Genomic DNA, 72,089 nt, shown 5'->3' with positions numbered 1-72,089 from the left:
TATCAATAGTGAAGTAGATCTATGTTGTTTATGACTGATGGGTGAAGACACCTTAGCTCCTTGCTAAGTAGAAAAACCTTGTAATTCATCAGTGAAAAATAGCTGAAAAGCCTACGTATAGTAAGAGAGAGAAGTTCATGTAGTCTGTGTAAATGCAAACAGATTTTCGCTAGAAATCATTGGGAGACATAGAAATAACAGCCTGGGAAAATCAAGCTTTGAGGCTGCCCTGGTTGTTTATATAAATAATGTGGCTTATAGCCGTGTCCAAAGAATGATGGACATGAAACGAAACAGCATGCACAAAAAAGCAAATAAGTGGCACTGGAATTTGGTATCTGAATTGTGCATAAATTCCTGTTACACTTGAGCTAAGGGGAAGCTCTCAAATTGGACCTTCAAACAAATGGATGCAGTCTACACTGCTACCTGTCATTCTGAGCAAGTTTTTGAAGGTGAGTTTGGTCCATGGCTTTCAGTGCTCTTAGCCTAATTTCCTGCATAAAACAAAAAATATTTCTAAAAGTGATTCTTTTGTGATACCTGCAGGCATTTTTACAATACTTGGAAGTTAGACAAGAAACAGCCAATAATGTAAAAAGGTTGCAATGCCGTGGTTTCCTGATGCTTTGCATATCTCCCTGGCAAAGCCAGTCTGCTTGCCATTATTTTAGCTGTTTAAATCATCTGAACTCATTTCTATTTTGGATACACTTGAATGCCCTAAAGAAGACATTTCCGAAGAGTGAACTGGCTTGTTTAATAACTCTGCTAGAATATAGGTGTAGTGTGTGGTAGATGAGTGCAGACTATCCAAGAAGTGATAGTCGAGTGTTGCAGGGCATTGCCACTGTGTAACAGTTGCACTGCATAGTAAATTGTCCAAATATCTCAATAGTCTGATTCTTTAAAGTTAACCCCTTTTTAATGTGTAAAAGCACCTCATAAACTATAGCTACAGCAAATTAAAAACTGCTAATGTTAATGAAGATGTGGGAGGGTAACTGAACTAACAACTACATAAGACATATTTCTTACTGTAGCTATCATTAAAATGTCGTAATTGAATTCTCTGTATCTCTGCTTCTGTGCTGGGCAGTCATTCCTATCTCTTTCTCCTTCATGCAGAATACTTGTATTTCTAGCTTTTTTCAAGCTTTATAAGGTTAAGCAGCAGCCATTCAAGCTTTCAGATACCAGCTTGTTTTTCAGTATACTGATGAACTTATTTCAAGGAATGAGGTTATTGGATGTAGGCAAATAAATGTTAGAAAAATCAGTTACCTTTTGTTGGTCAACTATTAGCCATCATTTAAAAGTGCTTGATCAATGCAGAAGGGGAAACACTGCTAACGTTAATTTGGACAGATCAGAGCATCTTTCTGTGTTTTTCACAAATATTAATGAAACTAGAAAAGAGCTACGTTATGTTCTGGGGCACCCCCACTTCAGACAAATGAATAAAGCTCACTATTATGTTTGTAATCAGGTAATGTAATCTAAGAGTATTTAGATTGGTTTCTTTTAGAGTTGCAAACTCAGTATTGCTTTAAGGATAAACATGCTGTATAACGAACCATTATAGATACCATGCTGTCTTCCATCGGCATATGATCCCTCTTGTGTGAGCAATACTATGGACACAGCCAGCCAGGTTATTTTTGTATTGGCTCGTCCATCAGTCTGGGTCTGGCAGGTGCAACACGATACAAATATGGTTAAGTGGTTTTCAGATCCAGCTGAGGCCCAGAAGCAGGCTGCGTGTTTTCCCAACCAAGCCTGGCATTGCGCAGGGCCTGCTCAGGTGGGCCTGGGCTGTGTTCCCAGAACCAGGAGTGAGGGGAGCACGGTGGGGAGATGGAGAGTTGGCCTCTCCACAGAGCTTGCCCAGGTTCAACAGGGCTCGTTGGCCTCAATTCGGTGCCAGCCTTCCTGGATGTGCACCAAGTCATGCTTTCGTGCCTCTGCAAATAAACCCTCCTGGAGCAGTGAGCGCAGGGTAGAGGCTTCTGAGTTGGCTGAAGCCCAACCCAGTAGTACATGAATTACCTGCCGTTACTCAGTGTCCCAGTCCCTTATTCCCTTGGATAATACAGCTGACTATACTTTCAAGTAAACAGAAGATCTACAAGACAGTAACACTGGCAATCCTTCTGTAAGGATATGAAATGTTAATAATATACAGGAGAGAAATCAAGGCATAAGAGAGTGCTAAAGATTCCTAGTATCAAGGAGGTTTGTGATGATAGTGAAGTTTTGCAGTGCATCATCTATGTGTGCTTTGAAGCCTTCATAAGAGGACCCTAGGTTACAACAGAATCGGTACTTAATTTTTCTTTATTGAGGCAGAATGGCATACATTGGCAATACTGGAAGACTGCTGGTTGGTAATAGCATTACAAACAAGGCCCTGAGCAATCTCCTCTAACTGGACATGCTTTGACCAAGAGGTTAAACTAGATGGCTTCTTGAGGGTCCCTTAATCCTACATGATTTTTATAGCCAAAACACAAAGACTGTTAGCAATGCCTCTGTTCATATATGATATGTATGCTACGTATTTTGTATCCAGCATATTCTACTGATTACTTGCACCAACTGTTGTTCTCGTGTTTCAGAATAGGTGACTACTAGTTAGTGCAGTGGATGTTACCAGCACTCTGTTTTTATCAAATTCTGTCTTTTACTCAGGTGCATCAGTATTGTTGGTGTTTAGTTCACATGAAATCTATGTAATCAGCTTACACAACTCTTCTGATTTTCACCGTTGGCGAACCATATTCTGTGATTCCTATTCAGGCTCATAGATGGCATGTGAAAACCCAGGTAACTAATGTGGTGACTTAGTTTGGCAAGAGACAAAGTTTCTCTCTTGGGAAGTGATTGAGGGATGTTTTAAGTGGTCTCTGGCAGAAAAAGCAAAATACTGACTGGTCACAAGTTCTCTATGACAGCTGACAGGCAAAAGTAGTGTGCCAGGGTAGAAGTGATGTATTTTGAACAGTGATGACATGTTGAGTTAGAACATAAGGCAAATAGAATAACAACAGATTGATTGAGAGGGTGAGTGGAAATGTGAAATTTGTGAAAGAGGATGAGTCTTGTAAAATGGCCTTGATCGCATGCCCGATATGTTTGATTGCTATCTCTGCAGGCCTGGTGCCATTATCTTCCAGCAGAAAAAAATATGCATAAAAGATATTCAGCTTTCACTTTTAGCAGTCATGTAATGCTGCAGTAGCAACACTAACAAGTAAAGAACCAAATTGTTTGAAAATGTGAAACTTCCGTAAGAAGTGTAGTGGGGCAGGGGAGGGGATTCCTTAATCAAAGATTGAAAAAGAAACTAATCCAAAGTCAAGGATTTGCTATTTGCTTGTAAGCAATCCCATCTGGGTCAAAGCAATGCAATACATTAGTGTTTTATATTGCTATGAAACATAGCTTCCCACTAGAGTAGATTTTCCCTCTATATCTAACAGTTTGCATGACATCAGTTGTTTGAGCCGGGCTGCAGTTCAAGTGAATAATGATCATCGTGATATAATGATGGGGCAGAAGGCTCGTGACCTCCCAGGATTAGGATGACTGTGATAACCTAGTGTGAATATTATCAGAATTAGTCAGGCATTTCCCAAGCGCGTATCTGCTTTTAGGTAATGAACTTACTGATCTATACGTTTCCGGGTTTGACTTACTCTTCAAAGGTTTATTCTTCTTTATGTTCAAGGTCAGGTCAAAACCTTGATGGGCCATGAAAGGTTGGCATTGGTGACACCTTTAATTTAAATGAAAGGTTATAAGTATGATCCCTTTGGATCCAAAGTCTTGCTGACTGCATAGTACAGGAGCAATGTTAATAGCTATTTACAGTATGCACATGGGTCAAAATTAAGCAGTGGTAGTTTATCAGAGAGATAAATTTGGGATCTTACTATATTCTTAAATGAGAGGTTTATATAGAAATGTCCCTTGCTGTTTTTTGTTCCTGCCTTTGTTGTGTGGGGCTCTAAACAAAATGATAGTGCTCCTTTAGTATAGTCTTTCACTGACTTTTATTAGGCTGTTTCCCTAACGGTTTTCAGTCTCTTGGCTATATCCTTTTGACAGACCCTGTCATAAGCTGTCATTGCAGAATACCGTTCTCAATAGCATGCAATTAACATCGGGTTTTGCAAGTAGTGAATGAGGTCAGGTTTACCTGTCGAAATAGTGCCTTGTTTTAAAAGCCAGCTGGGAGACATGAGCGGCCGGTGGCTCTGCAGCCCACCTGTCTCCTATCAAGCACCATGGGCCTGATCATCACTGCAGAGATGGCCCCACCTTGCACAATGTTGGGGGGTATTAGGTCTTATATCCATATATGAAGTCTTCATAAAGCAGAGACCAGCCCAAACCACCAAGGCTGGAATTGAATTCAAACCATAGAAAAGGTCAAACTACCAGAAGAAATTATCATGAATCTTGTTTACATGTTGAAAACCAGGGCACAGACAACTGCCCTTCCTTGCCATCTAACAGGCAAGTCATAGTATAGAATCAAGAGTCACAGTTCGGTGATCTGTCTTTACAGGGAATACCAGTGTTAAGATCTCATGTCTGTGTGTATCTGTGCCTAGATATCTCTCTCTCTATACAAGGATGTTATGGTATGTCCTTTAATTTTCACAGGAAGGAATCCCTGTTGAAATCACCTGGCTCTGGGTCAGGTTCCAAACGAGCCAGCAGAGAAATAGTGGTGTTGCCTATGGAAAGCATTTCATACTTAACAAGTACTTAGCACAGAACTTCATATTAATCATGTTACAGCAAAATCTACTATGTGCTGTAGTGTACTGGATAGATCTCACGAAAAATTAATCTGCAAACACTCTTGGGCTCTGCAGAAAAAATAGCCCAAATCCATGTTTCTCATGAGAAAATTATCTAGTTTGAGAATTAAAAAAAAATTACCCACTACTGTTACCTAATTCCATGAGGACTGTGAAACAAATGAAGACTAGCTATGAAGCAAAGTAAGTGTGAGTATCCAAAATCCAATTTTCCATAGGAAATATAGGTACTGTGCAGAGCAATTGGGACAAAGGTACCTGCTATGCTGCCACTACAAATACTGTTTCCAATGTGCTTAAGATGCAAATATGTGTTACGCTGGGTGCTACGTGCTTCAGAGTAATTTCTTATTTATCACATTTTGCATAGTAACTTTAATTATGTCTTACTGAAAACATCAATTTACTATAAACTGAAGTATATTTCTTATTACTATTTTGCTGTTTTCATAACTCCAGAGTATAAATACAGTGAAATGTTTGTTAGGAGATATTGAATACTATAAGAATGTCTTGGTTCTACTTTTGAAAACTGTCAGTTAACAAGCGTTCTAATTAAGAAAAGGGGAAAAGAAAAAATGCAATTAAAATTGAGGCTCTCCATAAATTAAGTGTCTTTTTTGCTTTTCAAATAATATGTACAGTTCTGTAATACAGCAGAACAATGTAAATGAAGCTCGAAAAATACAGCATGCCAGAAACAGATTCTAAAACCTATCTAGAAAATTATAAACATGTAATTAAAATAAGAAACTGAGAAAATAACTATTTGTGGACTTAGTCATAAAATAACGATACACAATTTAATCAAAAAAATCTGTGGTATTCTCCCGGTTTCATGGAATTTCATTTTTTACTAATTCAGTTAGCTGACCAAGCTTACTGATGTCCACTATAATCTGGTATGAAATTCAGCAGGGAGACTGGATATAGCTTGGCCAAACCAAGAAGATAATTTGCTACATTTTGCAACAAAGATGACTTTTTGACAGAGAGTATTTTTAAGCTTTTATGGGATCTTTGAGCAGTACAAACTGACCTAGATCAAATTAGTGGTGCTGGGATTTTACCAGTTGAGAATCTGAAGAGGAAGTATTCCCAAATTTATTTATTTATTTATTTATTTTTAAATTGGAAGATACGGAAGACTGAAAATGTTCCTTTGAGCTCTTCATTAGTCCCAAGATTTCTAGCAAGAGATATATTTGAAGAAGGCCATCTCCACAACAGGATACTCAGTTTATATGCCTTTTGAATTAGATAAGAAGCCTGGAACTCAGATAGTGCACCTTCTTCATGTGCTAATCATCACTTCTTGTTTATTTTAGGATCCATTTCCCTCAGGCCCTTTCCTTGTAGATGGTCCGTTTTCAATAAACAGCATTATGTTAGGAAGGCTTTATGGGTTGAACTCCCTCAGTTAATAAGGTGCCCTGCGTAACAAGTGCCTGTAACTCAGGCTTGTGGTCATTCAGATATTAACAGGACAGCAAAAATTAACTGCAAAGGGGTGATTTCCCCTGAGTACGTAAAATGAGTAATTGCACTGGTGAAGAGCTTTCTAACTCTGTCTCTTCATTAAAGAGTAAAACCAACTCTTCCATGCCAAAGAAAAAAGCCTTTGAAGAAGTTTGGGGGTGTCCCAATACAGAGCAGAATAGATTTTTTTTCTTTATAAACTGAAATTTTTATAACTCAAGAGAGCTGTTTCTGACCAGGTGCAGTCTGAATCCGTATTTTCTCCAGCTGTTCACTCGCTATGCTCCCTTCTCTCCATGCACGATTTAACTTACATTGAGCTCCATCAGTCTCTCCCTACATGGTTAGTAACATGCCCCTTTTTTCAGTTAATTGATACCTATGCTGTCCCCAGCTTGGTTTTAGTTCTTTTATTTTTATATGTACATATATATGTATGTATATGTAAATTTTGCACTGTTTACTAAGCAGTTATTCAGCTTGGTAGGAGGGGCATAAATAAGGTGAGCTCTAAAGTTGATTTGGGAGCACGAATGTTGCCTCTGTGTCTTCAGAAGGTGTTTCAAAGTCTACACTTACATGAAAATAAAGCAATTCTGTAGTCACAGAAGAAGGAAATTAAAGGAGAGGGATACAACGAGATTATCTAGATCTAAAAAAAAAAAAAAAAGGCAAGAGAATATCATTGTTTTGTAACAGTATGGATACAAAGATCCAGATCAGCTAAGGGTGTGGAAGAGGAGAGTGGTTGTAAGAGACTGGGAGAGCTGCGAACAAGGGAGCAGATTAAGGAGTCAGCAGGCAGGAAAATGAGACACTTCTGAGCTGGAGGTGGAAGCAAAGAAGGAAAGAAAACGAAGGGAAAGTGTTAAAGCTGCAGTTAAAGAAGGCAACAAAACTGTGAAGAAGGATGAAAAGCAGTCATGCAAGGGAATTTGAGAGAGAATGATATAGTGCAGGAGTGAGACAAAAAGGATTTTAATGGAGAAGCAAGAGAAGGGGATGAAATGGGACTAAGAGAACTACACATTGAATGATTCCCCTTGCTCTTCCTTTCATAGGACTCTGGGAAACATTGTGCTCATCCAGCTCTAGTGCTGCCATTGGCTCACGAACGGGTGAGACCAGATGAAGGTGGTGCCTTGCCTAACAACACTGTTTATTCTTCTTTTGAGCATCAGATGTAGTTTGGCCTTTAGCGTATTTCTGGCTGGGTGTTTCAGGAAATATACGGTTGCAGATTAAAGGTAACTCCATGCCAGAAAAAGAGAGGCTCCTTAATTCACCCTGTCAAAACATTGCAACAAGCACTTGGACAAATTCTGTTGTTTTATGGCTTGTGAGAGTCTACAGCCTATTAGTGCTGCAGAGGATGTAAACTGGCAGGTTTTTTGCTTGTGTGGATTATTATGTACCCTGTGAAAATCTCATCGCTTCCATAGTGAGGAAGGCAAAGTAGAAGAGATGGAGCAAAGGGTTATGGATGTTAATGGATTTGGGATGGGCTCCAGGAAAGTGGTGGGGAGGTACAGTAAGATCTGGAAATGTCAGAACTGAAAAGCTAAAAGGAAAGGAGAAAGATCAAGAAGTAGAATAATATTTCAGAAACATAATGGATACTGGTAAAAAGATGGCACAGCACAGACTTGAAGCCACGTGTAGTTGTTTTAGGGGAGGGAAATGAAAGCACCACAAGATGGTAATAAGCAATTACTGGGAATTTAATTCCATTCTGTGTTTCTTCTACACTTTAAAATGATAAAACACACAAGGCAAATCAGTGGAGGAGAAAGTCAATTACAGTAGCAAATCAATTAGGGTAAAGAGTCAAACCAATCAAAACTGCAAGGTAACTAATGAAGGACAATTAACAACAATAAGTGGATCCAGCACTGCTCAAATTCAAAAATGAAAGGAAGACACAGAAGTGACATCAAGCTTTAGAGGCTAGAGAAGGTGCTCTATCAGAGGGAAAATATGCTGTGGGCCTGAACTCTTTGTATTCAGTGGGCTTTAATAGCCAACTTCAGGATGTACCAGGGTGAGGGAAAATGACTTTATAAGCTTCTATTTTTCTACTGATATTTACTGTTAGTATAGTAGTGAGAGTCTAGTGCCCCATTCTATTTGTCTGTTATCAATCTGACTGCTCATTCAAAACCCGCTCAGTATGCCCTGTTGACATCTGTGGGCTTTGGTTATACCCCTAACCTCTTTGAATCAGTTGTATTTAAACTGTTTAAGACTAGATGTCCACACTGGAAGTTACTTTGCTTCTGAAGATGGAGAACATACAAGATACATAACGTCATAAGAAGGCAGCTGTGTGCCTAAAATTATGCATTGCAAACACTCTCCAAGGAGAGTGTCCGTGTGCCATTGTCAGTCTTAAATGTCATTTAATCATTCCTTGACCAATATCTGAATGTAAGGAAAGAACAGCTTAGTTTAAATCTGCCTGTGTTGATTCTTATATAAATATTTTTACATTACAGACCCTTATTAACATCTGTGAAGAACCAATGACTTTTTTGGTAGAGGCCAAAAAAAAAATGTTTGCTGTGGAAGAGCAGAGATTAGTAATCCAAACTGTGCTACTAATGGTGTTGACATCTTTTATAGATTTCCATTCAATCTCAGCTAATACTTGACATTCTTCCTTATACTGAAGCACAGTTTATTCTAAATTGTCCCCACAGAGAACAGCACTGCTTGATATATTCAGAATTAGATTGGCTAGATGATCTTAATTCAAGAAAGTACTGAATTTGTCTGTGGTTTATCTATAATGCACTAAAAGGAAAATTCCCCAGCTAGACAAGTAAATTATTAACTCATAAGTCTATGTGTTGTAATTTGTGTATAGTAATAACATATCATCCTAGTTTCGGCTGGGATAGAGTTAATTTTCTTCTTAGTAGCTGGTACAGTGCTGGGTTTTGGATTTAGTGTGAAAATAATGTTGATAACACGCTGATGTTTTAGTTGTTGCTAAGTAGCACTTATCTTAAGCCAAGGACTTTTCAGTGTCCCATGCTCTGCCAGCAAGCAGGTGTGCAAGAAGCTGGGAGGGAGCACAGCCGGGGCAGCTGACCTGAACTAGCCAAAGGGGTATTCCATACCATGGAATGTCATGCCCAGTATATAAACAGGGGGGAGTTGGCCAGGAGGGGCAGATCGCTACTCGAGCATCGGTCAGCGGGTGGTGAGCAATTGCATTGTGCATCACTTGTCTTTTCTTGGGTTTTATTTCTCTCTTTTTTTGTTGTTATATTCCTTTTCATTACTATTATTATATTACTGTTATTCTTAGTATTATATTTTATTTTACTCATTAAACTGTTCTTATCTCAACCCACGAGTTTTACTCCCCCCCCCGATCCTCCTCCCCATCCCACTGGGCAGGGGGGGCAGCGGCTGCGTGGTGCTTAGTTGCTGGCTGGGGTTAAACCACACCACTTATCTTTAAGTAGGACTCAAAATGTGTATGGAGAATGTGAATCAAGTCAGAAATAACTGGTTATTTTCAAACACAGGGGCAAATTGTGAAGCTGGGCTTAACAGGAGAGGTCAGACTTTTGCCTACCTGAAGGGTGCTCTGCCGGTCATGGACACACTGAGGCTGTTACTATCAGTGCAGCAGCTGCTAGGAAGCAAATTTTGAGGTTAAGGACAAGATAAATCCAGATGTCTTTCTCCCAGCAGATACAGTGAAAAATAGAGACAAGGTGATGGACACTGTAAAGGAAACATTTTCTTATGTTTAATGGCATTTCTAGTGATACCAACAACTGTATTCTTGCTTCACAAAATTTTGAATTCTGACACAAAGCTGTTTCATTAGTTGGTCTGGCCATATGCCTGGTGTGGAAATACTCAGCAGCTTTTAAGTAGGAGCTAGCTATTTTTACCTCTAATCCAATTTACTTCTCAGAAACTCCAAACTTTTTTGACTGAAGAATACCTATTTTACCCCTAAGCCCCAAAACAAATCAGTTAAAGCTGTAATCAATAATTATACTCTATCTTTAGGGTTATAAATCTGTACATAACGCACATTGCAAGCACGTTCAAGTAGTTACTGTGCTGTAATAAGCTTGATAGCTCGGGTCTTTGCAGTTCTTTGTCATGCGTACTGTTTTGGTCTCTCAAAAATGCTTTGCTCTTGTGAAGTGGATGCTGTTTATTTGGAGTGTTTTACCTGTCTAAAGCAGCCAGCAAACCCCTTTTTTAGTACAGAAGTTGTGATGTGTTGGTGTTGAGGTTCTTCTCCCTCATGGCCCTGCTGAACGGAGTCTGCTGTGGTGGATCAGGACTGTTCTTGATTTTCCTGTCTGCTTACTTAACTAATTAAAATAACAAATCTTCACAGCTGTCTGCTTTGGATTCATCCTTATCACCATAAACTAATTAAAATAATGCAACTGGTTGCAACTCATTAAATATCAACTATACTTTTCATACAATTATAAACCTTAAAAAAACCCACAAAATAAAAACTTGGTTCCTCTATTCTTTCTTCCTTAGCTAATTGTAACTGTTTTCTTAAGATACCTACATGTTAACTTATGTTTTAATCTGTGGTTTTTTCTCTGATATGTTCTTGCAATTGTATTTTTGTAGCCTCCCACTCCATCTTTTCTCCTGTCGCTCTTAAGTTTTCTCAAGAGTGAACATCAAAATACTCAGGGTTTCTATTCAGTTTAGTTGGGCACCCTACAGAATGCATGCTTGTCCAAAGCTTTTAAGTCAACTTAGTGGACTGGGGAAATTGCAATAAGAACTATAATTCAAGAAAGCATTTAAGTGCTGGCTTAATTTTGTTTCCCACTGGTACATTTATTCATGTGCTTTAATATGATACTGATTCAAGACTGTGGTTTGTATGTAAGATTACTTCTGAAATGAAAGAGATGGAGTTTTCTTACTGCAGGGAGAGAAGAGATCCCCAAAATGGAAATAGTAAACTTACTTTTATTGGATTTTTTTGTATCCAAACTAATATATGTGTCGCCTAAAAGCCATGGGAATCCTAATGTAACTGATTAGGCAGGCATATCTGTGCTTTGATGCTCTGCTTATAAAACAGTAGGAATTCAGTGCTACTCTCTATTAAAAAAAATCTCCCACCAATTTTACCAGGGATTTTTCCTATACTGTAACTTAGTATTCTTCTCAGGGAATAATGTTTCTACACACTTTTGAAGCAAGTTTAATCATTTATTTACTGCAAGACCTTCACTTTGAATTAGGTCTTTCCTCTTTCTTTTCTTTCTTTTTCCCCCAAGAGAAATTTTCCTTGCACTGTTCTGTGCTGAACTCTGCTTCTGTTTTGGCAGACCTACTTTTAAAGAGCTTCCTTACCTTTTCAACAGCTAACAGACATTTTTCCAGTACAAACAATTAATACTTTTCTGTTTTCTTTGTCCTATTTTGCCCATTCACTGTCTTCCAGTTCTAAAACCGTGTCTGGCCAAAAATGGATAACAAACCTAAAAGAAAATCCAGGTTCCAATTTGTTCATCCCTGGTGTCTGTCTTCAGATCTGAAATTGCTTTAAAAGCCTGAGGAAGAAAACTTATCACACCTCTGCACGGCAAAAGCAGTAAGAAGGGATCATTTTGCTTACCTCTGCATCATCCCTTGCTGAAGCTGCCAGCATGTAGTAATTGTATACAGTGTTATTCCATAATGTTTTAAAGCACTCCCTCAAGGAGGATACCTTAACGTGTACCCCAATTGTGCTTCCGAACAAGGATCACTCTCTGAATTGAGTTCTGTGGCTTGTGGTTGCAGTTCTTTGTTCTGTGCTCAGGCTGGTCAGGTGCTTCTTAAATGGCATGCAAACTGGTGGGATGGGAACTGCACTTGCAAATGGCCAGTTATGCAGCTACCTGCCCGTTCTTTAGCATAAATACCTGCTTTGTGTCCTTCATTAAGGCAATTTTGCAGGGAAGTTTGGCATGTGGTTTCCTCTTTACAGGTATAATTGCATGTTCCTGATTATGTAAACATCCTGCTATTTTGACACACCTTGTGTATGTACATTATTATTAGAATCCAACACTTCTAGCCAGACATAGTTGGAAATACAAGATAAAATTAGGTTTTCTGCCTTTTTCCCTTCTAGTATTAAGTGTGCGATGAAAGAGCTGAAATGAGTCATAAAGGAATAAGGAATATGTTCTAAAGGAGCAGTTCCTAAACTTTCTTGCTTTGTTCTGTATTCTTAAAACTAGTCTCTCATTTCGTTCCACTTACACCTTTAGCAGGCTTGTGTTTCCATGCTCTCTACTAAAATAAATGCTGGAGAAATCCTAAACTGTTCAATTCGTAACATCCTTTTTAAACATTGCAGGTACAAAGACAACATAGCAAAGGGAAACACAATGAAGCAAGCATTATTATTAACGTTTTCCGTGTTGCTTAAATTATAAGAAACAATCAAAATGCTATAAATTACTTGCTCTCTTGCATTATGCTGCTGAGCTACAACAATGGTTTGCCTTTTTAAGTTATTTAGTTTGTTTGAGCTTCCTGCCCATTGTTCAGTACAATATTGGTGAGCGGACATCAAAGTTCACCTTGCTCACTCTTGACAAAATTCAAATGAAGAGAAAAACAATGATTTAACGCAGCACCTGGGGAAATCAAAGCCTGGTACTAGCAGGAAGCATGTGCTTGCTCCACAGTTGCTTTTTGTCAGCTGAGATATTGCTAAGCTTCAGTTAAAAGTCTAGTTTACTTATTTTCAGTGGTGAATAGGGCAGAGAAAGCCAGTCTTGAAGAGAAATGTGGAGCTTAAGAGTTCAGTCAGACACCAGGCTAAACTCATTCCTTCACCACAAAAAGTTGCTAAGCTGCGCTTTGTTGGATTTGAACTTGAGTTCATCATCACATGACAGTTCACTCAAAAGGTTTTTTTCCCTTTGTTGTGAAGCCAGGTGGCAAAATGTCTTCTGTGAAAATTGGACCCCTGATCCAACTCTGATTTTTCACTATCACTACAGTGTTCATTAAATTCTGTGCCCAAATTCAGGCAGTGCTTTTATTTGTTGGCACACATATGTATATATCTGATACATCAATATCAAGAGTTATGTTGGGATTAATTTCAATTCATTTTTAGAGAGGGATTTAGTATTTGGCATATTTTCCCTATTTCCTTTGTGTTTCATAAATTACACTGTCTTTAATGCTGTCCTTGTTTTGTCACAAATATTAAAAGGTGTAGCTTTCAGTTCGGTTTTCTGGCATACTCAGTTCATTGAGATGTGCAAGCAAGTTAATAGGCTAGCCTTCATGGCCACAAGTCATTCTCAAAGCAATCTGCACATTCAAAACTGAAATCACCATGAAAAGCTTTACCTTGGAAAAAGATAAAGCAGACCTGTCAGAGACAAGTCAACACCTTTCCCATGAGAGCTATCTTACTCATGCTTGGAGAAGACTCTGATCGCTTCCCATTTCACTGATCAAAACTGAAAACAAAAGTGAGCATGTCACTTGTGGTTTAATTACATTTTCCACCTTTTCACCCTGATCTAGAATGACTTTCAGATTGATGGGCAATTGGGGGCAACCTGCAGTTTCTGAAGGATGCTATAGAGAAGGAATGAATTTAGCACTGGCACTGCCATTTGAGTTTTTGTCAGAAATTCACTGTGTTTCCCAAGCGTTGTTCATGCTCTATCACAGGAGGCACCTATCCATCTATGCCGTTCATCAACTACTCCAGTAAACTAATGAATTCTGCTTTTTTTTTTTCCCCCCGTCATTGTACGTCTTGATATGCCTTCAAAAATCAGAAAGTCTCCAATGGAAACACTCCATATGCAAGAGGCAGAAAATTAGTGATATCAGTATTTGTCCACCATTACGATGAGTAGTTACTCTGTTTCATATGTCCCATGTGGCTTCATTTGAGAAGCTACGTTTTGATATCTCCTTCATGAATAGTTTAAGGAATAATATAACAAATAATTTAAGGAACAGCAACTGTGTCTCAGGAGCTGACAACATGGTGTCCTTTTGTGCAATTCTTCAAATTTGTGAGCTTTGGCAATTTCAATATCAAGCTTGCGTTATATGTTGTTTCAAAGAGCTTTTTAATAATATGAGCAAGAGCTGGTATTTGCTTTTTGTTTCAGTTTGCTTCTCAAAGGCATTTCTCCTAATTTGTTTTTTATTTATTTTTTAAAGACCTTTACTCTGTATTAAGACGCTCCTGAAGCAGGAAATGCTTCTTTAGATAACAGTTCATGACAAACGATGCCCCAAGGCACTGATTTGCTTTCTTCACCACTGCAAGTAAATCCAGATGATAGACAGTTGGGAACATATATTCTTACAATCTTCTGCTGTCTCTTACTTGTACCAAGAAGCTACAAACAGCACCAGATCTCGTCAGCCTTCTCATGAAGGCTGTGATTCACGCAGTCACCTTTTTCATCAACAACCCTTTGTGTTGTCTTTGTATTTTTCTATTGAAGGTACTGCTATCAGCTGAAAATTACAATTACATATACAAATATGAAATAACTTTCATCTAGACCGTATATAAATCAATGCAGTCATTTGAATACAAGACTTGAAGATGAAGAAGACATTTTAAATGTGTGTGAATTCCCTACCTTGAGCTGAGAATGAATCCAGAACTGACCTTAAGGAGCCAAGTACTTTCTTTACCTTTTCTTTTAACGTGAATGATCAACATTTCAATGAATAAGTGCTCTGGAGAATACACAGAATGCTCAGGTTTACTGGAATATTTTTGGTGTTCCGTGACTTCTGAAATACAGGTTTAAAATAATAGTAACTCTAATCTTACAATCAATTTTGGATTAAAGTCGCATTAAAATCAACTGGGTTTTTGCTTGATCCAGTACTGTAGTATTTGTGTCACTGTTAGATATTTTTTATTTTACTGCAAACACCTCTGACATCATTTACCCTCTCAAAGATTTGTGCTGGGGCAAAAATGGGCAGGGTTAAGAAAATGATAGCATCAGTGAGGCGATTCTTTGTAATAATTATGTTTAATGCTACAAAAACTTGCTAGTTCCCATGTTTGTATTTGTGTACTGTAGTAAATGGCCACTTTGCTTCAGATGGAAGGTTATATCTAGAGATAGATGATTATGTCATTAAAACGCTTGATTTCTCTACACAATGCAGGGAACAGATTTCTTTGGGAAGCTGGTGGACATTCAGGCACTGAGAGCTACAGGGCACTCTGAGTCCAAAGGTTCTCTAGCTGACAGTCCCAGAGCTCTTCTTGGGACCATCCCTTGGATGTCCCATCTGTTATAACAACTGTTATGACTGGCAGTGCTTCAGATCAACACGTGATTTCCCAAACACAACGTTTGTTTAAGACTTGAGAGGCACAGGACTACCCACAGCATTGTCTTTTGCCATCCAGGATTTCTGCATGGTAGCATTTTAAATGCTTTATAACTAATTTTAGAAGAGAGATTGACAGTATATTACATTTTTTGATAAACAGATATATTTCTTACAACAGGCAAAGAGTTTATCTCTGAGCCCTAATGTCCTATTCCAAAGTTACTGCTGCTGGGAACTACATCAATGGCATTGCAGTCCCATGTCCTACAGGTATGTGCTAGGAAAAATTTGGGCCTTTTGTTTCTCAAACATTTTTTTTCATAAGTTTTCTTCCACTTTTTTGTAAATAAGCTCTGTCTGTGCAGGAGATAAGGCACACATCCCTGTACAAAGTCTCATTGTCAGGATGTTCCCCATCAGGTTGTGCTGCAGCAGAAGAAACAGAAGGGATGAGATGGAGATGAGATGGGTTTGAGGAAGTGTTTTTCGCAAATCAGTTTTACATACTGAACCAAGGTGCCTAAGGTAGAAGACTAATACCTAGGTTCGTATACTGTCCATTTAAAGGGAGAGTCACAACTGAGGGGGGCAGTTCCATAATAACTGAGTCAGTTGTATAGTACATCTTCCCTGAGCCGTGTTACTGTGTGAACACATTGACACCAGGGAGATCACAGAAAGGGAACGGTGAGGGATATGTTGTGTCACATGTCCATGGAAAAAGAGGTTCAAGCGCCGCCTTCTACTGATTCTGTTGAAAGCTCATTCTGACAGATGCTAGGCCTAAAGTCTTCTCTCTGTGTCCCCAAAGGGTGAATCAATAGGCTGCTGAGACATAATTACTTACCTACTGTTCCTAAATTGGTAACAAATCATGCAATTGTTCATTTCCACCAGATGCAAAAAAGGGAATAGAAACCTTGTTGGCTGATCCTAGTAATTCGTATTATAATGCCCAATTATGATTTGCGATTGCAGAAAATTTCGTAGCAAAACAGTTTTTTCACAGCTCCGAAGTCTCACTACACAATGCTTTGTATACAAACATTGAATATTCCTGCTTGCTAAGGTTATTTCCATTTTTCCCGCTCAATTTATTTAAATATTTTTTATCTACTATTGCAAATGTATTCTTAGTTTTCTTTTACAATTCCAGTGATGTATTTGACATGTAGGAGTATTTTCAATGTGAAAAGCTTACAGCTCTAATCCTACTCTTCTAATGCACAGAATTTCACAAGAAATTTTTGCCAGTGCACATGCAAGTCAATAGGGTGATTTGAGCCAGTTGGATTCTACCCTTGCAGATCCTGGCACCATATCTTCCTTTAATTGTGGGGTGATCACAAAACTAATCAGCAACAGATCTGTGAGAAATATTAAGTCCTTATACTCACGTACAAGAAAAAAAAAAAAGCAAATGCTTTGTGGCTGTGCAACAGAAACTTCAGGTTACCAGAGCCCTGAGGTGAAATTATCCCACCTCCCTTTTTTTGTAGGGAGCAAACCAAAAGACATCAGATGCCTCCAATTAATAAAATTAAGTTTTAGTAGACTAAAAAAATATAAAATTGAACAAGATAACTAAAAGAGGGTAATTAACTAGAGAAAATCCAGATACTTCGCTCTGCAGATTAAATAAGTCTTAAAAATGAACATGTTTTTTCTCGTGTCATAGCTGGTCAGGTCCTTTCCTCTAGTCCTGTTTTCTAGCCAAGCAGCTTTCTAAGGCTTTGAATCACTTTGGGCAACTTTTACCATGAACAAAGGTAAGCAACGTAGTAAGTAAAAATACAAAAGAAACATTTATTGGCTAATATACACAATGGGTAGCTAGTAGGTGGGCATTAATTTGCTCGCCACCTTTGATGTCTTTGTTGCCATGTAGTTGTCAAGCAAGAAATGGTCAGCCTCCATGGCTCCCTGCAAGGGCTTGATTTTCAGCATCACTAAATTGCCATCCTTCAACTGTTTTTTCTACAGGACTTTCTACTTATTCATATCAGTGTTTTTCTGTCTTGAACTGCCATCTATCCCCATCTCAACAATCTGTCTGAAGTTCTACCTTTTACCTGATCTTTCGTGGCTCTTGTCTACATGCTTTCTAACAGCTGGTTCCTCGGAAGTTTGAGCCAAGGTTTTGCAAGTTGTGTGTTGTATCACACGCAGCTGAACCCCTGCAGGGAAGATTACAGTTTCCTAGATGCTAAGAAAGTGTCTTCCCATTGCTTCTCAGGAATGTTTTGGTATGTTTCTGGCTTCCCTCAGTGCAATCCCATTCTGCACTGTCACTGCAAGTCACTTGGCTCATCCCTGCCTGGCTTTTCCCACAGTGTTCACATGCTGCTCTCAGGAGAGACTGCCTCTTCTCCCTCTAGAAGTCACTGCCTGACCTAGAGTATCCGAGGTAAACAGGCAGCCTTCCTCTCTACTGCCTAGCTGTACCTTTTTCTATATAAAAGCAGTACATGCAGTATTTGCCATTAACTCTGAACAAATGAATCAAACAGTTCTGCAATCTGCCAGACATAATAAGATTTTTGACTGAGCTGTCTGCAAATGGATCTTCAAGTTAGATATACGCTTTGGCTCCTTGATGTTGCACTGCCAGGCACCCCGGCAGCCAGCCAGTAGGAGGTTGTATTACAGTTACATACAAAATGACTTCATCGTCAGGGGTTTTTTCATGGCTGTTGAGATCTTTGAGCAAATCAGTAGGGAGCAGAGACCCTGTTGGCAATTCTGATTCACAGGCTGTATGGCTGTAGGAAGAGGAATGCTGAAATCTCCACTGGCAAAAAGAGATGTAGTAAGTTAAAAAAAGATATCTTAGTGACCTTGCGTAGAAAAGAATACGTTTAACTTGCTAGTGTCAAGAACAGGTGGACTTGAAAACAAGGTTTTCCTTCTGAGTGGAAAATGGTAGATGGGGACATTCTGGCAAAGAAAACCTTAAGCCTTCACTGGCAAAAAATGGATGCTAAAAGTGTTGTCTTTTGTTAACTGTAATAAGATACAAACAAAGATGTTGGAGCCAAGGGGGCATTTGTTAACAAGCAGGTTTGAGGCTGACCAGGAGCATCCTGCTGGGAACGTGTTCCACAGATGACCATGCACCTGATGATTTTCCAAAGGCTCATTTGAGGAATAGTGCCGTGGCGATCAGCAAAGGAATTTCTGGGCTTGTAGCTTTAGGTCTGGCAAAATAGATTAAGGGACAATAGATACCACGTTTACCTGGCCTTTAAGGTAGACTAGTTTATAGGAGTTTAAAATAAATAAATAAAACATTAATCTAGAGGCTCATCTTTTAGGTGAATTTTCTAAGAGTTGATATCAAGGAAGAAGGCTTTTGTAGCTTGCTACTTGGCATATCTAGCAGAAACCAATAAGACTAGACAAGTGTTCCACATTTAGTCAGGGAAATATTACTGATCTGGTTAATAATTAAGTCAGTTCATTTCATTCTAACATATTTTGTTTTTCTGAAGTGGGAAAACAACTTTCAACTGCTTTTGATTTCTAATCATGTAGCTCCTGTGGCATTATTTGATGGGCTTCATTCATGTGTGTTGAAATTTCCTGGAGAGAAATCTAAGTATTCAAAAATGTGCTTTCCCTGCTTCCAGGTTTTTCTGGTTATTTGGCTTTTTCTTTAGTTGTAAAGGCTTTTGATAATAGAGCTGGCTGAATACTTTCAGGGGAGAAAAAAAAAAAAAAGTTTCATATAAAAACACCATTTTGTTTGTTGAGCCCCAAACGTTTCATTCATAATGTCCCTGGTCCGAGTGCTTGCCAAGCCCAGAGCAGGGTGCCAGGTGAAGAGTGCCTGGATTCCTGACGGGTTGTCCGAGGGGGCACGGATGAAGGGAGCTGCCAGGGCTTCAGTCTTTGGTCAGTCTTCTGCTGCCTGAACCCGAGAGCCAGCGTTTCCTGTTGCTCCTCAGTGAAATTGTCATCTTTGCTCTGGTCATGAAAGCTGACAGGAACATCAATATCACTAAGTGGTTGCAGGGCCTGGGGAATTCAGCACATGTTAGTTTTTGGTCTGATTTGGACTGTGACTTAGAGTGAAACAAAATCAGCCATGAATGGAAACCCTGCTTTCTAGCCAGCTTTTCTGTAGCCTTCACCTGGTGCTAATGAGGAAAAGAAAATTGCAGTCTGTTGTGCTGGAGATATTTACACCCACTCCTATTTGATTTTCTATAAGGCCAGTTCAGGTTTCATCACCGTTAATGCATTTAAGAATTAATGCAAATAGTTATTAATGTTTGTGAATGGTATCCACCAAAAAAAACCCCCGCAGAAAAATGATGACCAGAATATTCAACTCTGTTAATGTACAGAGATCAATGTGGTGAAAATTATGTATTTCCTCTACTTTAGCTGAGTAGAGACTTTCAGGATTTTCACACTTCCAGGTTTTAACTGTCTAAACTCCACCGTCCACCTCAGCTGTACAAACTAGCATAGGTATCACAGTGTTATTGGTCTTCTACAGTTGATGTGATAAGTGTTAGAAATGCTACCTTTTCCAAGCAGAGTAAGATGGGATTCCTTCCCCTAGGACAAGGAAAAAAAATATATTCCTATTTCAGTGCTTAACAGCTCATGTTCCTCCTGTCCCAAACAGGCGTGAGTTTTTTATCTTGCATTTATATTCTTAATTTGCCCATAATTGCTTTCAGGCATCACATCTGAGACCAGCCTTCATTAATATGTTAATTGCGCAGTCCCTCCCAATGGATTTTTCCAAAGCTAAGAGTAAACAGAAAGGTTTATTCCCCTGCCCTTCCCCCAAGCCCTCTAAACAGAAAAATATTATTCAGATGAGATACTTGACTAGGCTCGGATCTCCATGATGATGGAGTGCATTTATTTCATGTTTCTGGATCTGTCCAAAATAGCTCATCAGAATCCCTCTGTCAGAACAGATCAGAGGCTTATAAGGTCAGAACAAAACTGCATTTTTTTTTTTTTAGGTGCAGTTTAGAACCACTATACACATTTCCCCCATCCTATTCCGCATGGATATGCTAAATGGATAAAAAAAAAGCTGACATTATCAAAGTACTACAGGGAATTACCCACACACTTGCTGTTAATTAATGTGAGATGTGCAGAGGATTTGCCCACACTGCTTTGAAAATCTCAGCTAAAACATTTTAATGGTGAGTATTTTCAGGGAATGAAAAATACAAGGTGCCCTGTAAAACAGGCTCCTTAACTGTTTATTGCCTCTCTCAGCTCTTGAGTTGGATTTATAGAAAGGTCATTTACAGAAAAATCTTACAGAGTTCATTTTAGAGTTGTCCTGAAGACAGCCCTCAAAGCTTTCCAGTTACGAAGGATGGAGGATAACATGAATTAAAATTATTTTTTAAAATAATTTAAATTATTTGTTGGAATTAGGATTCTTCCAGCAACCTCTCTTTCTCTGTTAGGGGTGGTGATAAACAGTGCAAGGAAAGGCCAGCAGCAACAAGGTGCAAAAATAATTCATTGCCTATTCCTTTATTTCTCTCTTCCTTTTATCCTGCCACAGGTGGGGGCAGCTTGTGAAATTACTGTAGGTTGGCTGACTGAGTAGGGGTGTTAATTGTCAGCTATAATTGATGTGCTAAAGGCTTCCCGAGAAAAGTTTGTGCTTCTGTATCCACTGATATCCTTCTCATCTTTTCTATAAAGTTTAACCCTTTTGGTTCCCCCTGCTGCTGACTATCGTCTTTCCCAGTTCTCTCCGTCCTGCCCATAGTCTGTAACTGTCCTCTTCACCTGCCCAGCGCTTTGGCCAAAGGCTCAGCGAGCCTCTGACGTACCGTGCATTATTCATTTTGTAGGTACAGAAGGCAGAAACTAAATCATGCCACAAGGGATGCTGGCTGTTTTAGGACCCATTCCAGTAAAGCCTGAGGTGCACATGTGAGCAGAAAAAAATGTGGGTAGATACTTGCAAAAGACATAGAGGACTCATTCCTGGCTGCTTTTTCTTCTGTTTAAATACAACTTCAAATGTATCCTCATTCCCTGTCCTTAGATATTCATGCTTATATTGCTCATCCTTGCAGGTTACATGGATGCAGGATGGTCACAACAAGCATATGAGAAAATCATTTTGGCAGCCAGAAAACAAACAAAACAGATGCCTACCTCTGCTCATTCCCTAAGCTCTTGCAAACTCATTCAGTCCATCAGATTCTTTATTACAAGTCAGGATTCATTCCACAGCTGAAATTGTGACTCAGGTACCTCATCTTTCCTTCTCTGAAACTTGCTGACTTGTGCTCTCTGTCAATCCAGCTTTTTGGATCCATATACTTTTTACCCTGCACATGATGAGTATCTGCTCCTTACACATAATGGCATGTGCATTCAGTGTGACTGCACTGCCTGCCTCTGTACTTTAGGCACTGTCAATGAGATGCAAAGCCTTTATTTTTCATCTAAATATTTCTCCTGCTTCTGGTTACCTGGATCTTTCATGTATCTGTATTATCTCCTTTCCAGTCCATGTGCCCGTTTGCAGAGTATTGATAAAAATTGATTTTTGTCCTGTGAGTAAATTGTACTCAGATGAAAGGAATTGGCCTACAGGATGTATGAAGGATTTTTGCGGAAAGCACCAGAGGACTGTTGAGAGGTATTTTTCATAGCTCTGAAGACTTTCGTATAGGTTTGCTGAAGATAAGCCAGATGAGAAGGTGCTGTGGACTCCATTAACAGGGACTCAGGGACTTTACATCAGTGTGGTACTTCCTCTCTAAGATGGCATGGCACTCACAGAGGTGTGCTTAGTCTGCAGCTAAATCCTTGTTTGAGGTAGTATTTAATTCTCAGTCTTCTCCCCATCCCTAGCCATCCTCCATAAATTACCTTCAGGGACCCTGAGTGATTCTTTCATCAAAGTTTTATGGAACAGATGTATTTCTGTTTCAATCCACCCTTTGCATAGAGTAATAACTTTGCTTTTAGTAGTGGGACAATGAGTGTAACTCTTGCATATTTTTATGCACATTTTTATGAATGCATATAATGCTTAGGCCATTTTTAGTAATTTTCCTAGTAAAGTTAATTTTAGTATGCTTGAAAATGTAAACAGGAAAAGCATAGTGAGTCACACGCTAGTACCCATTATAGTAAATAGGGGTCAAGTTGCACAGAGGATCTCAAACAGCGCCTGTGAAGCCTGTCAGGTAAGGTAGTCTTTTCCACCAGGCTCCATTTAATTCCCAGCTTTCCCATACATAAGGATGTATGCTATGTAACTGGCCCAATTTAACAGTTTGTATTCCTGGAATCAGCGAAAGTATCTCTTTGGGTGGTTCCCAGCATTGCCCATCTATGTCATGTTTAGGAGTTCATCTGCAAAATACCTATTAAAATAGAAAAATTATACGAATGTGTCAGATTTGAGAACAAGGAAGTCCTGTAGCTAGTGCTGCATTGCCCTACTTTGTGACTAACTCCCGTGGTCAAGGCGCACGTGCCCCTTGCTTCGCAGCGCGCTGGTCAGTGCTCAAAGAAAGGACTGTCACGCTCTGACACAGACATGGCAATAATAGCTTCAAAGAAATCTTCATTTCTTAATTTCTATTCAGTGCATTAATCTTTTTCAGTTTTAAAGAAAACAATTTAAAACAATCTGGAAGGCATGTAAAAAGTATTTTAAATCGGTGATATTTATAGCTGCTTCATTTTTTTTGAAGTCCCTATTCTTAACAACCAATAACAGCAATTCAGTAGCAATACAGTTCCTGCCAGTAACCTTCTCTTAGGAAAAAGGATTTCAGTAAGCTTTATCACTCAGTGTAGCCAACAGAAATATTTGATACTAAGAGCAGTGGAACCAGAAATCCACTTCAGATGTCCTTCAAACAGCTAGATGAGGAATTCAAGGGGATGCGGAATAGGAAACTCAGAAAATGGAGCTTGACTTTGATACTTACTTGGTGTGATAGAGTAATTTACTCTCCATATAGATCTTACTGTATAAGAAAAAGGAGGAAAAAGGAAGCAGTAATGTGTCACCTTATCTAAATAAGGTACCTGTCATTCCTGAAATTCTGTTTAAACTATGATGAATGTTCTTATTCAACAAGAGAGATTTTTTCCCCCACAGTGAAAGCCGATCCTTTCAAATAGAAAAGGACGATGATGAGACCAAATTTCCTGCTTATGGCTGAGACTGAAACAATGCAGAAATAGCTGCACAGCAGATGCCCTGGGATTCCCTTCTGACCACTTGCAATGTGTATAGCCGTAGAAAAGGACAGTGATTTGAATAGAAAAACAGCTGTGCTAATTGTCTTGCCAGAAACATCTGTATTCTTTGAAGTGGTAACATACTCTCATGATGTGATGTGTTTATTTCCTGAGAAAATTTTGTTTTCTTTTCAGTTAATTTTGATCGACTGGTCTGTCACTCCAGAACTTAATCTTTTTGCTACTTATCCATGGTTCTGATGTTAATGTTTTGCTAATTTAACTAAAGACATTAGCTGGAAATAGATCTGTGGTATTTACTCTTTTTTTTCTTTTTTTTCCCCCAAAGCAAATGCTTTTTTCTATAGCTTCTTTTTGAACACTCTTTTTAAAACAATTAATCTGGCCAGTGCATTGACCTGTTCCTCAATAATCTAGAGGACAATTCTCCAAAACATGTGGTGAACCTCTTCACCATTAAAATCATGTGCTACACTATACATATCATACAGTAAATTGAGTGCTCTCTACCCTAGACTAATATAAGTAGGTATAGTAACAAAAAAATGCTTGTGCTATAGTAGTGTCAATTAAAACCTACTTCAGCACAGTAGACAATGTAAATCAGGCCACTTCATGCAAATAGGGCTATCTGAGGCGGCTTGATGTTACAGTGGTATGCATGGGTGTTTTGGGAAGATGGGGGGAAATAGGAATGAATACTGACTGCCTGTATCACAAATTGCTATTATTTTCTGTGTTGTTTGTAACCTCAGCTGGGAAGCCAGGGACTAACCCAGCCACTGTAAAGCTGCAAAATAACTTAAAATCCATAACTCATTAGATACGTCAAGTCACTGAAGCCAGGAGGGATGTGCTCTCATGCACACTACTAGCTGATCAACCTGTCACCTTTCTTGAAAATATAATTTTTCCAATAGCTGCGGGGTTCCCTTCTTTGATGCTTGGAGGCATTTGTGCTACAGATATCCTTCAGAGTGGTGATTTTTAGGAACGGTGATTTAGAAGATGACTATATATCCATGCACAAAAGAATATTTGATGATCTTTGTGTATTCTTTTGTCCAAAGTCATTGAGTACTGTACCTACAGTGAGATGGTGTTACTTACAGGAAATAAAAACGAGCAAGGGTTTAGGCAACTCTTTCTTACAGCCCACCCACTGGAACTACAGGCTTTGTATAAAAATGAATGAGTTGCATTTATAGAAAGCTTATTGAAAGACCTTCCTAAACTGCTTTACTGTGCCTAATATATGCTGTTGCTTTCAGGAGCCAATTATGTTCTAGGGACACAGCAGGGTTTTGCAGGCCTGCCTAAAAGTCCTAAACCCTGCTCTGACTGAAAATACTGCAGAAGCAAGTTCATTTACACCTCTTCGATGTGCTGTTTCATTGTTTACACAGTATTTTCATCAAAGAGTATGCTGCTCATTAAGCACGGGAGAACCTGACAGACGGGACCTGGAGCACTTGCCATCAAATTTAGCCCGAGTTTATCTGACACCTCAGCAGGGGAAGTGGAGAGCTGTGATTCTGAAATAGGTGGTTTGCAGTCTCTAATCTCCAGTATACAGCGCTGAAAAGGGCTGTTCCTGCATAATGCAATTCATACCATCAGGTATTGTACATTTTAAATCACAGATCTGTACTTCCTGAACCCCTTTTTCTAAAGTCATTTTCTCTGCTCGCTGATATTTTAAGTGTTCTGTGTTTGGTGCCACTAGATTATGACATTTTGATGTTCAGTTAGAAATCCAAAATAGCAATTAGGGAATTACAAATTGCAGAATCTTGCCATTTAACTATTAAGTATAGTCCTTATTGTCTCAACTAGTAAATGATTATACAAAAATGTCTTTTAAATATAACATGCAAAACCTTGTTATAATTAGGGTATTCCTGAGATGTCAGTCCCTACTCGATGGAACTGACTTATCTCTAGAGCCTGCTGAAGATGACAGTGTTTCCATGTGAAGAACACAGCTCAAGAGAAATAGAAGTATGTGTGTGATTATAACCTGGAGTCTTAGATATTGACTTGAGCTCTGGGAGATGTTGAAATTCTTGCCTGATCCAGGGCATAATGTGTCATCCTAGATTGCTGCAAGTCAAGCAAGTCTTATTCATATTACCTTTTGTGAAGAGATTTATGAAAGTGAAAATATTTTGGCTTTGATGGAATAGGATATTTCAGGAAAAGCTTTCCAAACATGTCGTGGAACGGTACCTTGGGAGTACTGCTTGCTTTGTACCCACAGCGCTTCAGCACTGCAGCAGAAATAGTGCTTTACAACGTCCATAGGCACATGAAATCTCTCCTTTTAGTCCTGTTTTCTACACTGGAATTGTTCTAACATTATTCTGCCCCTAACCTACCCTGATGCTAATGTTATGTTTGACAACACTGCGAAAGTACAAAGATGCAGGTAAAAATCCCAAGTAACGCTGGATGCAAGGGTAAAGTGCCTTGGGGAGCAGCTGCATGCTGACGTGCTCTCAGAAGGATAACTCTTGTTTTTAAGAGGGAAAACAATAGCATAGCAGAGAAGGCTTAGGAAATTACTACAAAACGCAGCTTGCGTTGGATTTCCAACCAAATGCGGTGCTTGTGCCAGGCTCCGTAGATACCACTAGTTTAGATTAGGTTACCTATTCCAGAATAAAAATCACTTGAAACGCACATTACACAGATACTGAGTCCCCATCATCAGTTTCGTTCTACAGGTCCTCTGTTGTTCTACACTACTGGCTAACAAGCTGTTAGAAGTCTAGCCCAGTCTCTTGTACTGAATACCCACCAGTGGCTGGAGCACATCTGGTTTGGCTTCCTCCCATAGGAATCCTGATTGTGTGCTCCACAATGAAACTTGCTTTTTTCATTGCAGCTACTGTAGCTGTATGCTATAGTGCAATGTGCACCTACTATAAAACAACTAGTAAAAATACAAGTAAACATATAGACAGTTCTGTCTGTTATATGAGCAGATCTCATGTTTATAAGTGCAGCTCTGAATTTCATCAAGATCTCTGAGTGCAGCATGATGGACACAAAGAACTACACTGAAATAGAAAAAAAAAAATGTTTGCCTTTAAAATAAGATCTCCTAACCACCTTTTCAGCAAAACTAGCTGGAAATAGAAAAAGAAACAGCTTGAGAGGTACATTTTCAGTCATCTTGAAATGCTGTTTTACCCTTGTAATTTACTTCCAGACAGTGCACGCTAAATGAATACTTTGCTAAAAACTGAAAAGATGTTAAAAAGTGAAATGAATACATCGTGTTCTGAAGAAGAATTGGAAGATAGAGGTCATTCAGATTATTTCAAAAAGGTCTGTATCTCTCAGTGATGATGACAATAATGGCAATGAAATAATGGAAGCTGGGAAACAAGAGTTGGAAAGCTCTGAAATAAAGCTCTTGCAGGGGCCATGCTTTTCCCAAGGGTCAGTTTTCAAGGATACTGCGAATATTTTCTGAGTTGTGTTGGGATATAGAACAAGTAGTTACACTTGTAGTAAACTGTTGGAAGTAGCATATTATGAAGCAGTGGCTGACGCCGTGTGTGACCAGGTCTTATTAGAGACCTGCGCCAGGTGCAGCGCTGGGTGATTTGAGCTGCTAATGTTCTGTTTGTTAATGTACGCTTCAATGTCACATTTTAGAATGTTTTAAAGCTTAAAGAGTAGGAGAGAGAGATTTGTATATTTGTATTTCAAGGTTCTCTGACAAAGAGTGATATTGTTGATGACTGCCTTTTTCAGAACTTACAGGTTGCAAAAGTAACATGAATATATGGCAGAAATTACTCTTAAATTACTTGAAGAAAGTACTCTTATGTATGATTTAGGAGTCATTTAATTGAATCAAGAAGCTCTGGTGATAATTTCAGATGTATGATTTGACTAACATTCCTTAAAACACTTGAATTACTTGCTTAGGGAAATTGAAATGATCTTAAACATTTCAAAAGGTTATATTATGAGTCTTACAGAAAAGTAACACTGAATGAGTAGAGCTAAGTATTGGAGGAAACCATTCAGAAGACCTGGATTTACTTCTAAAGGCTCTCCTCTGTGCTGTAATGTTTTTGAGCAAATGAATAGGCTTTGGATGAGTTCAAGTCAAGTGATTGGGATGCTTTTCTCTCTTTTTAAGTTCTAATTGAATGTTATCGTCAGTGTCAATATTAAAAAAAAAAAAAAAAAAAATGAGGAGGAAAGGGGAGAGAAGGAGCAGAAAGACCAAAGGTCAAAACAAGGAAGAACTATTAGAAAGACAGAAGAAAAGGTCCTAGCAAAGAAAGAAAAAGGAACTGTAAATCTTCTAAAAATTAGGAAGCAGTTAAAAAAAAAACGTATTACTATACTGTGTAGCCAAACCATGCTCACCTACTGAGGAAGATTTAATAGAAACATGAAAATAAATTTGAAAATTTTTGAAAACCCATTGTTAAAAGTCCCCAAATTAAAGCTCCATTAAGAAAGAAGAGCAGAAGAAACAAGCTTTATTGGTATACACACTACAAAGATAATCCCAAAATCTGAGGAATGAGGAAGAAACATTTTCAGCATGCTTATTGCCCTTTACTTTAGAAGGAACTCCTGTTTGGACATAGTTATTTTTGTAGAAAGTTGTGACCATAAGAACTGCCATTTAACAGTGGATAGCTCCAGATAAATCACAGAAGGATGCACATCCCATACCTACCTCATCCTGTTCTCTTTTGCTACAGTTCAGTGAAAATCCTGGTACAGGAGCTTTATCTCTCTTGCAGAGTGTTACTTATCATTAGCTATGGCAACACTCAAAAATCTACTTAAAACATAAATCCAAGTACATAAATTATACCTACAAATTGACCAAGGCTGTCAACCTGAAGTAAATTACTCACTTGTGGTCAAGAACAGAGGTCAATCAGACTTAGGGACTCAAAAGGTCATCTACTAAAACAGGAACAGTTATCAAGGCTCCTTGAGCATTCAGAAGTTTTATTTATATATATAAAAAATAAATATTTCTATTTCTTCCTTGGCATACAAGGAAAGGTATTTTTATTTCTCTGGTTGTGTTGTGTAGTGCTTTCTCCATTCTTCAACATGTAATGTAAATGTGAGGCTATTAGTGAGACATCAGAGCATACAGCTCAGAATCTTTCGTATAACAAGTAGGATAACAAACCCTTAAAGAAAAACATGTGAGAAAGGGGAGTTCTGTCTCCCCTTACGGTAACACTAATCTGTAGCAACTGGTTTGAACTAGACTGTGCAAAGGATGCTGTAGGCTTCTTACAAGGCCTGTAATTCTCTCCTTCTCGTGGTGAAAAGAAAAATCAAAACTCTGATTTTAATACACATACATATCAAAAGCTCCCTTAGTATTTTCCAACGTACTTGCTTTTCAGGCATCTGTTTTGTTTTGGATCTTGGAAGTTCTGAATCTTTCTCAGGTTTTTATTTCACAAAAGTGGAAAAAAAGGTGTCTCCTAACTTTTTACAGGCATGTCTTTGATTAATAATCATCTCGATGAAACTGCTGTGGTAACATTGCTGTTTCACCCCTTTTTTCTGCAGTTGCTTGTATATAAATGGTCACATGGCTGCAAGGTTGGTGTATCAAGATGTATGTGTGTTTTAATTTTTGTAAGGCATTTATAGAAATTTCAAGACTGCTGTGTTTGCCTTGGTGGCTCTTAGTTGAGCAGAACACCCAGTTCTTGAGTACAAAATTCTAAACTTGCTATGAAACAAGATTTCACATCTGACAACTCTGGTTCTGAGGGTGATGCTCTTATTTATAATCACATCACATAGAGATCTGCCATTGATTATCCAAGTTTTCAACAATTTTTAACCATTATTTTCCATAGGCCGAAGCACTGTGGATACCCTGGACTTAAGATAATCTTTAAAATCATGCTGTCTTGCTAATATTTTACATTCTTAACAGTCAAATTATGATGTTTTCTGCCTTTATCTCCACTGGTATGTCATATCTTGCAAAGAGAGATTTTATATCTGAAAATAAAGGTTCAGCAACTTTATTCTGTAATAAAGTTGTAATAATAGACATTGGAACTGGTAATTTGGAACCAAAATTCAACTTGTTTTCTAGTATATAATAACAAATCTGCATTGGTTTGGGGGTCTTCAAGCTGAAGTTTCTTCAACTGTATTTTAAAGCACAGTATCGGACACCAGTCATAATTCTTGTTCTCAGTTCTGGTTTTGTACACATCAGAAGTGAATAATATCATTATTTTTACAACATGTATTAACTCATTGGGAATTTTGTTCTTCCCCTTTTCCTTATTTTTGTGGATAGTGCACATCCTATTTGTTCACTATCTGCTGTGTGTTACAGTCTGTTATATTTCTTAAAATATGGAACTGCACAGCAAAGAAGGAAGCCAACTGTTTGCCTAGTTCTGGTTGTTGTACTGGGTCACGTAGACTTTCTGGAGGGAGTGCTCAGTTGCTTTCAGCAAAGGAAAAGCTCAGCCAGGAGAGGCTGTTCCAGACTAGGCTGGAGGAAGAGAAGGAGCGCATCTGCAGCATAACCAAAGCTTTGGAAACTGTTAAGAACAGGGAGCAGAAATATCACAGCAGGCTTCAGAGCTGATGGAAGAAAGTCCTTTTCACTGTGCAGAACAGGCATATATCCCTTTCTTTTTAAAAAGTTCTGCTTCTCTTGTAGGCTTTTGCAGAACTGATTTGCTGCTTGCAGCTACAGCAAGTGTCCAAAGGCAGGACACCGCTTAGGTCTTCATTTGTTTCTATTGGTCTTGCCTCAAATTCAGTCTGGTTTCATTATGCAGATTTCTCCATAGTATTTTTACCTCTTTTCTTTTCTTTTCTTTTCTTCTGTCTCGCCCCATGTTTCTGTTTTTTGCTAACCTAGACTAATGTTACATTCTGTTGTTTAGTTTTCAAAATTTACAATCTGGTCCAGTTTCATTCTGGTTTTTTTCACATTTTAATAGCTTTCTATAAGTTTAAGCTGTCTAGTGATCTTTTTCAGTTATGAGTCTTTGATCCCCTTTACCATCTGGCCTTGGATGAGCAATTCCACAAACGGTTTAAAACAACATATTTGCCTCAGCATAATCAAATCTATTAAATCTCCTTGTTCTTGGTTTTTCATACGAAGCAGATACTTCCAGAAGATGTATTATTTTTAGGAGTGTAACATTCTACAAATTTCTGTAACTGATAACTCAATCTTCATCTGATAACTGAATTGGCGTTTCTCACTTATCTTTTTAAATATAGATTGCTCAAAGTCAAGTCAGTGCCCCTAACTTGCAAGATTAAAATAAACGTGGTTTTCTTCCTCATCTTTCCTTTCAGGAGCTCGGTTTTCCTTTATATAAAATTCTTGCTTGAACTACTTTCAGTGACTTGCTGTGTTTCTGGAGAGTTTATATTTCTTGGAGTTCTCTGTTCACCTTTACTTCTAACTTGCTGTTTCTCTCCCAGTTCTCATACCAGCTGTAGTTCAAGATCTCAATTAGTGAGAAGCGTGAGTTTGAGTCACTATAATTTTGATTAATCTTTACTATAACTGATAGATTAACCAATAGAGAAGTGTTTACAAAAGCAAAAGTTTCATGCCTCCTCTAGTTTGCTAAGACTGACCTCTAGTAAACAGGTGGTTTGAACCAAGACTCACATTGCCTTTCCAAAAAGGTGTTTGTCCTGCTCCCATTAAAGTCAATGGCAAAACTCCTATTGATGTCACTGTTGTATGACATGAGGTAATCCACTCCTGCTCAGCAATTCTATTTCTTCTCTAACAATGTACCAGTAAGCATGATGAAGTTACGCAGTTGTGGCCGTGTTTTCATTTAAACACCAAACCAACTTCCCCTCCTGAAACTATTCACTGAGATGGAATATCAGTCTTTGCCATGATGTCCCTCCAGTTTTTAAAAAGGTACCGGATGGCATAATCCCAGCAATGTTACAGCCCTTTGTGTTGGGCTAGGTTATCTCACTCAAACTGTTCTTGAATGTTATTGTTTGGGATACCCAGCTTTTGGGATTAAGTCCAAGAACATTTTGTTACAAGGAAGCTGTAAACATGTAGAACCAAAATCTTTCATGACCTGAACTAAGGGCAGATCATACAAAAGGAAAGTAAAAGGAAAAAAAAAAAAAAAAAGACAATGGCTCAAAAAGCTTTCAGAGTACCTGAGAACTATATCACAAAAAAGAGTGAGTATAATACTGGCAGATTATTTGCCTTTTACCTAGTATTTATAAACAAGCTTTCATATGAATTGTGGGACCAAAAGAAAGCTGTCGTGATTCAGTTTAACTCTTTGATCACTTGGAACTTTTTAAAATCTCCTTTAGTTTTGATATTTGTGTATGGTTAATGTCATCTGTAGATCTCAAACTGTTTTCTTTGAAAATCCAACACAGAGTATATATTGCATTTTTCTGCATGTGACTGCTCTTTTTCTGTGAGATCACAACTTTCTGCTTGGTAAGCAAATGGCTGGCATGTGATTTAAAAAGTTCCTTACTTGCAGCCTCATAAATTTCAGTCTGCCTGTGAATTATGACAGCACATCCAGCTCGATGTTATATGTCGTAATGTTACGGTTGGACATTTAGCCTTCCTGATGAAAATGCAAAAATGTCATCAGAAATCAGACACCATTCATACACACAAATATTTAGGTGGAAAGCAAAATGTTTTTATTCTATAGATAGAAAATAGTGCCGAAATATTTTCTGCCTATCCTTATACAAGCATAAGGCTGAACTCTTGAGGGAGGGAATTGTATTCTTGTTTTTTTGTTCAAACTTGAGCCATTTACCAAACATGTTAGGGCCTCTTAGACTCCTACAGCACTGAGTCGAGTGTGCAGTTGGCAGTTACGTTTCTTGGTCTCCAACTACCATTTATGTGATCACACAGGAGAACAGGAGGCAACAAAATCTGTTGCCCTGCTTGGGTCCATCTGGGAAGTAAAATGTCTTTAGATTTCTAGGCTATGACAGGCATAGGTTAGATATAGAATAGGTGCTGGAAGGAAGGAGAATTAAATTGCACTGTTACGTGAGGAAGAGCGTGTACATATTGGAATACAGCAATGATCTTCAATTCAAGGACTATTCGTAGAAAAATTTATTTTATGTGCTGAAGATTTCCAGCTAAACGTAGTGGATAAATTTAAATGAAATAACAATAAACATTTATTTCCTAAAATTTCAGAGAAAATAATTCTTCGCCAAGTTAATTTTTTGTAGTCAGGTACAAAGGGTTCATTTGTACATTGAATTTAAAAAATCAGTGCTTATTTTTTTCAGCTATCCAAATTAAAAAAAAAAAAAGGTATTATTTCTTAAAATAATTGGCAAATTGGAGCAAATCCCAGATTGGTGCATGGCTCCCATGAGTAGCCGTCAAATCTTTGTCTCGCTCTATTTGGGAATCTTTTACCAGGCTTGGAGATTTCAGAGCAAGGTCATATGCACACAAAACTTTTGAATGCGCAGTTATTTATCTACAGTACAGTGTTGTGGCCTGAACCAGACTGGTTGTCCAGTTGGGTATTAATATGGTCATACTCTTGGTGCCATTATTTGGTGAAACCCTGCTGGCCACGTAGTCCTCAACCCAATGGGGAAGGGCCAGTGGAACCTGTGGCCCCTGGGAAGTGGCTAATCCTTCTCCTGCAGCTTTTCTCTTCTCCCTCTCTGCTTCTTCTCTTAGAGTTTTAGTATCTTGTAATATCAGCACTCATTTCCTGAAATTCTTTATGATTTCTTTTCTTTGTTTTGAATTTTTTGTAACTGGTATCAACCCAGTAGCATCATCTACGTGTTCTTGCTTCGTTTCTGCTTTCCTAGCTTTTACTGGCCTTTCTTACAGACTAAGGTGAAAGTCGAGAACTGCAGCTTATCATTAATTTCTTTCTGTAAAGCTTGGCCCTGGAGTCACATGTGAGCCAGCATAATTTATTGTAGCTCCAGGATTGGCAGCCACAGAGACGTCCTTTCTTCTCCAGCACTGGAAGTGCAGGGTATGCTCCGTATGGTGCAGCCAAGTGTCTGGGATGACTCTTTCAAATTCTGCCTATTGATTGCTGTAGAAACAGCATTTCATTCAACAAAATACTGTGGAAATAATCTATGGTACTTAGAAAAATTAGTTTCTAAATTTGAATTATAAGCATATACGTACTTTAAAAGTTTATTTTCAAGTGGTTCTGCAGTCCACTAAAACAGAAAGAGAGAAGAGAAATGAAATAGGGTGGTAACAGTTTGAGCAAAACTACGAGGTTTCACAAAGCAAACTGCATAGCCACCCTGCTTCTTCCCAGCACAGTTTGGTTTTGCCACCTGCCTCTCTTCTGTTGTCTTTCTGAATGATCAGTAGAGCTCTTCATTATTTCCCCCTGCCTGCCATCCCCCATCTCATTGTCTTAATAATGCCTTCTCGATCCTTAATCCTTTGGGGGTCTTTTTTGTTTTCTTTTTTCTTTTTTCCTCATTTCTCACACAAACTTACGGTACGTCTTTCACACTTCTATTTCTCTACTTTCTTGACTCTCTCTTTCTGCATCTCACTGAACCCCCTGCACATCACTTTTTTTCTTTATCTCTGATCTCTCAGCAATGTGCAACAGCCTGAGATTTTGTTTTTCTCTTTCATTCCCCATATCAGTTCCCTGTGGGGTTCAGGTTTTCGTCATCTCCACCCCCTTCTGTTCTACCGGGTTTTGTTCATCAGACTCCTCTTACGTTTCTGTGTGTCCCATGAGACCGTGTCCCTGTGTTGGAAGATTTCAATAGGCTCGGTATTATTTCCTTTCACGCATGTTAGATGATGGCCTCTACGCTGCAGGTTTCTTTTTCTTTTTTCTCCCTTTTAAGCATCCCTAGACACCCCCAGCAATGTTGCTGATTGTTACAGATGAAGCTATTTCTCCGGAGTAACCTGGTGTCCTTTCCTCCCTCTCTCTTACTGACATGCTCTACAGGAGATGCACAGAATAATGGGGTGTTGTGCACTACTCGTGGTTCCTGCTTGGGCAGTGCACGCTTGAACACGCAATCAAACCAGGTCAGTAGCCATAACAGTTTTTGAAGTTCAAAGTGAGTAAGCGATGTCTGACTGCGATGGCTTAAAATGAGCAGTAGAAGTTCTCCAATGATTAGTATTCCACGGGCCACACCCATTTACGGGGAAAAGATCAAGGAGATTAACACTTTAGCTTTCCAGTTGCATATACTTTCTATACCAGAAGTTGTCTTTTTGTGTAGCTCACGATAATAAACTTTGACTGTCTTGATTTGGTGCTTGTTCCTGGCACATCTGGGAACATCAATACTCACTGCATAGTCATAAAAAATGTCTTGAAGTTTTGTTGATCTCAGCATCTTTCTAAACTATCAGTGGAAGTTAGTGCACCACAGATATATTTTTCAATGCGGACTGTTCCCAGATCTTCAGGAAATACGAGGATTGTTTCTCCAAAAACGCTAATCCACTGTATCAAATCATTTAATCCATAATTTTAGAAGATGCAGAAATTAGCATGTTCATATTTTAATATCTAATGCATCTATGTCATTCTGGCTTGAGTTTCTCTACATATTTCAAATGTTTTAATAGCAGATTCCCCCAAAGAATCAGAGTGTTGAAAGCAGAACTTCAAATTTATTCATGTCTGATCAAGGTCAAAGCTAAAGTCTGGTGACACAAGCTTCATGTCTTCCCTTTGTAGCCCCAGCTGTCTGCTCTGAGTTGTTAGGAGTATGCAGATATCGCTGTGAATATTGCTAATCATTTACTATTATCCGATAAATGTGCTGTTACAAAATGGATATTTGCTAACTGCTGCTCTCTTCTCCTCAATTAATTACTACGTAAACAGGGAGCTAACATAGTTGGAAGGACTATTGACTGTGCAAGTAATTAGCTGCCGTAAAAGTAGGAGAGAAGGCAGCTAGCAGGTTTTTAGGCAGTTTTCCTTAGTAAAATGTTCTTTCTTATTGTCTTTTGTGTGAAGGACAGGCATCTTACTGATTCAGGTTAAAATTCTTCAGAGACTGCTGGGCAGCGGTGTGTGTATGTAATTATTTCACAGCTAGTGAAGTGGCAGATGTATGCAGGTAAAAGTCAAAAAACAAAGGGTTGTTTGAAGGCTTGGGGTTTTTTTGTTTTTTCACACCTTGTGTTTTTGGTGAAGCCCACAAATAGTCAAATTATTGCAGATTATCTCAGCTTTTCTATACAGACAAAAATGAGCAGCTTGGCGTGGCAGAAGACAAGAGCCTTTTAAACCCTTTTCTCTTATTCAACTGGCAAAGCGAAGCTGTGTCCTAACTGCAGGAAGAGTTGAGAACAGCAGTGCATTTTGACCTCCCAGGGTTAGGAGAGCCTGGATATGGCTCTCAATCATGTAAATGCCATCCCACTGACATTTTCTTAACTGTAATTTTAAAAGCCAGGTAGTGTGACTTAAATACTTTTGGTCCTAATTTATGATCCTTGTCAGTCCTTTTTATGTGGGAGCAGTAGTTAGTGGCTGTTTGAGAGCAGTCCTGATATGGGGCTGCTCGTCATTGTTCTCCTCTCTGTGCTATGAAGCCCTTCTATAAGCCCTTCTGCAGAACTGAACCTAACCTGATCTCATTTTAATATATCAGCATTCACGCATATTCAGAGACGCAAATCTTGAGTGTTAGCTATGAGGGTCTTTCAAATTAGTGCTGATGCAGTGGAGTACAGCATTTTCCAAATTCTATATTAGAGATAATTTTAGCCATACACCAGTCTATGTAAAATATAACTCATTTAGCTTATCTATTTTAAAGGCTTTTACGCTACAGTCAGCCACCATAGTTGGTTAAATAGGTGCTTGTCACACCAGTTTAATGAATTAAATGTGAAAGCCATTTCTTCTTACTTTTGGCTGTAACGGGGCTGGCACAGGTTCTGTTCCGCTGAAGTAATGGAATGGTAAGATCCATGTCATATAATTTTATAAGTGTAATACTCATCAGTATATCAGCTAATATGAAAAGCAGAAAAAAGAGTTAGAAATAAGACCGCAAGCCAAATATCTAATCATTCTAATTCCTCATGGAAAGATACCACTTTAATTGAAAGATATGACAATAAAAATGAAAAATATTAAATCATTTCATCAAAAAATGGTGTAATTCATGTGTTCTATCCTTCATACTCTGTTCTTTACTTGAACAGAGTAACACAGATTGATTACTGACCTGTCTAACTTTCTAGAGAATTTTTTTATTTAACATCCATTGTAAACTCTTGATGTTGTATCCTTGCTAAGGTAAGAAGGAAGCATTGTCTTGGCTTTTAGGGAAAAAGTCTGTAAAGTTATAGAAGGTGCTGAAATAAAGGGAAACAACCTTTTCCCTCCTTTCTCTCTATTACTGACTCCAAAGCAGTTTTATCCTCAGCCCAGCAAAAAGCACCCAATCCCCTCTGCAGCAGATCCTTTAGCACCTGGTAGACTCATCCTGGGAAGAGGGAAAAGGCAGGGACATTCAGGAACAAACTGTAAAACCCGGGCACCTTGTTCCCCTAGGAAAGAAGAACTGGCTGCCGTAGCTGCAAGAGCTCCCAATGCTCTGCTCCTCCGGTGGCAGCAGAGGCTGCAAGCAGGGCTGAGGATCAGCTGCTCAGCCCCCAACATGCCATCCACATCTCTCTTGTAGTCTGCTACATTAGGCGGTGCTCTAGTTTGCTGCCTCACTAGAGGTAGCTCTGACGTAGATCCAGGGAGACAGGCTGGGACGTCCATCCGAGGAGTGGATGTGCATTACACCCCAGAGGAAGGACAGTTCTGCCCTTCTGAGGTCTGTGATTTTTTGTCATGTTTTGGAAGGTCAGTCTGTACCACTCCAATTTTTGTTTGTTCCCTCACACAAAAATCTGTGCCCAATCCCTCACATCAGTGCCCAACCCACTGATGAAGGAAATTGTTATTTGTCCCTTTGGATTGGGGCGTTAGTCTGGCTGCAATTCTAGGCAAGTTTAATCCCTTTAAAGTACAAAGAAGGAATCTTCACAGTTGGACTTCTAGTGAATTTTATTGAAGTTGGACTTTATTGAAATTTATTGAAATTTTAGTGAAGACAACTTAAGTTGTTTCTGTCAGGTTCTCTATGCACTAGAAACCCTGTTTTGTGTTGCCACTGATAATTACACTGTGCCATGGAAGAGGCGCATGTATAGAAGCACTTTTCAATGTCCCTCTAAATCAGTAAAATACTCCCAGTTATCTAATTAACTAAATGGAACTTTCTGTGGAGTCATTGTAGTACTCTTATTTCTAAAATTCACATTTGCTTTTACATGATCTCATATACAATTTAATTTCCCATACCAAAACGAAAAATAATAAATGCCAGGATATTACACTGAGTTCCCAGTGTTAATAATTAAAAGAAAATCACAGTGAGATAAAAAAATATGTTCTAACAACTACATCTTTTTACAAAGAAAAGTGAATCAGAAAAAGTTTTAAAGCGTATGATATATAATAAAATAATTAACAACCAGGCATGAGAGTGCTACCTTCAATCTCACAAGAGTGTGTAAGTACAAAAAAAATCTTGGTAACCTTTGGAAATCTCAATTCATGAAGTTTTTTCAGCAAAAGCTTACATTCTAAATGACTTGTATAAAGTGATTATTTTAAAGATGATTCCATCAGTTAGGGAACAAAAATTGGCAAGTATTCTTTAAAACTGATTTCATATTTTATCACTGCAAATAGACGCTGGCTGTTTTATGCAATGAAGGTTGTGCATCTGAATTCTAGAATCAGATCTTTGTTGTCAGATCTCTCCTTTTGGACACTCTCCAGGATCAGCTGGAGAATATATCTGGTCCGATAGTTTCTAACAAGGTATTTCCCCTCTTCCTCCAAGTCCCTTCCCCTACTACTGTGAAGTAGGATTTTTGCCATTAAATTGGTTCTTGTTATTCTTTTCCAGTGAATAGAGACCCTAGGATCAAGAGAGCTATACTATATCATTGAATTCATTATTTAGTGTTTTTCCTTTTGTTGTCTAGAGAGTTGAACACTGCAAGCTTATATGTGTGTCTGAAAATTACTTGGGACCATTTATCCCTGAGAGGACACCCATTTTATTGCAACTTTTTGCTACCTGGATTTATATAGGAACTCTAAACATGAAGGAATGGTTATCACCAATTTGATGGCTACAAGGCTAAGTACATGGCTTTACTCATAAGCAGGATGATTAAAAGAAAGATTGCTAAGTAACTGTTGTCCTTTGTCAAATTTTCAATGCATAGCAATATTTGACAATAGTCACCCAAATACCAGGTGTCAGACTTCTATAGCAAAGCCACAACTTCTAGGTGTTTGGTATCTAGGTACTTAGGAAGCTAATGAAAGGTTAAATAGCTTAAGTTATGAGTAATGATGAGGTACATGTGCAGCTTATGCAAGGCAGGATAGTTCAATGAAAATAGGATAGTTTCAAAAAGAAAAACCCAATTTATTCTGTCAGAAATTAGTCTTAATTGAAATTTCTCTCAGAAAAATAGAAACGTATGTGTAAGAAGTGAATGTGGTCAGGCCAGAGTTCATCTCTGCTTTCATCTGAAAACCTAAGAGCAGATGTGATGGGAATTCCTCAGGACCAAGGGCATATCTGTGTTACCTACTCTCTTTCCAGACTCTGTCTCCCAAGATGCGTTGAAGTCGTGATACCCATGTTAAAATAGAGGGAGTAAGACCTGCAATGGAAGTGGTATTGCAAATACCTATAAATTACTGTAAATCACAGTAACTCATGTGGCTAAAGAGAAGAATGACCTGAAATCAACAGTCTAAACAAAACCTGACAATTCTGAATCAGTATTTTCTTGAAAACTTTTGTCCTTGGTACTCCAAATATGTGAATCCTTCTTTTAGGATGGGACTATCAAAGTATTCCCACTGTAGCAAGCTTAGAATTTAGATCCACTGTCTTCACTACACACACTGTAAAATGTTCCTATTACATTTCTGGGGTGTAGTGATTGTAATTGTGACTTATTAATGAGGCGTGCTTTATTCTCCTTCTGGTTCCAGCACTGACTTACTGAATCACTTCAAGCAAATCATTCACTCTTCACCTCGGTCTAGAGATTATAAAGTAAGTGAAAAAGCACCTAGTGTTATAGTGTTGTACACCTGTTGTACGCTATACAACACCTGTTGTATTATTGGAAAAATGTATGTTGTTCAGTTACAGTTTTTTGAGTTTCTGTGTGTAGTTGATGCAGGCAGTACTTTGGAGTAAATGTCTTTTTTGCACAGGGTGGCAAAGAAGAAATAAAATAGGGTCAGCCAATAGTCCTTCTTGGTATGTCCCTTTTTATCTTCTTGGCTTTAGCCCGCTGAGCCAAATCATCTGCAAAACACGAGTCTTACAGTGATATCATCACAAAAATGACCCAGTACAGGTGCACAAGCATGTAAGAGTACAGATCATAATCAGTCAAGAGGCAGACAGACCTGACATTTGCTGAGAGCATCCCTATATTTTATTGAGTTGTCATGCCTTGTTGCATACTTAATGAGGATGAGCCCCTTTATATGCCGATTTCGCATTACAAATGTTGTTTTGCTGGGACTGTCAGCTGCAAATAGCTTGTGGCAATACATCTTCCATGCAGCAAATAAACATATACAGCATTATAGCACACCCATGTTATTGCCACAACTGTAAACAACTAATAAAAGGAATGTATTTACTGTGCCTTAGAGTCATTCACTCCAGTAATATTTTTTTCCATTTTCAAGCCTGTTGACTTTATGGAACATTTGGTATTATTTCATTGTACCATCATTTCTTATTGTGTCATCATTTAAACAAAAAGCATGCTATATACCTGCATATATAGTAGGCCACACAGAACAGGATATTTCTGCGACCAGCAGGTGTATTGTGTATAATCTCAAAGACTGGGGAAGTATTTTGTGTGCTAGGAATAGTCATCGACCTCAAGACAACTGATGAAATCCTGATGGTAGGACATTGATGTCATCAAGTTGCTTCTGGTAGCACCTGGGCATGGAGGGAACCAGTTTTTTACTCTGCAAAAACAAACAGCATAGCTGGATCTGCATGGAAATCTGTCTCCCTGTTGACAGTGCTGGCGGGACCAAGAGCTCGATTACACCCAAGATGGTTTTGGTGTTGCTTTTAGTGGTATTTTGCTAGTTTTGAGGATAGAAAAACATGTAATTATTGAAATGTATTATCTTGTGAATGTTACTGGACTGTGAGCACCTGAGAAAATCAAATCATGCTTTCAAGAAATTTCTCAGGAATTCAGCTGAGCTATATCTCCCCCTTCAAAGATGAATTGTAAGAACTAGATCCAGAAGGTATCTCCTGCATCAGTGAACCCCAGCCACTGTAACTTTGCTGAGACACTCTCTTTCAAAACCATACTTTATTGGTGGTCCTTTATCACTAACTTCTAACTTAAGATTCTTTGTGGTCTGTTTTAATAATTTGTTCTCCAACTACCATTATCTTTCTAGATTCAATAACTCCTCTCGCTCCCTTGGTTTTACCCCCTTGATTTATTCAGCGAGCAACTGTAGCCTTCTCAACTTTCTGCTTGGCTAAACAAGGCAAGCTCTTTTAGTCTGTTCTCCTAAAATAGCTTCTTCATTCTCTTTTTGTCCTGGAAACCGTTCTGTATTTTTCTGAGTTTGAATTGATCTATTCTAGGGTGGCAAGAACTGCACATAGTATTCCAGAGGAAACTTGTATCCAGTACGGTAGCATGAATACTTCTTTATGTCCATCACAAAAATCTTGACAGAGTAATTTCAGGAGTGCATTTGCCCCAGTTTTGAGGGCCATTGTGTTTATGTGTAATTTACTAAATAGAAATCCATATATTTGTATTGCGACTTCTAATTGATGAGCCAGCACCTTACAGAAAAAATCTACTTTCTGAGTTTTTAAATGCTGAGCTTCATTTCCCCTTCTTATTCTGCAGTACTGCAAACTTGTTCACCTGCTGGAAGATCTCTTTCTCTGCCTTATCCTTTTTTTGCCCCAGTTTCTCAAATCACATCTTTGAACCTCTGTCTGATTTTCATTCCCAGGAATTTTATTTGATGCTGCACAGGTAAATAGGTTCTGTGATATATTCAGAGGGTAATGAACACGCCTCAACTTCTGAATCGCCATGTTGTTGCCTCAACCATTGTCTTAGTAGCCATCCTCACCTTCTCCCTGTTGATTACTGTCAAAGTAAAAGAGGACCAATGTACCATAAATTCATCTCCTTACTGGCTCCCATTCCACCCCTTGGGACAGGTTAAATGTACTGACAATAAACTATTCTTGCTTTTTCAGTTTGGTGTCTGAGTTGTGGGTAAATTGCATTCCTCTTTCTACTGCCTTTCATGAGTGATACAAACTGCAAATTGGGTAAAACCTGATGAAGCTAAGTTTGCATCATGTTTTTTCTTCACACATCACTTACAACACTATTTTATAACGCAGAAGTATTACCTGCTGCTGAGGAATTTTAACTGCATCTCCTAACTAAGCTAGTGGCAAATTGAAAACTAATAAGCTATATTTTGCATATCAAATACTGCTCTGGGGACAAGCTAACCTAGGCACCTACTAGATTGCAACTTCCTGCTCAGTAAAAAAGAAGTAATAAAGAAAATCATGACAGCTCATTACATGAAAGAAGAAAATCATCACCCAAAGCAGAAGAAATGCTATTTTATTATACAGTAATTGTGAAGGGATCTTAACAGTTTTGTTCATGAAAATATTAAATGTTTTCCAATGCTATCTGTAATAAATGTTATTCTGAAGGCAGCAAAATTATGTAATATGTTTTAGCATTCAACAATACGTACAAAACTGAAGCTATCGATGTAGTCAGTCGAGCCATCTAATTGTGCAGAGCAAAAGCCAGGCAGTTTCTTTTACTGTCAAACAAAAAAAATAAAGTTCACAGACCTCTGTGGGTCTATCCTCACAGTGTCTCTTTGAAATGTATCTCTTTACCCTCTGTTTTTGTATTAAAAACAATATTGACAACGTTATTGAATATGGTGATGGGCAGTGTCTGTCCTTCAGGACAGATACGCTTCAGAGCATAGGAACCAGAGCATCGACCCATTTCCACATTACAGAAATTTCGGTTTTAATCTCCATTAATCACAAAATACTGCACTTCAATCCTGTCATTGATGGAGAAAAGAATATGGCCAACTTATACTTCAGCCCAGGAAAGGAGAGTAAAAAGGGAGAGTTACAGGGATAAAGTTCAGTATTTGAAATGATTAAGTTATATTTTACATATAATTATCTTGAAAACTAACCCATTTCATTGTAATTTAAGTAGCATTTGTATAAATTACACACATGTGACATTTCTAATTAGGTATACTGTAATGGTTAAATCATGAGTTTTTAAAATGATAATTGGGCTAGTTGTAAAATTTCAAGCTCTGTGATTTTAAAATTGAATTGCTCTCTGACTTCTGTAAAAGAATAGATTGTTAAGCGAGTGCCTCACAGGAGAGAAGCAGTCTAGGATATTATGATTTGAATTAGTTTTTCAAAGGAATTTAGAGTAGGCAATCTGTCCTCTGATCTTTCTTTGCACATCAAAAGTATGAGTCAGTCATGCTAAGATAGCTTAAATTGAGAATACAGTGATTTAATTAACAGCTGGAATTGTAGAATTCCACATGTGAGGAAAGTGATGCATTAATAGCGCCCCGTACAGATACTCTAATGAATCCAAGGTATTCTTCAGTGGAAGCTATTTTTTTAAATATCTAGCTGCTTGTTGCAGATGCAGTATAGACTTTATGAGTTCAGAACAAGAAATTGGAAACTTAAGGAAAATTACATCATCACCTGGAATATTTATAGTCAATATATAGATTTGTTCTAAAGGCCCCATATATTGGTTCATGTCACTGGGAAGGGCAGTAGGCAAAGACAGGGCATGTGTACCTTTTAGCAGCGCTTTTGAGTGAAAACCCGTGGGTCCAATGTAATTACTTCCCCCTCCATGCTAGCCCCAACAGCAGATCAGAGAGCAGTTCCACTGCCTGAGTCTCTGGTGTGATTGTGGACAGAGGGAAAAGCGAGAGCTGGGTGTTACGTTGCTGGTATAACCCTGTCGGAGGGCACACCCTTGTGAGAGCATGAGTCAAAAATCTGTTAACATGCTGATGTTGGTACTCTGTTGACTGAATCTGATCTTTGTGCAGAAACATTCAGCTCCATGGAACATAGAAATACACTCTGCAATGTAATAGCAAATATATTTGTCACAGCTTGGTAATACAGCAAACAAGGATGGTTTGCAAATCATTTCTACCAGTGCAAATGATTTATTAGTGGTTTTGAGAGTTACATGGGAGTTACTCTCTTCGTGGTTTCAGTATGGTAAAATGGCCCAGGTATTAGGACTGTATGCTTTGAATCATGTAAAAGAATAGGTTGTTAAGTGAGTGCCTCACAGGAGACAAGCAGCTTAGGATATAATGATTCAAACTAGTTTTTCTGAGGAATTCAGAATAGGCAAACTGTCCTCTGATCTTTCTTTGCACATCAAAAGTATGAGTCAGTTATACTGGGGAAGTGTGGCTGCCTTCTAAAGAATGACTGATTAGACAAGTTTTTTTCAGTCTGGGAAAGAAACAACTGGGAAAGGGAGAGAAGGTTATAGAATGACAAGCTATTTGGAGAAGCAGGAGAGGGCATTCCCACTTCCGATACAGAAACGGGGCCATCCAGTGAACCTGGGAGGAGCTGTGCTCAGAACAAATGAAGAAGATTCTTCCTGTAAAAAGCAGCTGAGTTAAGGAAGCCACTGCTAAAGGATACCCAGGAGTGCTGGAAGTTTGGATAGTACCGAGACAGTTCAGGGAAGACAAACCCATAGAGGATTACTCAATACTAGAAACTATATCTGGCCAAGGAAGCCCCTGAACAGAAAATGTTTGGATGCTGGAGGAAAGATGGTATTGTGTGCTTCCCCCCCCCCGCCCTTAGTATCCACTTCTGGATACTGCCAAAGACAGAGTATACTCTGCTAGTTGGACCTTTGGTCTTGAACCATTTTAGCTGTTCTTTGTTTTTTCCGTATTTTAGAGTAGGCTTTGCTCACAATTTCTAATTTTGGCTACTTCTCTGATGGTCAGTCAAATCAATTAGAAGATACCACTGTCTTCACTGAGGAAGCAAAATGTGAACCATTATTGGAGATTATGTGAAACAAATACCCGTTACTTTCTTCTTTCCCTATAGTCTCAGTATCATTCAAACTTTGAGCTCTGTTTTAATTAATTTTACTTTAATTGCCAACCCAGGAAAAATTTCTCACAGCCTCAATTAGAAGTCTGCTGGACCTCCCAGCACATGTTCAGCAAAAGATTTAGCTCAGGAAATGTAGCTCAGTAAAGCTAACCCCAGGTAGTGATAGAAGCTACCTCACTTTGAACCTTGATTCCACCTCCTTGATCATCTCAGGTTGTTGTATCCCTGTCTCCTGGATTAGCACTGCTTTAGTTTTGGTAAATCTGCAAACTGGGTGATAGTCTTTTAAAAAAAAAAAAAGATGTGTTTAATACCAGTCATTCAGGCATTCCCATTCAAATTGTGTGTTGTATTTGACTACACTGGATGGACCTCTAAGATTAATATAATCTATATTTACTGTCTTTTCTTTCAGAGTTGTTTCTGACAGCATGTATGTTGATTTCTTTGTATGCTGCTGATCTCTCTCAGGATTCACCAAATAATTAATACCAACAGTTGTTTAGTATGCAAATACTAAAACTGTGCTGTCCTCGGATTGCCATTTTGATATGGGAAAAATTAGACTACAGTTTACCTCCAATCAGATATTCAGTTCAAGCTTGTTTTGACATGGGTTTTCTGCTTAATACCTCTGAAAAGGGAGACGTTAGCTGCCTTGGTGCAATCAAGCGCTAGCTCCGAGCCTTAAAAGCTGGAGTGTGTCCTGTAGCTTCTTTTTTAGGGAAGGAAAAGTTATTTTAGATTATTATAGAATAGGTTATGTTGTTTTCTCCCATGTCATGTACAAAGAGAATATAACAGAGTGCCTCTTCCTATTGCGGACATCAGACACTCACAGAGATGAATACTTTATATACAACACCATCACATATATAAGCATGGGGGTGTGTGTGGTCTGCATAATAAATACCTGTTCAAAGTATACTGGAGAAATTGTTGAAAATTTACAATTACAGTTATGGTCCAGAATTGCCAGAGGTTACACTGCAGCAGTCACATAGAGGAGAAGAGTGGCACCAGCATTTTATAAATAGGAGATAACTATTCCAGTGCTGTGGCAAACCTTGACTTTTTAATATCTACCACTGTGACACTCGAGTGATTTATGTGCATGTTCTGTTGGTACCACTTTATTCCTAAGGATAGGAAGCACTGCAGCAAAGGTAAATAACAAAGTAGAACGAGTATCTCAGTACTGAGATGTTACACATTGTGAAAAACACGGTGTTATCACTTGAGAAAATCTGTTGTCATATAGCTACAGTATCATAACATCTTACATTTGCAGAATCTTTGCTAAAGGATCCTAAAGTTCTCATATACTCATGAAACCTAACTTATGCTTTCTTTACCGATGGATGAAAAAGATGCTATGAGCCTTTGCTTGTTTCCCAATAGTGTGAAAGACTGATGAAACTGTCTGCAACATTTGCTAAAACTGTAAGTGCAGGATTCTGCAGCACTCAGTAGTTTCTTATGGTTTTTTTCGAGATCTTAGAATGAGAAACTACAGTGTGTCAAAGGGACTGTCAAAATGCTGTCAGGTTGTCTTCAAAACAAATATTGACTCCAAAACCAGTGTGGCTTCTATTGCAAGAATCACATAGCTTTGTTCAAGAACACAGTCCACTTCTGCTTGAAAAGTCTGAGCCATGAGCTTTTTCTAATAATCTTACTGCGATCTAAGACTTGTAACATGTCAAAAAAAACCAAACCTGCAACCTCAAAAAACCCGCTTGACTTGCATAGTCAGGATTTTTTGTTAGAGATGGTTAGCAATGCTTTGATAGGGCACCTTCCACTGAAAAATTCAGATTCATTCTAATAGTTATGGAGACAAATCAATAGTAATGGAAGTCCAAAGACGACTGGAAAATTACCTTATTTTTTGCACATTGGGTGCACGGTTCCTCTAAAACATAAAGAAAAATCTCTAAAGAAAACTTACAAGACATTTTTAAACGTAGCCGTAAAAAACAGTTACAGTTAAAACTGTAGGGCTGCTCAGGAATATCTGGGAACAATCTGCATCTTTAAGCACTAGAGTAAGAATTTAGAAAAAATCCAGTCCCTCTGAAGGCCTTTTTTTTTTTTTTTTGAAGTTTATATGAGAAATTAATAACTGACTCAAATATAATGAAGTAGGTTTGAGATTAAAAAGAACTAGAGTTTGTTGCATCGGTAATAAGGCCATGTCATCGAATTGTTACAGATCAAAGCCCAAACTACAGTGTTGCCTGTACTAGCTGCAGTCATAACTGCTCGAGCCATGCTGTTCGTTTAAGGATAGTAATAGAGTCAGAAGGAATTTGGGGAGGTCTGCTGTCAGTGGTTGATGGAGATTGGTTAATGCTACTTGTGTCTGCAGAAAATCATATCTGGAAGACTGAAGACTCATTCAGAGCTGATGTTTGTAGGACGAATATTTGAAGAGGACGAGAATCTGAAAACTAGATTTTCAGTCTTTGGGTTTCTCTGTACCAGAAAAGAGCATCATCTTAGATGATACTAATACATGACGTTAAATATGACTTTGTTTTTAGGATACGTTAGTAAAGTAACATTTGATATGTATTAATGGATTGAAGTTAACCATGTTATCATTATATCGTTAGTCCTAATGCTAAAATAAATTTAACAGCATTTATTTAGTCCATTTTATTATATTTGGCCTGTCCAGCTTGTGAGCTCACTGGAAGAATATGACTACATTTTTGGTTGTAATTCTAAAGTTGAATTTATCATTATTTTTGCTAAGATTAAGGATATATTTATCATTATTTTTCTACTGTACTAAGAACTATATGTCATCTTCTAAGATGATTCAGGTAAAGGTACTTTCCTACTTTATATCCTCACATAAGAAGAATGGGAAGTAATATATAGAACAGTCTACAATTCCAAAAAAGTATGTTGCTGGGGGATTTTACTAACAGTTACTGTAAACCAAGACTTGGTGGCAAATATTTCTTTGAATAAGGCAGTCAGGTGGGAAGAGATCAGGCAAATGATAAGACATAGCACAGCACCTTTGCTCTGGTTGGATAACCTCCATGGACAAAACTACCCATCAGTGTTTATCAGATAAAACCTTTCTACTATGCTACAAAAGCAGATCTCTTCAATATCTGCTGGACTGCTACTTCCAGGTTCTTATAACTTGCTTCCTTCCAGATCTGTTTTGGTGTATTTGCTATTTCCTATTTTTCTTAAAGATATTGTTGAGCGTCTTAATATTTTTTCTACTTAACTACTTGAAAAGAGTGTCTAGTCAAAACAGCTGAAAATGCACTTTACTTGTAATGAGAAGAAACAGGCTGAGAAGACAGCTTGTGTATGTCATTTTCCTAAAATATAGAGAAGTTTCTCCATTTCTGGAGAAGCTTCTCTAAGGTGGAGTCAGAGTCATCTTATACACTATGACTGAAGCAATATTGTTCTATCCTCTGGACTTGGCATTTACTACTTGAAAGTACTGGAAGTTAGGGATAGAGAGCTACACATACGCTTCTGCTGCAGATGTTTTAACACATCAGGCTGTTTTCTCTTCCCTAGTATTTGAAAGTGACTGCTGCATACATCAGCATTTAATTAAGATATTGCCCTAAGTAGATCACTCTTATACACCAAATGATCTATACATAGAAAATAAAACTTTCCTAATAACCTTTTGGTATTTTAGCATCAGCTAATTTTCTGCTGAGGAGAGCAGAATGTGATTAAGGCAACGGAAAACATTTTATGGAGTGACAGGTGGTCATGAAATTATATTAGCATTTAAATGACTAAAATGGAACCTTTCCTTTCCTGGTCTGAGAATGTCAGAAAGCGAAGAGTCAGGATTCGTCCTCTCCTCCCATTCCCCATGGGTTATATTTTACTTTAAAAACAGCTGTTAATTCAGTGTCACAAATTATGAAGGATTTAAAAGAGAGTGTCATGACTCGCTGTAGATACTACTAGAAAACATTTTCCATCTGTGTGACATATTTTTAAAAAGCCCTCAGTCACTCAGAGAGCCAGCTTTGTGAACTTAATCAGATGTTTTTCTTCTTTTGTTAACTGAGAATCAACTCTAGGGAGTGTTAAGATCACTGTGGTATTTATTTTAAGTGAGTGATTGAATGATTCCTGAGCTGCTCTTCTGGAAAATGAAGCAAACCCTGCTTTAGAGGTCACCGCTAATTAGAGATGAAAAAATAACTGCAGATAACTTCATCAAAAATATAAATAACTAATCAGTACCAGTCCAGTGGCTTTGTTTTATAATGAGTCCCGTACAAAGGCTCCTTGAAGTCAGATGACAGTTGGGTGTCCTGCCTCAAACTTCACAAACGAACCAATAGTTTCAAGCTGATCCTCCCTTTGAACTGCTCTCCCAGGATAAATTACTGATGGCCTAAATGTTACATTTACATTTATTATTCTCCATTACCAAGAACATGTGAAGCTGCAAAAGATTAAAGCGGCAATTAGTGAAGTTAGAACATTGGAAATGAAGTTCAAACACCAGAAATGAATGTTTAGGAAAACAGAAAAGACATTTACTTGAGGCCAGTTTTAACTAAATAAAAGCAGTGGCTTCTACATCAGAGCAGATGTTTACAGATGATGGTTTCTGTGTTCGTGACTCTGAATGAATCACTGGCAGCTTGTGCAGTTGGGTTCAGATGCAGTCTGAATAAGACCTTGGTGGTCAGAAGGTTCACCATGAGCCCTGGGCCTTGACAATCTCAGACTTCAAGGGAGGTAACAGCATGGGAGGGAATAAACTTGTCCTAGCAGTTGCTCTTTAGAAAAGATTTCATAGGTGTTATTGAAGTTGTTGATTTTTTTTTTAATCTTGGTTATCTTTCTCTTTAGCTTTTTGTTTTCTCCATTTCATAAAGTCCTGTTTCATTCAGTTCTTTGATTCGTTGCCCTTGATAGAGGAAATGCAGTTCACTGAGTCGCATTCAGTTTAATTGAGTTTTCTCAAATTTGGAAGGAGAGGATGAAAACAGGAGGAGATGTTCAGAGAAAGAGCAGGGAATTGTTTGGAGCAAGTTTTGGTCTCTTTGCACTGTAATCCATCCCTGTGTCATCTTGTCTGCAGCTACACTGAGAAGAAATTAATCTAGGCTCTGTGTCTTGAATGCAAGGTGTCAGGGCAGGAACGGCACCCAGCCTGCCTCGCAGGGTGAAATGCACCGTGATGACAAGTGTAAATCTCTGCTCAAAACCTTCCCCAAACATTCTGTGGCTCTAGAAAGCTTGGCAGAAAAGGCACTTCTGCCTTTGCAGCGAGCCGCTGCTTGGGGCGCGGGGGGAGCAGAGCAGTTCCCACGCCTCAGGCCCGTGAACGGAAAATGGGCTCGTGGGGTGCCTGCGCATGGCTGGTTGTCTGCTACATCTGCACGCTGACAGGGGCTCACACAGCGGCCACTAATGAGATTGTTTTTCAAACACTTCTCCTCACCTTTAAAATGATGAAATTAAGCTCCTGTGGTTATTAAGAGCTAAAAATAATGATTTGATTGTACTCTGCATTGTAGTAGCAGGCGCAGCAGTATACTGATCTGCACTCTGTATCATATTATATTTACAATGTGACCTGATCAATATGCTATTTCTGAACCCATGGTTCTTGCATGTATGAAATTGGGATATTTTATTGTAAGACTAATGCACATGACCGAGTCACAACAGTGTAGTCTAGGGTACTGTACACAAGCTAGATGAAGCAATGAAAAGGTCAGCTTTGTACCTCTTCTTTTTTTTTTTAAAGTCTTGCAATTTTTTTTTTATGTCCAGTAAAAACAGAAACACCAGTGTGACAGGCACTGTGTAAGTGCATGGTAAGAGACGTCCCCTGTCGCACAGACCTTACAGAAAGTGCTGACAGACAAACAAAAGCAGGAGGACGAAAGAGATGACGGCAATGAAGTGACCTTGCGCAGGTCACCAAAAAAGTCAGCTGCAGCTGTGAGGACAGAACACCTTCCTAATCCAGGGTATTGGTCTCTCTTACTATTTAATCACCTAGTGATGTAAGTGGAAGGTCTTGGTTTTTGCTAATATACATCGAGATAATAATTTGAGAATATGAGTGGAATGAAAGTGATGTTATGCTGAAAAAGTGAAAAGAAAGTTTGTTTTAGAATCTTTATCAGGTATTTTCTCTTTAAGGGAATAAGGTGCCATCACTCCACCTCCTGTGCCAACAATAACAGCTACGTGAGAAACTCAGGCTCCAAAGGACTGCCAATGAAGGCCAGAAATAAGAATTTAACAAAGAGAATATATTGTTATTGAGGGTCATGGTTGCAACTAGCATGGTGTGTAGATCTGGATGCTCCCTGAAAGAGATAACAGAGTGATTGAACAGGGTATTTCATTGGTCTCGGCTCCAGTTCTAATAGGAAAAGAGACTGAGGCTAACAGAGGTACACTGAAGAACAGTCTTTTGGGGACTCTCTTAAAAATCGATTTTGAAAGTAAATCCCCATGTGTGTATAAATATGTCTGTTTCTGGCTCATCTGTCTTCTATTAGTTTCACTCATATGAGTTTCAGTCAGACTGTTTTATTGTTATGTTGAACAAATAATAATAGTATTAAGGTGTCAATTTGGGTTTATAAATTTGCTGTAACTTTTGAGACATATCTTAATTTTCTGAATAGCTGAAGCCATCTTTTGTGACTCTCTAGCTGTAAGCATATTTTCTTATTAAAAATCTCCACCTACTCCTAATGTACTCACTTAAAATTGCAATTCCAGGAGGTAATCAAGACATTAACATGATAAAAGATAATGTGCTTAAAACACTTTCCATCAGCTTCAGCATCAATTCAGACCCTCCCACTTTATAATAGAATAATCATTTTCCATCGTTCAGTACATAAAATGAGAGTTGTGGTTTGTACATGGAGTAAACGTGAAAAAACAGCATTACGGAAGTCTAGCTATGATTGTGAAGAAACTATCCTGAGATTAGTTGTATGTCGCCTGGAAGTTATTGTGTAGAAGTTATTTTTTTGGTTTAAGTGCTGCAGAGCATCGTGCTGCTTTTTATTTTGCACGCTTTCATTGCAACAATATATTTTTTAAAAAATTATCTTCCTCTGGAAGTTAAAGCTTGCTCTTTTCATTGACTGAGGCTTCCATCAGGCTGTAGAGGAACAGCACTGAAAACTCAGACCTTGGAAGCAGTGCCAAGTCTTCCTGTTGAAAATACATTTCTGAGTTTCAGAGGAGCAACAGATTTTGTGATCTTGAGTGAATTCCTGCTGACCATCCAAACTGCATGTGACAAACCTGATCCAAGTCAGTTTCTCTTCTGGGGTTTTCTGGTTTAGAAGATAACCCTGCCAAATGCATGAAGAATTCTAGATGTTTGGGTGGGAAAAGTGGGGTTGGGGAGGTATTTGAGTTTTGCTAGGTGCAACTGCGGTGTGAAAGCTACATCTAATGCTGTGCTCCTGTGTTCAGGGCAAGTGTGCAGGTTCTGTTCTATGCTGCTTGAAGCTGGCAACTAAATTCTAATGTCTTATGAACTATGTCAAAGTCGAAAGAAAAGTAAGAAGCATTTGCTACACGCTCCTATTTTGGTTCATGCATACAATTCAAGGTTAACATCCCAAGAATTAAAATGCGTAACACAATTCAAATTTGAAAGGAGCTGAGAGACAAGACTGGTGTGTATTTAAAAGATGATTGAAGCTATTGCCCTGTAACTGTGGATGCTGTTGGGAAACACTCTCTCTCTGAGTAGTAAATTTTTATTTCAGTGTGGCTAATGAGCCAAATCTTCAGAAGCAACGTAGCTGTAGGAACTCAATGCTGCTAAAGAAATGTGCATAAGCTAAATAGGTTTAGAAAAGGTAGTATGAATCATTTCAGAAGAAAACATGTAGGAATGAAGAGAAGTTGTGGATGTTTCTATTTTTAAACAGTCTCTTTCCTAAATCACCCAAATTACTCTCTCAGACATTAATAGAAGTTTGTTTAAACAGAAGTGCTATCATATAAACTACAAACTACAGGTAATATAAACTACCTGGGTCCAAAATTAAACAAATACATGTTTCTGTTCTCATTGATCGGTGTTTATTTTGTTATTTGATGTATTTGCAGAACGATATCACTGTACATAAGTCATACACAAAGAAGACAGGCTAAACCCTGCTCAATTTAAGCAATTGATTCAATTAAAGTTAGCAGGACTGCTTGAGCAAATAAATGTAGACAGTGTTTGGCACTAAAAGTCTTTACAAACAATTCTAAATGGTATGGGGTAGAACCTCAGCTGGTATAAATCACTACTTCCACTAGCACCATCTTCAACAGATTTATGCTGATTTATGCTTAGAGGATCTGACTCTGCATCTATAGTCAGTGCAGAAAATGAGTTTTTTTTTTTCCAGTATTTCAATTTTTTTTTCAAGAAATGTATCAGAATTTAGACAAATCTGTGGAACCTGTAGTATTCTAAGATGTTTTATTTCCATGCAAGTATAAGGAGATTAGGAACTTCAGTACCTAGGCCACAGATATATAAATTTATATGTGTATATATCTATGTATATATATGTGTTGAAATTTACCTTTTTCACAGCTGTAAAGAGGTCAGATGCCTGCTTCTAAAGGTCCAGCCAAAGGTTTTAATTAAAGTAACTATATTTATAACCATCTTCTGTCATTAATGAAACGTAGACTTAAATCACCCTGCATAAATGATGTAGTGTTCTGAATTATTGAAACTACAGAATATGTAATATTCTCAGTACAGAGTATCTTGTAGCATCAAAATTACAACAGTGTGCATGTGTGTGCTTTTTCTTACCTTGCCATGCCCCAATTTGAGTTGCGGTGAGTGCTTTGAACTGCTTGGCATCAAACATAATGCAATTTAGATGAAGTGTGGGAACTTCTTCCATAACATGCATTGAATTGTCTAGAGCATTGTCATTGTCTAGAGCTTGGCATAAACACAATCCCAACAGGCTGAGGGAGCACTGTGTGTAAAGGTCTTGCCAGTACTCCGATGTGCACAGCTTCCTGTAATTCTCTGGAGGAAAAAATCTGTTACACTGTACTGAAATCCTCAGTGCAGCTTAGTCCTCTTTACAGCCTTTAAAAAAGTCTGTCGGATCTAAGACCTTAATTCTGGTTTGGGTTTTCTTTCTGGTGTTGTAATCTGTATCTTGTGCCTCTTCCTTTCTCTGAAGATCCAAAGAGTTGATTGTAAAGTGCTCAGAGGGTACGTGTGTTAACTTTTCCGCTGGTACACAAGATACTGAACTGGCCTCTGAATTCAGGTGCTTTGTTGCAGGAAAGGTCAAAAGCCAAGTAAAACCAATTTAGATTTGACAGCTTTCAAGAATCATCTTCTAAAATAGAAAGTAATTTATATTTTTTTCCCCTTTGATTAAATCTTTTCCTGATAGCATGTATTTTGCTGTATCTTTTTAAGTGAAAATATTGTCCACAGCAACAGAAGAGCCCTTAATTTTAGTTAGGTTAAACACACCTAGCTCTTCTCGGTGGTTTCTAACTCTGGAAAAGGGCAGATCTGAAGAGGCAGGTTCTGGGGAAGAAAAGGTACTCACTTGTAATGGCTGGTAACCGATTAGGCTCTACAGTATATTATTTCTTTCCCCTCACTGAAGGGTGACTGTGTAGGGAGAAATGTTTCAAGATACTTGAGCTGTTCCAGACAGCGAAGATGAATGTAAGGTTTCTGATGAAAATAGAAGAGTTGGTGTTCGTGGTGCAAGAAAGTTTTTAACATTCTTGCACAATGTTAAAAAGATAGTAGGAGTGGTTGAGCTAGCAGATAGAACTCAGTGTGCTGGGTTTGAGTGTTTGTGGGGTTTGGAGGGTTGGGCGGAGGGAAGTTTGACAAAGGTGACTCTTTCCTTGGGCTGCCCTGTGCTGAGAAGAGGCAGGAGAGCCCTACAGCACTGGTCAAAATGTGCTCTAGAACAGCAGATGTGAAAAAAGCCCCGGGCAAGGGCTGACCTGGAAGACAGAATGGCTGAGCTGAGGAGCCCCCATTGCAAATCCCTCAGAAATTGCTTTGGTTTAATTTTATTTAATATCAAGTTTCCAGCCTTTAAGACTACAGGTGAAATACGCTTGAAATGTGAAAAGCCTTACTAATTCTGCAGACAAAAAACCCATACTGTGTAATTAGTGCTACAGTATTTACCAGCTAAACAGACCAGTTAAGGACAGGGGAAAAAAACCATTTACAAGTCCTTGTCTACATCCTGGCATGTGTCTAGAACTACCTGGTTAGAAGGGAAACTCAAGAAATCTCATTAGGTTAATGCTAATGCTTCTCAGCAAACCTATGGTCCCATTACTGGCACCACTTTTCCCAAACTGAGTTTTTGCAGAGAGAGTGACAGGTAAGACTTTATCTACCTTCTGGGCAGCAGTGGGATGCTGGGCAAAGGAAAGGAGCAACCCATCTGCGATGGCAATCTTAATTGTGGTCAGGAAGCTCTAAACAGAGAAAACAACAAAGTTTCTTTTCCTTTTAGAAGGTGAGGGAGGACTTTCAGTTTATTTGATATCTCTGAGCTTCATCCTAAATGCAGTACCGCATCCTTCTCACTAAAAGATCTTGGGAGAGCCCCGTGCTGCAGAGCTTTCCCCCTTCTCACCAGCCGCAGCTTCTCGTTCGGTGGTGTGAAGTCGGACCTCCCGTGTGGTGGTGTTTTGGTAAGTGTCAAGCTCTGTTCTTCTCTCTGAGATGAACAGCCGCTTTTGTCCCTCCCCAGGTGGCGCAGGGGAAGGATTCGGGGTGGGGAGGAGAACGCCGCTGGCACAACCTTGCGCTTTGCTGCAGGTGGATGTAATCAAACCCCTCACTTGGAAAGCTTCAGCTCTGTGTAAATGCTTTGTTGAATTGTACTGGTTTTTTGAGAAGCGTGTCCAAAAAGGCAAATGGTACCCGAGCAGCCTCCCTGTACATATCAGGATCTATGTTTACTGATAAATGTTTCATGAGTAGTCTTATCATCCACTTCTCTTTCATTCTCAGGGCATTTGCTGTGTTCCTCTAACACAACTAGCAATGACATTCTCACATCAGGTGATGTTGTTCTAGATAGGTGTAACTGCTATGTTCAATATGAATTTGTATGATCCCTGTATCAAGCAAACATGATATTCTGCTTTTGTAATACTAAAAATCAAGTGTGATGTGACTGTTTATGGAAAGAGCAATACGTTCTGACTGTCCTGTTGACAGTTTTGTCTTGGACTTGATGTTAAAACACTGCAGAATGCTTGTTCAGGCCCAGGTGACTAATATGAGTTGAGAGATTATAAACCACACACAGGCTGTGCATAGATTTTAAAAAACTCAACCAGAATGCAGATCTTTGTATATTGTATGGATGCAGGGAATGTTTTCTTTCAGCTAGAAAGGGCTAGACTTGACAGCCCCTGTAACAGAAAGACATCAAATAACCTCTCTAATTGCTGTAATTACTTCCCTGATACTTACTCCTGTGATCTTATAAAAAATAGACTGACGGCAAGTAATTACACCATACCCTGTATGGAAAATATAACACTAGTTTTTTCACGTTACAGCTGAAAATGTAATCAGAAGTAACTACTGGAGCTGTGATAGGCAAAGTAAGGTCTGCAGGTAGAGGAAATACCTTTTATTAATTTAACTAGGTAATTTATTAGTATACACTGGATATAACATATAGGTAAGACATATTAGCTCTGAGTTTCAGTCTTATCTGTAAGATTATTTTTTTTAATTTAGTTATCACTAGCAAAACTGCAATGTGACTGTGCAGTTAACTTGGTGGTGGCATCCTGCCTCAAGAAAAGAGAATGGGCTGGGAAATGGTTCCTCTAAACCAACCGTAGGAGGTTTTTGACAATTCAGTATTCCTTTTTAGCTTTAGTTAAAGCTAATATCACTCAGAAGCAGACCCACTTAGGGTAGCCTTGTGCCTGGGGCACTTAGTAGGTTAATGGAGGAGCAGGTTCAAGTCTTTGGTCTGTCTCAGAGAAAAGATGAATTTATACCTCTGACTTGTCACTTGGGTGGACTGTTTGCTGAACTATTGTTACTTTGGGATAAGGTCCCTCTATCCACAAGCGCAGTAAACCAAATGAAGATTCTGCTGATTCAGATTCTATTATTTGTTCCCAGTATGACATAATTTGACATAATGATGTAATTGCTGTACTGCAAATACATATATCTATAGACAAAAGTGTCAGAATAGTGCCAATAATGCCATTTGGGGCATAAAGTCACCTGCATGTATATACATTATTAATGCTAATTTAGTGGTCTAGAAGGAAGTCAAATATCAGAACAGTAAATAATAATTCATGGTCCAAATTTTTGTGCATTTTAGAGTGGAATGTTACCACAAACCAGGAATCTACTTCTGGAGCAAAAATCTCTCTCTTGTGACTTCTTCCCTCACTCGCCACGGTTTATACAGTGATTTCTGTCCGCATGACATACGAGGGACAAAACTGTATGCTCTGAGAACAATGATCTTGTTGACCTCTGTGTGGGACTATTAGAAGCAAACTGGCCCAGGACAGACACTTGGGCATACTTTAGTGGCAAGCAATCTTGTCTTCTGAGGAACCCTAGCATCAATACATTGTGGTGTTTGACTTGTAGCATGTTTATGTGCTGGCTAGGCTGGGGGATAGAGAGAGAAACAGTATTTTGGCAGTATTGTTGTTTGTTTTTTTTTTAATCTCTCCTTAATGCCTGAGCAAACATAGGCATGGATATAAATACCACTTTAAGGAATGGGATATTTGCAAGTATGAAGTATAGACAAGTACCATACATTTGGTCTTCACTAAGAATTTGAATGTCAGATGGTAGTAGATGTGTGTTGTCCTACTGAAGCAGCCTGATATCGAATTTCTGGCCCACTGGTAATCAGGGACATAGCTGATGCTGGAAGCTTCTCTGCTAATACCACACTGAGATGTTTTCTGACTACTTATTGATTAGATCACTTTATTTCACTGGCCTGTCTCCAGAGCATTGAGTGTTTCCCAGAATTTGAAGAGTATCTTTAGAATATCTAAAATTTGTCAAAACATCAGTGATATGATCATGTATTTTTTAACTAATAAAGCTTAAAGCACTTTTTCCCTAGCTTGAGATCCCACCTAATAACATCATCCAGTTTCACATAATAAAAACCTGATAAAAATTTGCAGCAACTGGTTTTAGTGCTCACTTTTTTGCAACAGCTGAAAACTGGTTTTAGTGGACCAAGGAAGAAGGCTTATTTCAGAGTCATGAAAATATTTTTTTCAAGTTAGACCTCTTATTTCAGTGGGAAGTTGCACCTGCTGCTCCAAATACAAAATTGTGCACAGGACTTCTGACAGTCTCTTAGTGCACACCGATTATTAAGCTCAAACTCCAGAAAACAAGTTCATCTCTTGAAATGTAAGTTCCACATGTTCTTTCTCAAATGTACACTGCAACAGTGGGCCTGCTTGTGTTTCATCTGGAAGATCAGTCTAACGTGGAGCCCCATCCGAAGAATGCAGTGTTGATACCTTCATCAGTGAGAGCAATGCTCAAAGAAGAAAGAGAAGATTAAATTATTGAAACCTTAAACTGATCAGAAAGAACCTGATATTCTTGGTAGGCTTGCTTGATAGGTTGCTGTTTTACAGTACTTCTAATGTATGTCTGAAGTAAGTCACATATTATGTCCTTCTTTTGCCATATTGAACTTCTAGATAGGATATTCCAGCTAGGTAGAAGTCACCTGAAGTAAAACTGCTGCAGGACAGGTATGCTAGCATTGCCTACGCTGAAAGTGATTGAGGAAGAACAATAGGAGGATTTCTTTGAGCGCTAACATTATTTTTCATCCTGCTGGCTATGCCAGCTTCTACAGCTAATTAAGCACAGGAAAAGACAATATTCACCAGATGCCTGCAGAGCCAGTCAGCAGATGGGATACTTTCTCCCTAGCCCACATGTGTATTAGGGGAATTTTTCTTGGAAAAAATGGTCAAAAGCTGCCAATTATGCATGATTTGAACATGAACAGATATGTTCCTGCAGCAGGGGAAATTGGTTGTGGCACAAATATTCTTCTAAATATGCATATGCCTTTTCTTTAAAGTAAAATGTTTAAAATAAGATGAAAGATTGGAGTTTAGTTCTACGTTGTCAGTCCATGGTTCCTTTCAGAAACCAAAGGCAGCCAGTGCTTATCCACAGATGAATGAAAGGCCCATGAGCCTAGGACTTTCCAGTCCTGAAATGTGTGCCACTGGAAGTCACTTCTTCAAAGATTTGTCTTTATAACAGAGAAGGACCTCCCAATTGCAGAAATGTCTTCTCCCTCTGGCAGTGGAAAAAATGCTCTGAGGTGCTGTAAAATGTCCTTCCCCTTGTTCCCATGTAACAAAGAGATTTTTGGAGTCTTTCATACAGTCTAACAAATCCCAAAGTTTGAGTTAGGCTCATTCTCATTCAAACCCTAGCTGGTCCTTAAGGTGTAACCCTGGTCACAATTATTATTCTTTTACATCAACTTGCACTGGACTCGTGTCAGGTGGAAGGTCTGATTCTGTACCTATGTAAGCAGGACTAAGCTTACAGCCACATCTTACAAAAACCAGCCAGGTAGTTAGATTATATAAAAGTGTATTTGTTTGCAGAGAATGAATAAATTCTGTCTATTTGTATTTATTGTGCACAGCTGCATAGCAGAAAAAAAAATTTAACTGCTTATTTGTAACCTAACTATTTAGGTTCATTATGAATTTATAACAATGCTGTTTTGTTTAGGAAAGAATTAGAAATTTCCTGATTAGCTTTTGATAAAGAAATCTGATTCAACTCTAGTTACCAGATTGAGTTAGGGCTAGCATTAGAAGTTCATTGGTATGCAATTTAAGCTGTGATTATTATGGTGTCAATGGTGATGAATCTTCCTGGATAAAATAAGTGTTGTATTACATAATACAAAGACAGGTGGATAATAGATTAGTACATCCACTCCCCTTCCCCTGGAGCCACGGAAGGGGATTCCAGGCTATTAATCAGAAAAGCCTTTGGCAGGGAGTGGTTTTAGAAACTGGGGAGATGTACGGTAATTTAAAGCATTTCAACATTGAATACAGATGTTTATTTCATATTCTGTTGCTGCATTTAATCCTTTCACTAAACACTTCTTCAGCATCATCAGGCAAATTATTTAAGTTTTTGAGATCCAGGACTGGTAGCTGCAGTTCCAGAAGCTTGCCTTTGGCTCTGATTTTTATATAGAAAGTTGAATTCAGCAGTGGCACAATCTGAGAGATATGAAAGCACCACTGCACATTCAGATAACACAAAAAAGCCATGTTCTGTCTTGATGTATGTTACATGTAATGTGCGTAGGTTGGGGAGGAATAGTTTAGAGATTTCTTTTTTTTTTTTTTTAATCAAGGCTTAAAAATGGATTAAATAATGTGAGAGCAATTTGTTGCTTGAAGAGAGCAGAGGTACATGTGTTAGTAATTAGAGCAGACGACTGGGATTCAGGACTCTCTGCTTGCTGTATGTTCTTCTTCCTCTGACTTGAATAAATCACATGGGGCTGGACATGGGACTTCTCAAAAGCACGTAGGAAAGTTAAACACCAGCTTGGATTTTATTCTATACTCACTCTTCCCTTATTGTGCGATGTTACCTTTTGTATACCGAGGCTGTTAGTACTTCTCTGCCTCAAAACATAATGCAGGTCTTTCCAGTCCTGTGTTTCTGTGATTAATCAGTGCACAGAGGGCTTTGAGATCTTTGGTCAAGAATGACAGTATCAGTATAAAACAGTTGACCAAGACCTTAACAAGTACCTAGGGGTGCAATAGTCAGTCACCTCTCTTTAATTTCATTGCACTTCTTCAAATATGATACTCCGTTTGGTACCAATTTTTACTGAATCTGTCTTTTTCAGGGAAATTGTCATCGCCTTTTAGTATTTTAAGTATTTAAACCATGAATGTTTATGTGACATAGAATATACCATATTATTTGTACATTGTACTTATTATGATGTTATTCAAGGCACGTTTGCAGGCTTATGGGTAGGTTCATCCTACTTTGATTATCCAGGACGTTAGGGAGGAAAAAAGTTTGAGATAGCACAAGGACTCAATTTTGGTGTGTTGGGCACTCAAGTTTGGCAGCTTCAGGTTAGCCTGCTGCTAATTAAAGAAATCAGACAGTTGTAGAAAGTGAGTAATTCTTCCTCCTTTTTAACTTCACAAGCAATCCGCAGTGCATGGCAGTGACTTCAGATGATTAGGGATTCATCTGTGGTAGCAGACGGCTCACTTTATAACTACCTGCCTATGCCTCATGCTTTTTAAGCAGCCCTCCCATAGATCCACTTTGTAGCAGCTCTTAGCAAACACCACACCATCTCCTGCTACTCTTCTCTTATTCAGGACTTCGTTATTATTATCATACCCATATCGTGTTTATGACGGCAGTGTCATCCAAGCTGATCTGAACAACCCAAATGTGGACCCAGGGTGAAAGGCACTATGCAGCAATTGAAGACAGCTGCTCCACAAATGAAACACTTTTTTGTTATGGAGAGCTCTGTGGGGAGCAACAAGAAATTGGCAACACGATTCTCAGTCGCTCTTTTCTTCCACATACCTATGTGAGCTTGAGGCTCTCGCCGAGTTTCTTTTGGCAATCAAGAGAAACTATAAACATGCTATTGCTTTTTGGGCCTGTCTGGGAGAAATGCAGACCTCTTTTATCCAGAAAGTTGAAAAAGAAGTGTTAGAAAGTGGCCTCTGGACAATTCCAGAAATTTCTGTGCCTAATGAAAGCAGAAATACAGGCAATGTCTCCTGCTATTTTGTACTCTTTGTTTCCATTCCCCATCAAGACTGGAACACAGAAGCAAGCAATAATTACAAATTTGCAGATCAAAAGTGATTTCAGCTATTAGTCATTAAAAAAATTGTTCAGTTTAGTTTTGGGAAAATGTCAGCATCAGCTTTCACTTAATTTGTCTCCTTGATCTCCTACTTACAGCTGAGCAAAGTACTGTCGTCTGCAAGCTGGAGGAATAGTATAGTACTATGTCTTCTGTAGCGTTGCCACAGTAGTCAAACATTATCAGGCAATTATTCTGGAATATTTGCTTTGACATAAGTTCAGTACAATAAACTAGTACAAGGTTAAAGACATCAAAGGTGTAATGGACTTGTCAAACCCTATAAGGAATTTGTATAATTCTCTACCTCACCTATCTCATGAGGTTGTAACAAACCTGCCAGTTCCACAGCAGGGAGTCAGTGGGCTGGAGTCTACCCTGTAATAAATGTTAAATTCTTATTGTACTTTTGTCTGTTTCTTCTATTTTGACTGTTTTCAACCACTCAGTGAAAGCTAACTTTAAATGATGTTATGTATATTGGCTTGGACACCAAATTCTGACTCTGTTACCTTCTGAGCTTTCAGAAATTGTGTCCATTCAGAATTGGGATGAAATCCCAAAACCTTCCAGTTTTAATTGAACAGAAATCTCATGGTGTTTTGTTAGAGTAACAGTATGGAGCAATCTTCCCCAGATCCTCAGGCTGCAGCAGACCTGGGAGAAGCTGCTAACTCACATGACTGAGACCCTTGCCACTGCTGCCTGCACTTGAATTGCAGCTGTGTCTCAAGCGAAAGTCCTGTCAAGTTGAAAAGTCAGTGTCATCACTTTCTTCACAGAATTTAGATATTCAGAGGAAGAGTATAAGTCAAAATTGAGGCTACTGGAGGTGGTTGAAATTGCCTCACAAAACAAAGGGACATAAAAGTCATTTGAGGCAGGGTGGGTTCAGTTGTATGTATTTTTTAATTAGGATTAAAAAGTTAGATAACTAGCTACAAAGGCAGATTCCCAAACCAGATAGGTATTGAAGTGAAACAGATACAGAGCAGCTGTAGGCATTTTCAGTGATCTAACTTTCAAAAAGCTGGAATTAAAAATCAATTGCTATGGCAAGAAACATAGTGATGATCCACTATTGTTGGGAAAATTTCACTGCATCTTCTTTCTGCATGACATGAAGGCTGGAGGGGGTTTTGAGGGTGGAAGTATGGGGTTCCCCACCTCCACTATCAGTGATTCCTAGCTGTACTTATATCTGAATGCCTTTGTTCTTGTAGCTTTCATTTGAGGAAGAAAGGTGCTTTTTCTGTTACAGGTTACTTTTTTTAAAATAAAACTATTAACATGCCCTAGACGGTAACTTACAGTTTCACATGGCTGACATCCAGAGATGCTTAAAAGACTTACACAGTCTTCAAAGCTGAAGATGCCCCTGATGTAGACATAAAGTCTACAGTTCTCCATTTTGCTGTGTAAAACAGTCCATTTAAATGAGAACAGATATTCCTTAATGCAGTGGTACTATAGATGCTGGCAGCTGAAACAAAGAAGCTGCCCAAGGAATAAGGCTGAGATCTATTTTGCTGCCATTGTATAATCCCTGCAGGCAGGTGAAGACTGGAATGTGGCAACTGCAGTGGTAGTGCCAGGCCACGACCACGCTGGGCAAAAGGAGCCCAAGTCTCGGGGGTGTCAGTCAAAGCCCTTTGCCAGTTGCTTTATTTTGGGGAGTGGAAACGGCCATAAAAGAGCAAATCATCTCCTATGTTGCTGAGCTGTCAATAACAGCAACAATTGCTACCCAAGCAAGCTGAGAAGCAAACGTTTTCAAAAGATGGGGTATTTTTTCCTGTTTTGAAAGTTATTTGACGATCTCTACAAACAGAGCAATGCTTTTCTCCACCTGAAGTTTCTTGAGATGCCAGCCACGCTTAGAGCTGTTTCTTGTAATGCTTGAGGGGAAAAAAAAAAGTACATCAAGTTAAAATCTAAATGTAACTATTTGCAATTTGATGTAGAATTCGGTTTGTGATTTATTTGCAATAGAAACCATTGCTAAAGGGCATTCTTTCATTTGGCCACCTGCTTCTATTCAGAGCTATGAAATCTGGAATTAGAGTTCAGTCATCTTTTTTAATGCTTTCTGAACCATGTTGGAAGATGTTCTCATGCTCAGAATATCACTAAGCTGTGTCCTGCCCTATTCCAGCTGTTGCTGGAAACACCACCCTGTTAGATCTGCATATGTTGTGATTGCCTAATATGACTAAGTCAAATTGCTTTGGGTTAGTAAAAACTCCTTTTTTGAGTATTCACGCCATCTAGATTGTTGTGACAGTTTGGAAAGGGCAGAGGAGCAGTAACAAGCCTGGTAGGCTGTAAACTCTGCTGGGGTGATGATGAGTAGCTAGAGGCAGTCGTCTCTTGATGTTATTCAGCTGAAACCAAGCTATGGGACCATAGTCTGAGGCACCCTGTGATACATTTTCATGTGTATCAGCCTTTAAGTTTTCCCCTGAAGATTAGGGCTCATACCAGTTTCTCTTACAGCTAAGAGGAATTTTGACCTTTATAATAAGAATTGCCTTAGATGCTTTGTACATCAATGAGTAGTTGCATGTGTGTATCCAGCAGACTGTTGCAATTGCATTGTAAATGCAAATGCCTCCCAGATATATCCTGTACATTTTCAAAACTGGAGAAGACAAAAATACGTCCCAGAGGATTCTGTCCTCTTCCTCGTTTATGGATGTAGATTTTTCTTTGGCTATGTTAAAGAAAGTCTTTAACCCTTCCAGCTGGCTCACTGCTTTCTTGCTGCCTGTCTTGCTGTAAATGTTCTTCTGCTCACTTCTTCCTGGCACACGCTTTCTCTTAGGCTGAGTTTGAATTCTTAATCATATGTCTTGTACCTTAATTATAGTAGGGGAAATCATGTCTCCAGATCAACACATAGAAGGAACCTTCCACACACCAGTGATCTGTTCTTCTGTGCACAGCTCAACTGTCCCCACAGCACTGCCCCTCCGCCACTTGCACTCGCCACTGCCAAGATCTCTTCTTCACGCTGATGCACAGTAGTGTCTGTGTTGGGAAGGCAGTGACAAAATTGGCAGGTAGCGAGCAAGGGGGAGAGAGCAAGCTCACGAAGAAAAGAGAGCAAAACCTGTCTGTTTTGTTCTCTGATAGAGTCTTCTTTTTGCCAAAATAAGAATAGGTTCTATTTAATTACTATATGTGGCTGTGCGTTTGTATATATTTAAATATTTATGTGTACATACATAAATGCATACATACTCTCATATATATGTATATGTGTGTATGTATATTTGTGTGTATATATAAGTGATAGCCCTCCCATAGACTTTACATTGTGTTGCTTCCTGTCCATAGCTGTCTAAACTTTTTCATCTGCCCACAGAAAAACTGCAGATAAAAGCCAAGAACTGTAGTTAGAAGCAGCTTTTTTGGAGAAACAGCTACATTATACAAAGTGGTATAATATAAAGACCTGTGAGCTTTGTGTTGAAAGCTGGTTGAAAAAAGCTCTTGTTGACATCTAGAAATCTTGAATCAACCCATTTTGGGGGGGGAGAGATGAATCTCTGCCTGCTTTCCTTCTGGGCTGTGTACTTGTTTCTTTTTTTCTTCCATCTATGCTTATGTTTTTGAAGCAAATCTGCCTGTCAGTGCTTTAAATCAATACCATTAAAGCTCTATTTGAAGGTAAACTATTTCAAGAGGCTGGCCTGCTTTACCCTGAAATTATATCATGTGCTAAGTGAGTGAAACTTTCAAAGGTATTGAAGGCTTCTGGGTTTGTGTTTTTCTTATCCATTTCGCTAGATGACATCCAATGATAATGGCCTTAACATGATGGGAAATTAATTGAGAGCGCATTTCTACACTGCCATAATTTTATCATCCATCCTATTGCTGCTATTAGCAGGAATTCATAACCCCATGGGTGTTTTGAGAGAATCTCTTTTAGCAGAACTTACAGTGTAGAGGCTACATGGTTAGCTCCTTCCATCAGCTGGGTGTCAAATCACTGTCGAAAAGAAATGACTGGTGTATTCATTTTTTTAGCTTCTAGCCTTGTGCTGTGGTGCAGGAGATGATTTGTAGCGAGCCATTGGGGAGAGAAGAGTGCTAGTGGCCATTGAAGGCTTCTCTCACAAAGGTACTTAGCAGAATCATTGCACATTAACACAGATGCATGCAGCAGCATTTTTGATCTAATGTCCGTTATAAAGTGGTGTAAGGAAATGATGCCTTCTGACTCATCATGTTGTAGCAGGATAGTAAAATAATCATGTTCCAGTGGATTTGTTTATTAAATTGTTTGCTGAATTTCCCCATGCTGACTACTACAAAGCAGGTTTTCTTAAATCCCTAGTAAAAAACTAGCCTTTGTAAGTTCATAACACTGACAACGTAAAATAATTCAATTTTCTTCAAGCCTGTTGTTTCTTCTTTCACATTCTTGAATGACTTTAACAAATCTTAAGCTGATTTATACAGCATACTGTAACTTAGAAGAATGGTTTTGGAAATGGTTGACGTGGGCTTTATAACTTCTCTACTTATCTTGTGACTTTCACAGGTATTTTGCTCATTTTCTGAATAAGTGCCCCTTTTCCTGCGCTCCCTCTCCACGGTAGTCCAGTAAAATGGGATAAAATACAGTTTTGCTCTTTTTTCCTGTGTCACCTGTAGCAAAGCAGTAATAGCTCTGTGAAACAGATTATAGCCATGATTGTGGCATGCTCCTCAGCAGCTACGCACGCTGGAACTTAAATTTATGCTTGCTGAAATGTTATAGTTAAAATAATGTGAACTTAGATGAAAGATGAACTTTTGTGAAAATTCACCCTTTTTTCACTTGAAACTTACTGCTTTTAAATACATACTGACGAATCTTGAACTCTGAATTCTCTCTCCTTTTTCCATTATTTTCTCCCCCTTTCTACTTTGCCATTAATTGGGAAAAGGGAGAGATGTGAGAAAACTGCAAAAAATCAGTAAATATTTTAAATATCTAAAATGCATGTTTCTTCTTTTTTTAAATGATTTTTCCCCTTAAAATCATTCATGACCCTTTAATCCTTAATTAGCATTTTTGATGCATCAGGTGGGATTAATGCTGATCTCTGGCTGCACAGATCTTGTGATAATTAAGCAATAATCATGCTTAATTTTTCCTGTGCAGCCAGTTGACGTGATGGAGTGCATGCAGGATGCAAATTACTTGTGTGAAAGTGAGATTTTGCCAGGTCTCATCTTCAAAGTGGAATCACAGCTTAAATACAACCCTGAAGATGCCGCTTCCTCCTCTCCCCTTCCGTGTGACACTTTCTCTCTAGAAAATACTTTCCTCTGTTCAGATTCCCCTGTGGGATTCTTTTTGATTGCTGCTGCAGCGGCAGGAGTTAGTGCGACGAGGAATTCAGAAACCCTGAACGAGCAGAGCTTGCTTTGCTCCTCTGCTGCGTAGAAAGAGCGCTCAGGGTGCTGCGTTTCCAGGCGAGGAGCTTCTTCCGCCTCTGCCACCATTTGCAGCTCTCTCAAGATTTTCTCTTCTGTGTGCATCAGCGTGCAGCTGCAGAGCGCCTCGAGAGAGCACAGCTGTGAGCAGACCCTGACCTGGGCGATGTGACCGCACAAATTAGCAGTCGATCATTAAGTGGAGCAGCGTTTTATTCTTCTCCTGTACTATTGCACACCCGGGTTAAAATAATGGTCTTCAAAATCCCTCCCCAAGCAACCCCACCAAGAGGATGTGCTGTGACTGACTGTGTATACAGTGGAGTAGTCCTGTGGCCAGAGTCCCTTACTGAGGCTGGCCAAAATTCAAAGAACAATTGTAGGGCTAGCATAAATGTAAGTGAAAGAGAAGAACCAGTGGCCTAGAGCTAGCTAAAAATATAATTTTCTGGACCACATTTTGCAGTAATACTTTTATCAAGGGGAAAATACTCTCGCAAAATGTTGGAGTGCGTCTTTTAGAAGGGAAAAAAGCATCAAAAAACCCAGGGATGAATCATCCCTACTGTTATTTTCCCCATAAGGTTACCAGATCTTCTGGGATTTTGATGATTTTTTTAAAGGGAAATTTTAGGAAATTTTTTCGTATGTCACCTCTGCCATAGGCTAAATGTGGTACACAAGAAGAGCAAAATCTTCTTGACTAAAACACAAAAAAAACCCCTACCTTGCCTTTTGTAAGCATTGGAAACGAATGCTTGCAGGAGCAGAGGGAACATCTGTCTGTTGAGATATGTGTACTTCCCTATGGTTTCATTTACAAGAACGTAGTGTAACCATTATATAGGTTTGGTTAAGAGAGCTCCTGGCCTATCGTAGCTACCAAAGAAGCTACAATTACTCAGCATCTTGCAAACTGCTGCTTTGCAAATGTGTGAGGACATCAGAGCTGTTACTGGGCTCGGGCCCACAAACATTTCACCACCTGAGTAGATTTACGTGAGAAAACATTTGTGGGACTAACAGGGGACTGAAACCCTACAGGACATGAACCTTGGCAAGGTATCAGTGTGGTGGTGCTCTCTTCATTACTTAAATAATACCTTTCCACTTTCTATCTTTGAAAGGAACGCAAACTTGCATTTTGTTTTAGGCATTAAAAAAATGCCTAAATTCCCATGTTCTTTATTTGCATCATATTTATTAGATTTTTAATTTGTTACTTTCAAAATTGTGTGTTGCTCTGTCAACTGTTTGTTACAAGATTTCCCTCAGGGGAAAACGGAGCTTCATATCCATGCTCACATATCACAGTATGAATAAGACTTGCCACACTCCAGTTGGCAGGTAGGGAATATGAGTCAATAATGCTGGAATATAATTGGCTTTATCTTCTCATGTTGTGTCACTAGATACAGCTTCATTCTTAGGGAGCCTGACCTGAGAAACAAGGACATATTTCAAATTCCAACAGGATTAAGTCACTGCAGTAAGGGGCTTTGATAGAGTTCAATTGTTGCTAAAGTAAAACTGCCTTCCCCCCCACCCCCCCCCAAAATAATCAGTCATTTCAGTGGTGATAATTATTTTTGTTGCTGTTTGTCTTAAGGCATTTAAATGCTGACAATTTTGATGGGGACAGCTGGCTTACAAATAATATCCATGAAGTTTTATGCCAAACTCCATCTGAACTGCAAGGGATAGTTACTGCAGCTCTTAAAATAAAAAAAATAAAAAAGAAATGCCCTTTTAGTCCTTCTTTCATAGCAGGAGCTATTATTGCCTTTATTGTTGCTGCATTAAACATATGTTTGAATATGATCTTCCAACTTTCATCGCTGTTGGGTTAAGAACACAAAGAGCATGCCCCTGTCCTGATTAGCTAGTCTTGTACAGTAGTACAAAAAAAGCAGCAATGGTAATTTCTCAGCTCATTAGGTGCATATTCATCTTAATGGGGCATCAAAGTTAAAAACTATAATGCCTTCCTCTCATTTAATACTCCAGAGAACATTCACAGTAACCACATGAAAGAAAAAGGATTTCAACATTGGAGCTGCAAAAGTAGGTGTCTTCATTCCCTCCAGGCAGATAGAGAAGAGAGAGAGAACTACTTTTTATCCTTATCCCTGCCTAACCTGCTTTGCTGTGCTAGCTACTGGTCGCTATAGTTGTATGAATAAAAATGTTGACCTCTGCTAGTTTTTCTGGTAGGTCAAATTTTAAATTCATCGTCTGCGAATATTTGGCATCAGCTGAAAATCACAGTGTACTGAAATAACCTCCAGAGGTTATTTTATTGTTTATGGGTGTGTGGACCCTGATTCAGAGACCCTTCATGACAATGGAAAACTCACGGTGCCATGAAACATTTAGGTAAACAACCCCCATCCTTAAAAATACTATCTTTGCGTAAAGTAGTTGTGCCAGCTTAAGCTCCAAGCTTTGAAAAGGCACCGTTTCCTGTCGTTCAGGTAGTAACAGTGCCCAATTCATGCTATTTACTGAAACAACAAATTTCCAGAAACTATTTCTAAAAGTATTTCAGAGCTAGCACCCAGCACGAGTTTTTGGGGCATGTTTACAGATGTAAAACTAAGCCGTGTGTAAATGCCATGCTTCCTGACTTGACTGGGGGGGGTGTGATGGGGGATGCTCTATTGGCTTCCCGCCCAGGGTGCACCAGCATATGCAACTAAATTTACTCGTGGTTGTAAAAGTGTTCTGCAACATGCTGATTTGAGATGTTGGCTTTCTATCTCTGACAGAGCCTTAGAAGAGAGTATGATTTGTATTATACAGTCAGTTACGTAGGATGGTCCGTATTGAAACGTTATAGTATGAAGCCACTATCTCCCTGTCGTGGTTTAACCCCGGCCAGTAACTCTGTCCCAGCCGAAACCAGGACACTCCCAAAACCAAAATTCTCCACAGATTTTGTTAGCCTCTCCTAGCCACAAAATGCTGGGCTAGGTAAAAATAACTGCTGGTAGCATGTGTGTTCATTCAGGATGGCAAACAAGTTTTTCTTCCAGATTGGTGAAGTTCTCATTTTCTTTCAGTTCTACCACCCACATTAAGAATGGAGAAAGGCTGCTTCTTTCTCCAATACCTCTTCTTTTCTTAGGCTCTAAAAGGAAAAATTCAGTATAGGACTATATTCCATTAGTGTATTTTGTTTAAAAGGTAATTTTTATGTATATAATTCCTACAAGACATTTATGTAATGATATAAATTTGGTGAAATAAAAAATTAGAGAAATTGATCACATAATTCAGAATGTTTTTGGTGGGGTGTTAGTAGAATAGAGGATTGAATGAAATGAAGAGACTTAGGACAAAAGGTTTTGAGGTAGATGAAAAACTACCAGTGAAGCAGAAATACTGGGAAGCTCCTTCAGAAATAGGATGAGAGAAGACAGGGTGGATCCATCCATTCAAAAAGCATGAATCAAGAGGACAAGAAAGAAGCAGCAGACAGAAAGCATAAGTTCCTCATCTGATTAAACTGATTAAGGTTATCCGATTTCGGTAAAGTTGTATGGATTTATGTCAGCTGGGAGGATTTGTCCTTAAATCAAGGGGGCTCAGAGATGAGTGATAATCTTAAAGAGGATGGAGCAAGACAATATGAATGAGAAGGTAAAGCAAGCTCTGAAATGCCTGTGGATAGGATATGCCAGTTGGGGGGGGGGGGGGGGGGCAGGGAAGAAGGGCTGATGGAAGAGAAGGAGGGATATTTCTTTGAGAGTGGCTATAAGGCAACCTTCTGCTCCTATACACAGAGCTTGGACCTCAATGGATTAGGTTCCATTTTGTGGTCTTGCCATCTTAATTTTCTCCACAGTATTTGGTTATAGAGGCCTTTGAATAAAAAATATTTTGAGAAAGCAAGCTCTTAGCTCTAAATTACTGAAGGACAAGGGCGGATTGCTGTGTTCAGGTAGTGGAACTCCATTGCTGTGAACAACAGCAGCAACGTACATACAGCCAATTATATAGCACGTGTCCTGTATTTTTCTTTTCTTTTGGCAGCTCAGTTTATTGTCTAGTTTAAAATTTTTCTGTATTGCTTGTGCACTAGATGTTTTATTGGGAAAAGTGCAGAATAACCTATTGATGTGTTGCATCAATATGTGTTAGTGAAATCCAATGATCCAGCAGCTATATTCTGCCTTTGGTCATCATGTATGCTCGTTATATTAGCAAATTCTGCCACATTTCAAGGTGCTGTACTGGCTTTCAGAAAAAAGATTGGTCTGTGTGAAAGCAGTTGACATTTGAGCAGGATTTGGATTGATCACTAGGATCAGGATGCCTTAGTTTTTGTGAAGTAATTTTTCAAGCTGCACTGAAACAAATTCTGCTGGATTCCTTTCATTCCTGGTGGAGGGATTCCTGGGGGAAATTCAGCAAGCTGTGTTATGGAAGAGGTAAGACTAGACCTACATATTGGTTCCTTCTGGCCTCA

General features: G+C 38.7%; 1 long non-coding RNA gene across 1 annotated transcript; it reads left to right on the top strand.

Moving 5' to 3' along the window:
* The first annotated feature begins 25,447 nt into the window (after positions 1–25,447).
* On the top strand, positions 25,448–40,037 carry LOC127018568 (uncharacterized). The gene is made up of 3 exons (XR_007766766.1): positions 25,448–25,505; positions 34,883–34,965; positions 39,989–40,037. It is a non-coding gene; the product is annotated as an uncharacterized LOC127018568 (long non-coding RNA).
* Positions 40,038–72,089: the final 32,052 nt, after the last annotated feature.

The sequence above is a fragment of the Gymnogyps californianus genome, chromosome 7 (assembly GCF_018139145.2).
Source record: "Gymnogyps californianus isolate 813 chromosome 7, ASM1813914v2, whole genome shotgun sequence".
Lineage (NCBI taxonomy): Eukaryota > Metazoa > Chordata > Aves > Accipitriformes > Cathartidae > Gymnogyps > Gymnogyps californianus.
Note: the sequence above shows the minus strand (reverse complement) of the source record. Positions and strands in the feature narration are given on the sequence as shown.